We start from the raw sequence: 72,089 nt of genomic DNA, 5'->3' as shown, positions 1-72,089 counted from the left end.
TTCCCAGTAAGGGGTTTCTTCCTTCCTTTAATTTCGACTTTTCGGCCACTTGTTTACAGATGTTCGAGGCTTGTATGAAAGTCTGGCCCAACTCATAGCCTCGGTGAATGTAGTTGTAACACCCTTCTCTTACGAGCCGAGTCTATCGTCATCAATGCGCATCCAGGGCCAACAACTGTCTTCAATTATCAACACAAGTTCTTCAGACGCATTTTGTCCTTACTCATGCACATCGTGTTAAACTTCCCAGGATATCACCCATCCCTGGACTACTCTCAGCCAAGCACGCTTAACTGTGGAGCAACTAAGGAATAACCTCCCTAAAAGAAAGATGCATCTTGTTAGAATAAATAGTGGGCTAAATCCCTTTAAAGCAATCACGAGGGATATTACATACTCCCCACTTGAAAATAGCAACGCTCTCGTTGCGCTTGGGGACTCCACATATTCGGCATACAGCCTGTGGGTCACCCAAGCCTGGAAACTGATCGTCGGAGACTCCAGATATTCAGCCTGACGACCTCTGGGTAGCTCCTATGATAATGCATCCCCATAATCCTCCCCCCACTAGGCGCATGAGGACTCCTAATATTTGGCCTAACGACCTTAAGGTCGTCCTAAAACGCGGTCGCAGGGTTACTCTAATACCATTTGTAACACTCGACCCGTCCACAGTCGAGTATATCGTCACAAATGCACATCCAGGGCCAATAACTATCTTCAATAACCAACACAAGTTCTTTCGGCGTATTTTATCCTCACTCATGCGCGCCTCAAGAAAACTTCACAAGAGGTCATCCGTCCCTGGACTACTCCCAGTCAAGCACGCTTAACTATGGAGTAATAAAGGAAATGAGCTCCCTAAAAGAAAAATGCATCTTGTTAGAATGAGTAACGTGTTAAATCCCCTTAAAGAAATCATGAGGGGTGTTACATACACCCCCACTTGAGAACAGCAACGCCCTCGTTGCGCTTGAGGATTCCACATATTCGGCATATGGCCTGTGGGTCGCCCCAGCCTGGAAACAGATCGTCGAAGACTCCAGATATTCGGCCTGAAGACCTCTAGGTAGCTCCCCTATGAAAATGAATCCCTATAATCCTCCCCCACTAGCGCCCGAGGACTCCTAATATTCGGAGTCGAGTATATCGTAGGGTTGCTCCGATACAATTTGTAACACCGGACCCATTCGGAGTCGAGTATATCGTCACAAATGCACATCCAGGGCCAACAACTATCCTGAATAACCAACAAAAATTCTTCCGGCATATTTTATCCTCACTCATTCGCACCCCCGAGAATACTTCCCAGGAGGTCACTCGTCCCTCGACTACTCCTGGTTAAGCATGCTTAACTGCGAAGTAACAAAGAAAATGAGCTCCCTAAAAGAAAGATGCATCTTGTTGGAATGAGTAGTCTGTTAAATCCTTTTAAAGCAATCATGAGGGATATTACATACACCCTAACTTGAGGACATCAACTCCCTCATTGCGCCTGAGAACTCCACGTATTTGGTCACAATGACTTGTGGGTTATTCCAACCTGGAAACTGATCGTCGGAGAATCTAGATTTTCGGCCTTAGAGTTTCCCCAACACGCAGTCGCATGGTTACTTTGATACCATTTGTAACACCTGACCCATATGGAGTCGAGTATATCGTCACCAATGCACACCCAAGGCCAAAAACTGTCCTCAATAACCAATACAAGTTATTCCGGCGTATTTTGTCCTCACTCATGCGCACCATGAGAAACTTCCCAGGAGGTCACCCATCCTTGGACTACTCCCAACGAAGCACGCTTAATTGTGGAGTAACTAAGGAAATGAACTCAATAAAAGAAAGATGCATCTAATTTGAATGAGTAGCCTGCTAAATCTCTTTAAAGCAATCATGAGGGGTATTAAAGTAGTGACTTCATTCTCAGCCAAGGATCATCTGAACTTTTCTAGTCAGAGCCCTGACATCAAAGCGGTGAATGCTACCCCGTCATTGTGGTCGGAGATTTTCAGGGATTTGTCGTTGAATCTTTTGATAGTCAGCTAGACTCTCATGCTCTTGCTACTTGATTGATATTAAGTGAATTCTTGTTTTCTTATGCCGACGCCCGGCAATGATGTGCTGGTAGAATAAAGCTTCCATTACTGAAAAGTTTGTGATTATGCCGAGCGACAGTCCCGATAACAAGATGAATGCCAACCCTTTGAGCGTCATCGGGAAGTAACGATGTCAAGAGGCTTTGCAACTGGTTTGCACACTCATCTGGGCCTTATAGGCCACCATATGGTCGTCAGTGTCATTGTTTCTTAAGTATATCTCAATTAGAGGAACCTTGACTTTGCATGGCTTAAGGATCTACATAATTTCAAAATGAAGGGTGTCATGAATTTAAGCGCTGCTCGTTTGACCAAGATGAGATCCTATGTCCGGGGGGTTCCGAGTCTCCTTCATCTTCAACTTTCGTCTTATTGGGCCCTAAAGGGGGATCCTTCCCGCCCCATTTGGGGAGTCCGGGAATGGGTCTTCTTCTCTTTATGGGTGTTCTCCTTATCGGCCCTTTGCTTGTTGTTGAGTAGGTTCTGAGCATCCTGCTCCATCCTCCGGCTATGATTCTCCTCAATGATCCGTCAGGCATCCGAATTTGGTGTCTTATGGGATTTAGCTTGTTGGGAACTTCCTCCCCTCATTCACTACTCGTCCCGGTTAGGACGTGAGCGTTTCGATCATCCGTAGCTCGAGGCTCTCCTTAGGTCAGCTCTCAGGGTACCCCTTGGTTGAAGTGGGGAATTTCCGCTATGAGCTCCTGCAGGCTGTGCTGCATGTTAGCATTCAGTTATTGAGCTATCCTTTTTATGTCTGTCATGGTTATGGGAGGCAAATTGAGTTGGTATTCTTCCTGAGGAATGGATTGCTCTTCATCACAGGGGGTAGATCCCTCATTGTCTATCTAGAGAGATTCGACCAGTAGATTGGGTTGATGGGACTGAAGGGGTGTTGGTTAGCGCTGTAGTGAAACTCGGGTTTTTTTCTTCAGAGTGCCATGTTGCTCTCGGTACGTGACTTTGAAATTTATTATCCTCACAGACGCGCGCCAAACTGTCTCTGCCTAGAAACTAGTTAAATAAGTGATGTGTGGTTAGAGAGACTAAAATTCCGAGTTGGATTATAATCCCGAGTTTTGTCGTTTGAGGTCCTACAAAACAGGGAAAAGTGGCATGGGGGTGTTCCCAGGAAAGCCTCTACGACGCTCAAGTTAGTTGAGCTAGAGAGAGAAAGTGAGTAATTGTAGAAAGAGATGCTCTAATTTGGTTAGATGAGAGTCGAATACCTATTCATTGATTGGGTCTGCTGCTTTTATAATGTCGGGGATTTGCCAGACAGGAAACCCTAATGAGGGAACACCCATTCTTTTAGGAAAGTTGTCTACCTTCTTGTAAAGTTATTCTCCACCCATAATAGCTAGTGGGCCCTTTGGGAGCATGCTGAACTGATCTTTTAGGTGGGCTTTATATAACACCATTGGACCAGATCATGGGTCCAAACATTCATGAAAAAGAAATAAAAATAATATGAGTAGAGAGTTAGTATAATATACATAACTATTTGTATAGATAATATATTGTATTGTAGTATTACAGAATAGTTTGTGATTTGGTGCATGGAAGTCTTAATCAAGAAACTAACACTACAATCTCATATTCGAGGATCTGGGATAGGATTTAAAATTCAACCCTAAACTACAAACATACATTGTCTTGTGTTTGCCAACGATAGTATTCTATTCTACAAGGCTTCCAATGAGGCATGTAGAACTCTTAAATCAACACTAGATGAATTCTGCAGCTTATCAGGACAACTTGTTAACTTCCATAAATCGCCCATCATCTTTTCCACGCATGTTCAACTAACAAGAAAAACTATACAAGCTAGCCAATTCAATATGCTGCCAAAGTCCTTTCTGGGACGCTACTTGCGCATCTTCTTCAGCTCATTACGTATTCCCACCAAAGCAGATCTCAATTTTCAATCCTAAGAAAAATGGAACAATGTATTAACCTGTGGGAATCGGGGTTCCTCTCTAAAGCAGAGAGACTAACCTTAATACAATCAAATATATATAATATCTACCTTCTTATAATTGTGCATCAACTATGCTTCCCTCGAACATAGCGAAATCTATTGTTTCAGTTCATCGAAAAATTTTCTATAAAGATAAAAACAGTACTCCGCTAATTGCCTAGGATAAAATCTGCACTGCTAAATCTCAAGGAGGGATTGATCTTCGGAAAACTCTTCCAATGAACCAAGCATTTATAGCCAATCTTGATTGGAAAATTCTCACAGACCCAAACAATATTTGGGTTGAATTAGTCAATGAAAAGTATTTAAGCCGACAATCTTTTTTCACTTGCACCCCTAAGCCTCATGATTCCCCCATATGGAGGAAAATCCTTATGCAAAGAAATATTTTACAAAAAATCATTCGATGGAAAATTGAAGATGGGAAACATATTCTATTTTGGTTACATAATTGGTGCACAAATGATAGCCTCATTAATATGCTTCCGGCATCAGACAATCAAATAGATGTGTCAATCTAGCTAAGTCAATTCATCCTTCCAAATAGAACTTGGGATCTACAAAATTAAGAACCCTACGGCCAGACCGTTTTATCCAAATGATTAATGGATATCCAATTCCTATTTACCCTGGCCCGGATGAACCAATACAGGGACCTTCCTCCTCAAGAAGTTTTATAGTTAAATATGCCAACTGGATAGCTCATAAAATCCCCCTTCATAATGAAAAATGGCAATATCGATGGATTTGAAAATTACAAATCACACCAAAGCTACAAATTTTCCTTTGTCAAATATGTCATAATAGCCTAGGAGTGTGTCAAATTTTAGCTAAACGTCAAATCATTCCATTTAACGGCTGCAGCTTCTGCAACGTAGCTAAGGAATCTATATACCACCTCTTCGCCTCTTGTCACTTCCTTAATCCCCTCTGAGACTTGCAAGATATGAAAGTTTGGTTCCCACTTCACACTAATTCAGAATCAGTGTTAAACAATCTCTCCGACTTAGGGTTCACAAAAACCTTCTTCAAAAATTCATCTTCATTTTTTGGAGCATATGAAAAGAAAGGAATGATGTTATTTTCAATTACATCAACCTAAATGTTCATAGGATCCTCCATAAAGCGAAATTCTTTCATGAAGAATGGATCCTAAGAGAAACGGTTGACAACTGTTTCTTCACAAGTTCCCTGTTCTCACTTTCATAAATAAATCCTTCCACCACCATTCATCACCACAATTCCATCCTCGTGGCATGGGAGCCACCACCTCAACATTCCTTCAAACTCAACTTCGATGGCTCAATTCATCAACAAACAACAACCAACGGTTCACAACATCTCAACTCACTAGCAGCATGCATCATTATAGGATATTCAGCTGGGGAGCATCTCACAGCTTTAGCGGTCAACCTAGGCTCCACCACCGTCTACATGGCATAAAATTTGGCACTTTATCACGTCATCATCTTGGTCCATAAACACCATATTCAACACATCATCATTGACAGAGACAATCTCATGGTCATGAACTCAATCAAAGGAATTTGGTCACCTCCATGGCAGATTACCAACATCGTCAGAGACATTCATACTCTCCTCAACTCTTTTATATCATGGGATATTCGTCATATATACCGGGAAGCTAACAAAGCGGCAGATTGGATTGTTAACATTGGTATTTAGTAGATAATCAATTCTGTTTAGAAGATTATACTTCTTCCGATCCACTCTACAAAACTTCCTTGTAACTGATAAGGTAGAAGCTCTCCTCATGCAGAGGGTCTTCTAACCTTCTTTCTCTTACCTTTCAAAAAAAAAAAAAAGGTCTGTGATTTGGTGCAGTGGATTGTTAGGCGAGACACGAGAGAATGGAAAAGAAAGTGGCGTGGAGTTGTGAACTTGTGGCAGTAGGTGAATGAAGGGAGTTTTGTTGCGAAGTATCAGTGGGAGATTGGTGAGGTACGAGTATTAGTTTTTGCGTGTGATAGCATTATGCAGTGGGTTTTAGTTTGGCATTTGGCCGTGAAGGATGAGTATTAGATGACGTATTTGGTGAAAATTAGCAACGCCGTGAGTTAAAGAGGAAATTATATAGGTGTAGTTAGAGGTAACCGAACACAACTAGATTTAGAAAAAATATTATTTATGGAAAAGATTTTAGAAATACAGATCTATTTGAAATACTTTGGAAAAAGACGACTTTTTTTTATATAATTTATTAATTGAATTGGGCTAGGAAATTGATTTTGATAAAATTAGTTTTAGAAAGGCTTTCAAAGATGGGCTCTTAAAACTTATCTTAAAACATTTTATAAAGTAGGCTTTTGCAAAACTATTTATGAAAAGGTTTTTGAGGCCGGGCTTAGAATATGGGTTAATTTTTTTTTTTTACTTTAGACTTGTTATTTATTCTTTCCTCGATCTAAACTAATTAGAGCGGGGTATTATTCGTCATAGGGTACTCAATGGGGAGACACGATTTTCTGTTTACAACACTCAACACATTGAAGCTAATTGACACTTTATTCGTGATGCATTGACTAAGGGGGCTTCTTACTCCATCTTACGTTCTTATCGAGTTTTAGTCGGCCAACATATTTACTAAATTAGCTCTTGGTAGACATTATTTTGTTTTTTTGTTAATGTCCAAGTTGGGTGTGCGGAAAGTGCACATCCCAACTTGAGGGGGTGTTAGGACTCTAAATATGATATATATTATTTAGAGATTATAATACCGAGTTTATAGCTTTAGGACTTTATCCTTTAACTTGTATAGATAGATATTGATTATGACTAGAAAGACAACACAACTTCGATCGAATTTGACAGATAGATACTTGGGGGGAGGCTTAAGGAATTTTTAGGGTGCAACACTCCCTGTGAACCATTAATCGAATATTTGGGGGAAAATATTATCATTTTATTAATTCATACTAATGGGGATATTTCTTTTATTATCTTATTATATACAATCTTGATCTTTTTTAGTTTTACCATTGTCTTATAGCTAATCATAGAATAACCATCTGCTTGAAGGATCGATCCTTAGTTACATTACTATATTATTAGGAGGATTAATTAGGTTATATTTTTGTTAGGTTCGCAACGCGTCTATCCGAAAGAAAACAAGTTTATTTTATGAACTAATAATAACTGTTAGAAATCAGTTTATCTTTAGCTTTTATTAGGAGCTCTTCCCAATTCTTAAAACTAGGAAGTTTTAAAAAGAGGGGTAAAAGATTTTATGAATTTTAGTTAGTTATAATAATAACTGTTAGAAACTTTGAATGATGCCCTTGTTTGATATAGGGAAGTATTGAAGAATAGCATGAACTAATGATAAACGACCATATTATCACAATGTTTACACGTAAGTGAATGTATATGGCTAGATTTGACTTCAATTTACAGGTTGAAAAATTATGATGAGAATGACTTCTGCCAGAAACTATAAAGTTCACATATGACAATGCTTGTCCAAATGATGATGAATGGTGCAAATTACTGATTTTAACTTGCACAATAATGGATGCAGTGAAGAAAGAAAGGCAACAGAAAAATGAGTGTTATCCAGCCAAAAGCGGCTAACACAAGGTGTACGCTTCTGTCTGACTGTTTGATAATTTTAAGGAAAGACTGGAGGCGCAATTTGACGGGTATTATAAGAGCTACAGTGGCTGCATTTCTGCCCAATTATGTGGAAGTAAACCTCTGTCGTATCATTGCAATCGTTACAAAGAATCCAAACCTGCAGCAAATTTTTTCTCATCACTATCAGTAAGATATAGTTATGGTGGAATAATCCCAAAAAAATGGTAAATGATACTTCTTAGCGCATGGAGAATTCCTAGATAATGAAAAAAATAAGTGGGCATTACCTTCTTGTTTCTGTAATCCTCCGGCATTGTGGTTGCTTCAATCTAGAAGAACAAAGAAATGTTGTCAAGCTTTGAAAGGTTGATTGTGATGGGAGACAAGAGTTGTTCTTACTTCATCCCTATCTATTTGCTTCATAGCAAGTTGGCCACACATTTTAAGAACAGAAAAAAACTGGTAGGTAGTATAGACTTTAGAGAAAAAGTAGATGGGAGAATGTTATCATAATTTCAAATATCCTAAAAAGGAAACTGAACCAAATTATCTGAAAATCTTGGTAGGACAACCTTAAAATGTAAAATGTGAAAAACATTACGGAGCGCAGTGAGTATAAAAGTTCAGTTAGACAGTAAACTCCTATCAGTAATAATTCTGAGTCCAATTGGTATCTCCCTGAGCAACTCTGAAGGATGCTCAACCTACTTAACAAGTTGGGTTCAAAAAACTGAAAGGAAACATCTACAGAGATGCTGAACCATTATAATTTGTGGTTTTGGTATTGGTGCTATATCTTACTACATAAGCATGGATATAGCAAGCTTACCTCCTCATCTAATCTCTTCCAGGTTGTAGACATATCAATAACTGATTTTGAGCATATAGGGCAGCAATACCTGCAAAAGTGTCAAAACCCTTATAAAAATTACTGAGAAGAGGATCACTCCATAAATCATGTTTATTTGAGGTTGCAAGCATGCTTACTTATCGCGCTTCATCATCTCACGACAGCATTCATAATGCATGGTATGCCCACATCTCAAGACAGTGGTGTCTTTCAAGGAGTCGAAAAGATACTAATGTAGAGAAGCAGGCAATGTTTGTCAGTTACTGTTTGTGACATCTAAAGCAAGCAGACCAAATGTAGTATAATCAGAGAAGAATGATCAACAAACCTCATAACATATAGGACAGTGATGGCGCATGGAATTCTCTATACACATATGATTATTGCGTAAAGCCACTGAGTAGCAAGATCCTTGAAAACACCAACAATGATATTTTTCAGAAATTTGTTTACCATGCAGCAAAAAGTTATAGAATCAACTTCAGCTACCAGATACAGAAAAAATAAAAGATTATTTATAATTTACTTGGCAAAAGTATAGCAATTTGTACACAAGAATGGCTTCACTTATTAGCTTCTCCAATGAGCTAGAGATATAATTCTAGAATGGTGTCTCTTTGTGCAAGCCCCTGCACGAGTCTTTTAACTTATAACATACAAGGTCAATGGGATACTTCCCCTGTTATTAATTGATATTAGGACGGAACCCCACTCGGTTTGTATGTAGTCGAACTCTTATCCAATGCATGCCTATGGAATATTTATTATGGTGTCAGGGCTAATGATGATCCTCCCAAGGATATAAAAGGAGAGCTCATTGAATAGGAGAGTGCAAACTGGAGATATTCCTCAAGATTACAATTAAAGATGGATTCACATGTGAAGTAAAGCCTTAAGAGACAACCCTGAATGTGAGTTGTGACTAGATTTCCTACACCGGAAAAAAACAGAAGATGATTAACATAATAAAACTAGTGAGTTACTTAACCATTCCAATTAGTTTTCCGATGAAATTCAACTAGGCTTGTATGTGGTGTAGACTATTCTCTTCTATCTCTCTCACCAACCAGATCATAGGAAGAAAGGGAAGAGCCAAAGAAACACAAGCAGATTCCAACTCATGCACTAAATTGGGTTCAGGTCTACTAAAGCTCAAGGAAATCAAACTGCCAATGGTCGGCAGGTCGCAAGCTATGTAGCTACAGAGAACTGACATATTTTGAAATCAATTCTATCAAAAAATATGTTGCCCCCAGAAGTTATGCCTGTGCTTACGAGCCTCTGTTTATCCACAAAAGACTCTCATCAATGAAACATTTTGAATGAACATGTATGAATCCTTTCCTGATGTTGATATAAGAAGTCGGTAACTAAGTTAGCTTGACAAAACAATATATCAAAAAGGAATTTGCTGTACATAAACTTTGCACGACACTTTGTCATTGCGTACAACAAGAAACCAAAGCCTCTACTTTGCGCATGTTGCAGGCTACTTTTCACCTCAATTTCACTTCTTTGAAAAAAGAAACAAAACAGATTTTCGTAGCCACAACTTATGGTGCTTACACTTCACTATATTTTTGCTTATATTATTGGAACTTCACGTAGTGGAACTTATTTTTCAACTTTTAGGAACTTATGTAACCTATTACAACTTATTCAAACTTGAATGTTAATAGAAATGATTGAAATGATTGAAATCATTGGAACTTATTTAAACTTATTTTTCCTATTTCTTTTTTAGATGAAGAGAATGCCCCCCTAAGCAATTGTAATTCTAATTCCCTTATTCTTGTGGGGAAGAGGGAGTGTTAGAAGCATTCATCAAATGTCATGGATAAATCAACTCTGACACAACAAGCACAAGAGATCCTGCCTTCAGCCGGGACTCGAGAAGTCAAGACTCAAAACATAAAGAAACTCAGTCCTAACTGATAAGAAAGAAAACTGGGACTTCACAACTGAAAGTTTAGCTAAAGAGAATACCAATACGCATTTGACAAGATTAGGAATGAATCAAGCTCAGCAATAAGACATTCAGGAGCACACAATTTACTCGATATGCTGCAGAGGAAAGGGGCAAGGGGCCTTCCCCCATTCCTTATCCCTTAACCCAACTAGCTTCGCCTGTGTTTAAAACTGCTTCCTTCTATTTCCCAAATTTTCATGTATAATTAGCACAAGTGAAAAGTGTTTTACTAACCAATAACTGTCAAGAATTCAAGATACTTTGCATCTATAAAAAGGCACAACAGGAATATAAACAAGAATGGAAACCATTCTCACCTTAGGCACGCTTTAGAAAGGTTAAGATGTAACCATCTTTACCCTTTCCTAGTTATAAAACAGATAGAAACATCACAATAAAATTTATATTGCAAGAAACTATTGATTCCAAAGAAATGAAATGCAAAGCAATTATTACATGGGTACTATTCAGGAAATCAGCATACCACATCTCTTGCAGTGGAAAAAGTTCTCACGGCCACCAACCCTGATTCAAAATGATCCAATTCCATCAGAATTCTGTGCAAAATCATTCACTACCGTATTGATTTTAGTAACAAATCGAGAAAGTAAAAAATTCAACAGTTTGGAAAAGCATCTAGATATTCACAATCTATACGTACATCTAAACATTGCAACCAGCATTTCTTACGACAATAATTAATCCCTCGCAAACTTCAAAAATGAATAATAAATTAACCTCACAGACACTTCATAGTCGCAATTATGCATATATTCGAGAACGAGTGACCATACATAGGTAATTAAATACCAGAAAAATTTCAATAACCGGAATCTGTTAGAGGGAAAAACAGTACAACTAGGATCACAAAGATGAACAAGATGAATGTGAATCTTCTAGGTGTGTAATCACTTCTCCAAAAGAAGTATTTCGACCCTATACTGAGCGTGGGTTGCACGGAATCCTCTCTCGAGATACAAAAAAGAATAACAACAAAGTTCTTGCTCACGAAGAACGATGTCAATTAAGAACAAATGTGTGATAAGATTTGTGATGATGAATTTGCTTTGGTGCTTATGTTTGAAAGAGAGTTTCTAACCATCCAGCAATATGAGAGAAGTCTTACAACGCCTAAAATTATAGTCAAAAGGACAACAAACGCTCAAAGCAACAAGCAACGTTCCGCGAAAATTGATGAACTGGTGAACTGGAGCTTACACTCCCCTGTGGAGCAAGTGTTTCATCAACTCGTTGCATCGATTTCTTAAATTCTCCCAATTTTGTGCTTACGGTCGAATACCAGAGTGACACTCCACATTTAAAGCCTCTATATGATAAAGATACTAAGCTATCTTAAAGATACTAAGCTATCTTCTTGATTTCCTTGTATATCATTATCTATCTTCATGATTCCATTGTATATTTTCTCATTATGTCTAGGGATATAGTTTCTATTTATTCTTCTTTACACATCTTCTGTAATCTTTCTTTCTTAGCTACTATTGTATAGTTGTGCTATATATACTTGTAATCTTCAGCTTTATGATATATACAACTTATCCTTTCATGGTAATCAGAGCCAACTATCCACGACCTGTGAAATTTTTTTTCCGGCCGTCACCATGACATCCACCACCATTACCAATGATGCTGAACCCACTCATCCCCTTGTTGTTGTCAACCTCTCAGGTATCCTCAAACTTACCTCCACTAATTATCTATCGTGGAAGCTTCAACTTGAAGCTACTCTCTTTGGTTATGGACTCTCCAAATTTTTGGATGGCACTCATCCCCAACCCGAACCCACTGTCACCACCACGAGTGAAACATCGACAACCACCACTCCAAATCCTAAATACCTTACCTGGAAGCGCCAAGATCAGTTACTTTTTGGTGCTCTAATCGGCACACTTGATCCCACCATCGTGCCGCTAGTTGCTCGTGCTTCTAACTCTAAAGATGCATGGGATACTCTAGCTAATACCTATGCTCGTCACTCTCGAGGCCATCTCAAACTTCTCAAAACCAAGTTCAAAAATCTTACCAAAGGCAATCTTTCCATCTCCGAGTATATTAACGCGGTTCGTGTTTGTGTGAACCAAAGACTTGTTCTCGGGGATACTGTCCTTCCTGAAGATATTATTGAACAGGTTTGTGATGGGATCAAGGATCCTGCTTATGCTGCAATTATTAATGGGGTAAGTGCTCGTGACTCTCTAATCTCATTTGAAGAGCTTCACGAGAAACTTCTTGTGTGTGAGAACTCAATTTGCCAAGATACTCCCTCCCCTACTCTTCCTGTGACTGTCCATAACACCTCCACTCGTCCTTACCGTTCCCCTGCATCTACCCCTGCTCCAACCGACCCCCATAGTCACTCCTCTAACCCACCCAAACACTATTCTCCTACCTCCAAGAAACCCACCAAAGGCTACCAAGGCAAGTGCCAATGGTGCCATACCTTTGGCCACTCTCTCTACCGTTGCCCTCAATTTCAAGAAAAATTCCCCTATGCAAAGCCTACTGCTCCCCCACCCTCATCTCATACTCCACGTCCTAATGCACCCCAAGCACATCTCACCACCATTGCCTCACCCTCCTCCCCTTCCTCCCCTTGGCTCTTGGATTCCGGCGCCTCTCACCATGTTACCAATGACCTCTCCACACTCTCTCTTCATCATCCATATGATGGCACGGAAGAAATTGTAATTGGCGATGGTACGGGCCTCCCTATCACTCATATTGGTTCATTCTCTCTCTCTCTTCCTTCCTCTAAATCTTTGTGTCTTTCAAATGTTTTATGTGCACCTTCTATGTCTCGCAATATCATTTCTATCTCTCAATTATGTGCTCAAAATAATCTCCTAATTGAATTTTCTTGTGATTCCTATGTTATGAAGGATCGTCTCACGGGGGCACCTCTTTTTAACGGACCAACAAAGCAAGGCATCTATGAATGGCCCTCCTCTCCTTCGGCCATTGCCTTCTCCACCACCACTACTTCCGCTCTTGATTGGCATCACAAATTAGGCCATCCATCTATTTCTATTCTTAAATCTTTAGCTACTAGATTTAATCTCAATGTCTCTAATTTTAGTTCCTTTAATTGTGATGCATGCCAATGTAATAAGAGTCATAAACTCCCTTTTAATAAATCTACTTTGGTTTCCCATGGTCCGCTTGATATCATTTATACTGATTTATGGACTTCTCCTGTTTACTCTATCGATGGTTTCAAATACTATGTTATTTTCGTTGATCACTTCACAAAATACATATGGTTTTATCCTTTAAAACACAAATCTGATACCAAACCTATTTTTCTTAGGTTCAAAGCCTTAGTTGAAAAATTCTTTGAAACATCTATCAAAACTATATACTCCGACAATGGTGGTGAATATGAAGCTCTCACCACTCTTCTCACCATTGATGGTGTTTCTCATCTAACCTCTCCTCCACACACTCCTGAGCACAATGGTTTTGCGGAGAGGAGACATCGCCATATTGTTGAGACGGGTCTATCTCTTCTCACTCACTCTCGTCTTCCTCTTGAATTATGGAGCTATGCATTCTCTACCGCCACTTATCTCATCAATCGCATGCTTACTCCTACTCTCGCTCATAAATCTCCTTATGAATGTCTCTTCAACACCCCTCCTAATTATTTAAAACTTCGTAGCTTTGGGTGTCTTTGTTATCCATGGTTACGCCCCTACACCACTCACAAACTTGACTCAAAATCTACTCCTTGTATCTTCATTGGCTACTCAAAGTCACAAAGCGCCTACCATTGTCTTGACCCTCTCACTCACAAAATTTACACTTCGCGACATGTGCGATTTGTTGAGACCGAATTCCCATACTCCACCCTCACTAAACACACTGCCTCCCCTAATTCTCCATCGCCTGATCTTTGGTGTTCAATATTTCTTCCTCTTGTTCCTACTGTCTCACCCCACTCCCCACCTTCTACTCCATCTCACAGACCTACCTCCCCTCACACTCCGCTGCCTACTCCCTCTCCTCACACTCTCACGTCACATACATCCCCTACAACTCCTACCTCACCTATTTCTCCTCCTCTCGCTGCGTCGCCATCTCTTAACCCTCCCTTCTCTAATGCTGATTCTATTTCCTCCCTACCTACCAGCAGCTATGAACCTCAACCATCCCCTTCACCCTCCTTGTCCTCTACTACTTCCTTCCTTGATCCCCCTCCACCTCCCACTGGCATCATAACCCGCTCCAAAAATAACATTTCCAAACCTAATCCTAAGTATGCCAACCTCACCACTCTCTCTCCTAAACACTTTGTTCCTACCACTGTTTCTCAAGCTCTTAAACACCCCTTATGGAAGAAAGCCATGGAAGATGAATATAACTCCCTTATTACTATGGGTACTTGGCAACTTGTTGAACCTCACACCGCCACTAATTTGATCAAAAGCAAGTGGGTCTTTCGTATCAAATACAAACCTAATGGTGACATTGAACGCTACAAAGCACGTCTTGTAGCTAAAGGTTTTCAACAACGTCCCGGTATCGATTACAATGAAACTTTTAGCCCTGTTGTAAAACCGGCTACGGTTCGCACTATTCTCACCCTTGCCACAACTCACGGTTGGTCTCTTAGACAATTGGACATTAACAATGCTTTTCTTCAAGGTACTCTTAATGAGGTTGTTTATATGGCTCAACCTCAAGGCTTCATTGACCCCTCTTCTCCTAAAGCAATTTGTCGTCTCAACAAGGCCATATACGGCCTCAAGCAGGCTCCTAGGGCATGGTACACCGAACTCATGACCTTTCTTGTTGGTCTCGGCTTCATCCGTACTGCCTCAGACTCCTCTCTTTTTATTTTACATCAACCCACACCCATCTATCTCATTGTATATGTGGACGATATTATTATAACGGGTCCATCTCAAACTCACCTTGCCTCTTTTGTTAAACATTTAGCCACTCGGTTTTCACTCAAAGATTTGGGGTCATTATCTTATTTTCTAGGTGTTGAAGTAATACCAACCTCTAGTGGACTTTTTCTAAGTCAACGGAAATACATCAGTGATTTACTAGACTCCATGGGCATGCTTGAAGCTAAACCTGCCACTACCCCTCTAGTTGTCACTACTCCTCTTCTAGCATCTTCGGGTACTCCTTTGGAAGCTCCCAAGGATTATCGAGCTACTCTTGGTAGCTTACAATACTTAACTCTCACCCGTCCTGATGTTGCCTTTGCCGTAAATCGGTTATCTCAGTACATGCACTGTCCCACAACCGATCACTGGCTTGCCTTGAAGCGCTTATTACGTTACCTTCATGGTACTCTTGATTATGGTATTAATATTTTACGTGATTCTCCTTCTCATCTGCATGCCTTTACGGATGCGGATTGGGCGGGTAACAAAGACGATTACACCTCTACAATGGGTCACATTATTTTCCTGGGTCGCAATCCCATTACTTGGTGCTCCAAGAAACAAAAACGTGTGGCTCGTTCCTCTACCGAAGCCGAGTATCGTGCTATTGCTCACACCACTGGTGAACTCTTATGGTTACGTAATTTATTTTATGAAATGAAGCTTCATATTACTCAACAACCTATTATTTTTTGTGATAACTTGGGTGCCACTTTTCTTAGTGCTAATCAAGTTTTTGACTCAAAAATGAAACACCTTGCTCTTGCTTTCTATTTCATACGTGAGCAAGTTCAAGAAGGTCATCTTCGTGTTGTTCATGTTCCTACCGGAGACCAACTGGCTGACTTTCTTACTAAGCCACTGACTCGGCCCCGACTAGATACGTTGCTTCTCAAGATCGGCATGACTCCTCGCCCGCCGAACTTGCGGGGGCATGATAAAGATACTAAGCTATCTTAAAGATACTAAGCTATCTTCTTGATTTCCTTGTATATCATTATCTATCTTCATGATTCCATTGTATATTTTCTCATTATGTCTAGGGATATAGTTTCTATTTATTCTTCTTTACACATCTTCTGTAATCTTTCTTTCTTAGCTACTATTGTATAGTTGTGCTATATATACTTGTAATCTTCAGCTTTATGATATATACAACTTATCCTTTCACTATATCCTACGTTGTTTTAAGTGATGACCCCTTTACCAATTGACTTAAGACAAACGTAACATTCATCAAATCATACAAATGCTCTAAATTTCCAACATAATCCAGAGCAAATTAAAGTTGGAAACTCACCTACAAATCCCGCAATCATCACAGTGGAATTGCATTTTATCAATCTGCAAATATGAAACATGTAGTCATCAACTCGAAATGTTCAACGAAAGCATGGAATGTAATTGGTTCTGTTTAGTATTTTCAGATGGGTTAGGTTTATAGCTGGACTGAATCAACAAAGCTGCAGAAGATTACATCATCATCATAGAACTTGCATATCTCACAGAAATACTCCCCCATATTAACACCACAATTTGTGCAGACACGTCCCACCTGCATTTACAATAACAAATTTAAACATCACAATTCACACACCTAACAACAAAGATTTCGACAGTTGTACTTCATACATACTGGTTGCTCTGTGTCGCAAACAGCACAAACAACCTGTAACGAGATCACGTGGGAACCAAATCAATAAACCAAGCTCAAGTAAAACTGAAGTAAACACAGCAAAAGAGTGCAGGAAATGGAAAGGCTTCGACATACTTGCTTAACATCACATCGATTTAGTTCATGCCGATCCATTGGGTTGCGCAGCATGCTCTAATAGACATTTACACAAACAAGTAAAAAGAAATGAATACCCACAAATCCAAACAACATATGAAAGGTATATGAATGTGTTACAAGTTGAATGAAGATCAACTTAGCTGCTCAACTCTAATAAATAAACAAACACACACTACAATGAAAAACAAAAAGAAAGACACAAAAGTCAAAAGGGTATATGAATGTTTTACAGTGGCCTCATTGTGACAATGGCGACAAGGGAAGATCTCGTTGCAACAAGGAGCCCGAATCAAGCACCTTCGCCTGTAATGTTGACATCTGAATAGAATACAAAGGATACAACAACAATAAACAAAATGGACCAAAAGTGGAAAAAACAAACAATCAAGAAGAATATATTAGAAAGACAAGATTAATTATATGAATACCCAAAACCCATCCTCCCAAAAGCAAGGCGTTCACAAGCAGAGCCCTCCATTAATCAGGGAATAAATCTGGTTCTTCTTATTTTTTTGTGGGTTACTCAAATCAACCAAAAAAAAGTATATGAAATGAGAAAGCCAAGTTAGAAGGAAGAAAGGGGGTGTGTATTTCAAGAACAACTAGTCATACATTTTATTCCCCATTAAAATAATCCTGATATTTATGTATAAATTCATTGGATTTACAGAGAAATATTAAGAGGTAAGAGGAGTAGAAAAAGAGTAAAAGGAACATAATTTTATTAGTTTATTAATTGAGGAGAGAGAGAGAGAGGATGTGATTGGATAAGATTTGGGCGGGGGTGGGCAGGTGATGGAAAGAAAGAGAGATGCCCAATTGCAACTTCTTGAAATAGGAAAGATGGAAATGCTTTGGCGCCGTAAATCAGAGATTGTAGTTTATTTTTCTTTTTGGAAAGTAAAGATCACTGATTCAAGCAACCGTTTCGTGGACTTTATTGTAACTAACTCTTTTGGAATGAAGCGATGCTGATATAAGATAGGAAATGAGTTTTGATAAAATAAAAAGAATTTTTGTTTGGTGAATAAAAAGATTTTCAGAAAAACCCTAAGATCTTATATTTCCTTTGGTATCAAGTTAGAATAACAAATATCTTAAAAATGCTCTTTTCACTAGTGGAAAAAATGCTAAATGACACAAAACAACATATTTGGTTTTCCCAAAACCAATTCCGTTTATTAGGTATTTTTTCGTGTAATTTGTCAGAACCAAAACTGGTTCGACTGAGAAGTGCAGACTGTATTAGCTAGGTTTGGCCCAAGTTCCTTATAAAAGGCGCGAGCCGTGTACTTAGACTCGAAGCCTCCCTCACAATCTCTCACTTTCCCCACTTGGCCCGCTTTTCCTCTCTCAAGTTCAAAGCCTCTCCTCACCCCTCTCTTCTTAGGGTTTCAAATCCCTCTCCTCACTCCTCTTGTCTCACCCCCTTTTCCAGCACCAACCCACTAACAACAACCAACAACCCTCTCTCACCAACACCAACCCTCTTTTACGTATGCTGTCGCTTTTTAGGGTCTCATTCATCTGGGTTTGGTTTGCCATTGCTCGTCGTCTTCTCCTCTCTCACACTTGTCACTTGCCTCATCTATCTTAGTGCTCGTCGCCGCCCATATGAGTTTCTTTCGCCGTCGCCCTGTGTAGGTGTGCTTTTATTGATTACACGAGATGAACACATATCTGAATATATGATTGTAAATGTTTTTGTTTTTAGAAATATTTTCAAATAAGAAGTCGCCAACAAGTCCTCAAAGGAAGACTCATAAATCTAATTGGATATTTGGAAATCATAGAAAAACTTAGGGACTTATCTAATGTAGATTTTCCCCATCATGACTCCATGAATGGTCAATGAACCAAATTACAAATTGAGTTAGAGGATGAGGGTACGAATGTGATCAAGAATCAAATTCGGCCATTGTTGGCCTCTACTTAATGTGATTCATATCCGAGATTTATGCGATTAAATAACAACATAACCATATAATATGTTAGTGCAATGTAAAAATTAATCTATGTTGGTTCATTGGACACGCAAAATACTAATTTGTGGTAACATGTTATTTAAGTAATCAAATGACATGGAACGTAATTCAATTGTCAAAATTATCTGATTTTAGCGTTAGAACATCTATTTACGTCTTTGATTAACAAAATAAGCATGTGCGGTGGTGAAAAGCGTTAAACATATAAGCGTGCATATCAATAGAATGATAAAATAAAATAAAAAGAAGATGAGAGATTAGAAAATACAAGAAAGTGTAAATTCCTTTAAGATATACATTGTGACTGTAGGCGTGTTTTAATTACCTGTACTGGGTGTGAGCGCAAATTTGACTACCTCATCGTAAAAGTTTTTATTGAAAATATTTTGAAGTCGCCAACAAGTCTTTAAAGGAGGACTCATAAACCTAATTGGATATTGGGAAATCAAAGGTACAAGTACAGGACTTATCCAATGTAGATTTTCCTGTCATGACTCCATTAATGGTTAATAAACCATACATTAAGTTCGGGGGGTGATGCCATGAATACGGTCATAATGAATCATGATCGATCGCCCATTGCTAATCTCTACTAAATATCGATTCAAATCAAGTTTTATGCAAAAGAATAACCAGATAATATTTTCATACACCTAAAAACATTAGTCAAGGCCGGTTCATGAAACACATAAAAGACTATTTTTAGTGGTATATTATTATGCAACGAAAATTACAGGGAACCTAACAGGTTGTCCAAATTATCTGATCATTATTAGAACAATTCTTTAGATCTTGATTAGCAATAATAACATATGTGGTGATGAAAAGGCAAGCAGGATAATCATATTAATAAATGTCAGAAAATAAATAAAATGAGAAAAAGAGGTTAGAATGTATAGAAGAACAATATATTTTAAGGATCTACATCATAAAAGAAATCGTTAGTTACTTCAATGAAAATTAATAAATTTATTCAAGGACCCTCGGGATTATACCGTGGCTTGGGTCTGAGAGATTGACAACTTTCGGGACGAGCAATCGTGAAGCCTGAAAATATGAACGTGGGTGTATGTCTGAAAGTATGTGTTTTATGAAAATATGAGAGAATTTTTAGAGAGAATTTGTAAGTGTATTCGTAGAGTTCGAAGTGTAAAATCCTGGTGTTTTTTAGATCAGGAAAACCACAATGTATTTATATGCAAATACTTAAAAAAAAGATAAAAAAGTAACTTTTGAGCTGCTAGCTAATCAAACTTACCATTCATAAACCTCAAATTACATTATCTTGCAGTAGAAATATAACTTAACAAATCGATCCTAGACCTATGGGTTATGGGGCCATAACATAACAACTTCAAAATTTTAAACCAAAAAGCAAATTACATAATACTTTACTCGATTTCCAAAATAACAAAATACTTCATTCTTAAATGAGACCTGAATACTCCTAAATACAACCTCTAAATGCAATATTTAAATACAATTTAATAATCAACTCTCGCTTGAATCCGCTCTGACCTTCCAACTCAAACCTGCAATTCATAGAGGATAATACAAAACAAAAACAAAAACTAAATTGAGCGAAAAGCTCAATAACTTTACTTCAGCCCGTCAAAACGATTTTGGTTCGGAAACATTTTTCATATCATAAACATACTGGGTAATTGTTCAGAAAAGATCCCATCCTTTAAAATCTATCGCTGGCATAGCTCAATTACTTAACACAAATCGCTGGCAAGTACAAGTTTTGGAAAAACATAACGTAACATAACATAACATAGCAGAATATTCGACCTTTTCTGGTCTTAACTCATATCTGAATCATTTTCGTTAACCTGTACCTTGCCCACTATTCATCTCATTTCATAAGCTAGGACAACTAAAAAAAAATTAAGAAATCATTTTTTCATTATCATACTCAAATCATATTGCAAGAAACATAAATATATCCGAACAATTCTAATAACAGAACAAAATCATATTCCACAAATCCACACATTAAGATGCATCTATAACAATGGCCATGACTATAAACGATATACAATATCAAAATATAACTCAAACATGGGCATTTTAAATATATTTTGCTGATCATAAAGGTTATCTCAAACTCAAGAACAATTATATGCAATCTCCAAGAATCATAACCTTGATCCCCATCTTGGCTTGAAACATACATATCTCGAATAGCCATAAACTTCTTTGTGACAAGTAGAAATGTATTTAGATTCTGTGTCGTCGATGCAAATCGGGCATGCTTTCTTCCCTTTGTTCTTGTACCCAGATAAGTTCCCATAAGCAGGAAAGTCATTAAGAGTGTATAAAAGCATGGCACGCAATATGAATACCTCATCAACATGTGCATCATACACAGAAACTCCTTCATCCCACATCTTTCTCAAATCATCAACAAGTGGTTGGAGGTAGACATCTATGTCGTTTCCAGGCTTGTTCGGCCCTGAAATAAGAATCGACAACACGATGTACTTGCGTTTCATGCACAACCAAAGAGGTAAGTTCTATATAACTAGAAGAACTGGCCATGTACTATGTTGAGAACTAAGAGTGTCGAATGGGTTCATCCCATCCGTACATAGGCCAAGCCTCAAATTTCTATCCTCGACACCAAAGGTCTTACGCAGACGATTTATACCTTTCCACTCAGGAGCATCAACCAGATGTTTGAGAAAACCGTCCTTTTTCCTTCGTTTTGCATGCCACCTCAAGTTCTTAGCATCTTTCTTGATTGAAAACATGCGCTTGAATCGTTGTATAATCGGAAGATACCACATCACCTTTGCTGGAGGCCCTTTCTTATCACAACCCCTGCGCGCCTATAACGCGACTTCCCACATCGAGGACACTCATCAATATTCGCATATTCATTTCGATATAACACACAATCGTTTGGACAAGCATGTATTTTCTTGTACTCCAAACCGAAGGGACACATCAGTTTCTTCGCGTAGTAGTTCGACTTGGGTAGTTCATGGTTGTCCGGTAACATATCACCAAATGCTTGCAATAAGGAAGTGAAAGCTGAGTCACTTATACCGGCTTTCATCTTGATGTTAAAGAGTGTTATCGCAGCCGTAAGCTTTGTGTACCTCGTACAACTGGGATACAACGGTTTCCGAGACGCCTCGGCCATGCACTCAAAAATACGAGGCCGTTTTCCAGCATGATCATCCACCCCCTCCATCATCTCCTCGATATGGTCCCCATCATCATCATCCTAAATATTCTCATATTCGTCCGCGAGGTTCTTGTCAATCTCAATGACATCAAACTCACCTCTTTCATGCACATCGTTAACAATGGCATTCCCACAATCATATATACCCTCCCCACCGTGCCCAACCCATACATGGTAGTCTTGCCTAAACCCACGACGAAAGATATGCTCCCTCAGCGACCCAATGTTACTAACCATGCCCACATTTTGTAACACCCCCAAATTTCTCTCTTTTTGAATAATATATTTTAATATAAAACACTTGAGAAACTTGAGAGTATTACCGCCACGTGATAACGTTAAAGGCTAAAACTACTAACTACTAACTTAACAATGCAGCGGAATTAACAAAAATAACTTCTCTTTATTGATAAATAAAAAATTATTGTTAACAACAAGGAAAAATAAACATAATGACTACTAAACTAAGCTATATAGTACTCCTCACTAGCTCCCCATATGTAGTATGCATCAATCAACCTGAAAAATCTGCTCACCAAAAGGATCATCACAGGGACAAAGCCATAAAACAAACAAAACAAAATGCGTGTCAGTAAAAATACTGAGTACATGTATATGCGGAAATTTAAACACTTTATTAAACATTCAAAAGAATATTCATATAAACTTTCTTGAATACTTGAAATAACTTGTATAATATAAAGTATATAACTTTAATAAAACTCCTTTTCCTTGCCTAGGTACCTTTCCTAAAGTGTGCACACCCCCAAGTTTAGTATTCCTTACTGAGTCTATTACGAGGGGAACTACCTTGTCCACATGACTTATACAAAAAGTACATGGGTAAAATATAATAGCTACCGTTCTTGTTAGTAAATAACAAGCCGTGGCCTCTGTATAAATTGTGATCATAAAAGATCATATAACTAATAAAAATCCTTTAAAAGTAATACTCCTTCAAAAGAATAATAATTCTTATATCAAACCTTAGCCATATAAAAGGCATAAATAATCACTGCTCATAAAAAAAAGATAATCTTGAAGCTTTTAATTATAGAGATAGAATAATTATATTTAGTAACGTAAGGTATTAATAGCTAGCAGGTCATGTAGATTCTATTTGACATATTGCCGTATGGCTTCGGCATGAAATTAGTACAATAAAAATTGTAAGTTACTGACATGTACCATGACATACAACAAAGGATAATAATTTCATGTGGCTAAAGTTTCAGAGTACTAATGCACGACTCTTTATAAGCGGATAATTAATTCACTCAACTTATTTTTTTGTTTACAACAACAAACGAACCTGCGATTAACCATAAATTACTAGCATGTTCAATCATAAATTTAACCATGTACTTACAAAGGAGTATGCTGAAACTTATAATATTAATACTAAAACTCACGTAAACATACATTACAATCCAAGATAACAACCCTAAAACAATAATACTATATGTGCATAACAATATTAAAAATCTACATATACACGCACCTTCAATAATAATAACTACTAGGGAGAAAAATAGAGAAGGTAGGCTAAGAGGGAGAGAGTTTAAACTTGAGAAAAGATATTTATTCCTCAAATTTGGTGTGAAAAATATGGTGGGTGGAGACCCCTATTTATACTAGTTGGGTAAATAGGATAAGAATAGGAATAGGAACTAAAAGATAGATTCTTGAGAAAAGATAATTACTTTAGGTAGGATAAACTATCTTTTATGCTAGTATAGCTAGAATAGAGGAATATTCCACAAGATAAATAGTCTAGATGCTAATTACCCGAAAGATAAAACAACCAAATAACCAAATTAACCAAAAAATAAGCAACCAAACCAAGTTATCACAATACTCCACGCTGTGCGTGGGTTTGTGATAAGGTGATTTAAATTTTTTTTTTCTTTTTCTTTTATAAACCTTTTGTAAATCTTTTTGAAATTTCTTTTTAAAATATCTTCTAAATACTTGGATTACAAGATGTAAACTTAGGCCCAGTATATAATTTGGGCTATATTTTATTTGAAAACCCCATAATTTAATACAAAGGCCTATTTAAAACCTTAATAATTAATAAAAGCCTTTTTAGTATATAAAACCTTTTAAAAAATTATAACTAATAAGTTACTAAAAATAGGGAGTATTACAAACTACCCCCCTTAAAAGAAGTTTCGTCCTCGAAACTTACAGCAAGCAATGCAAGAGACAAAGCAAGTAAGACACATATACCACCAACTTCCTATAAAAGTAAGTTGATTCACATAATAACTCATAAAATATGTCAAACAATAAGGTTCTAAATCAAACGCGCGAAACTCTATCGTATTCTACCCCCCTTAAAAGGAGTTACGCCCCGTAACTCTACTACTAACCTTCTGCAAACAACTCTGGGTATTTCTTTCGCATTCAGCCTCTGCTTCCCATGTTGCTTCTTCGGACTTCTGATTAGACCAGAGCACCTTAACAATTTTAACATCTTTGTTCCGGGTACTTCTAACCTTACTGTCTAAAATCTTAATAGGCCTTTCTTCATAGGACAAGTTCTCATCAATTTGAACTGTTTCAGGTTGCAACACATGCGATTTATCTGGGATATACCGTCTCAACTGAGATATATGGAACACATTATGAACACGGCTTAATTCAGTGGGTAGGCTAGCCTATAGGCCACTTTTCCAACTCTATCCATATTTCATAGGCCTATAAACTTAGGGCTGAGCTTCCCTTTCTTTCCAAACCTCATCACACCCTTCATTGGTGATACTTTCAAAAGCACTTTTTCGCCCACTTCATATTCTTCTTCCCTACGCTTCAGATCAGCATAGCTTTTCTGACGATCTTGGGCTGCCTTAATCTTTCCTTGGATCATCTTAATGTTGCACGGTCTCTTCAATCAATTAGGCCCAAGTACAACTGTTTCACTTATATCGTTCCAACATAATGGGCTTCTACTTTCCTACCATACAAAGCCTCGAATGGTGCCATGCCTATACTTGAATGATAACTGTTTTGTAGGAGAACTCTATCAAATCAGATGATCTTCCCATGAACCCTGATATTCCATGACAAAGCTCTTAACATATCTTCTAAGGTTTGTATGGTCCTTTCAGTCTGCCATCAGTGGCTGGGTGAAAAGCAGTACTCATCAATAGCTTCGAACCAAAGGCTTGTTGTAGCTTCTGCCAGAAGTTAGACAAAAATCTAGAATCTCGATCAGACACAATATCTTTCGGTACTCCATGTATTCTCAATACATGCTTGATGTAGGCCTTAGCTAGTTGGTCCATCGACCATGTTGCCTTCATAGGTATGAACACTGCAGACTTGGTCAACCTATCGACAATTACCCATATCGTATCATTCCCAGATTTACCCTTAGGTAAAGCAACAACGAAATCCATCGAAATGAATCCCACTTCCATCCTGGCACATCTAAAGGTTGGACTTTTCCTTGGGGTCTTTTATGTTCACTCTTCACCTTTTGACATGTTAAGCATTTGGAAACAAATTCCGCTATGTCCAACTTCATACGAGCCCACCAGAAATTCTTCTTTAAATCCTTATACAACTTATCACCCCCTGGGTGCATCGAATATGGAGAATTATGACCTTCCTCCATGATTTTCAATTTCAAATCTTCACAAGCTTCGGGTATACACCACCTTCCTTCCATTCTTAAACTTCCATCTTCATGAATTTCGAAGTCTCCAGCATGACCCTCCCTCACCTTTTCTTTTATCTTTTCCATCTTTTCATCTTTTAATTGAGCTTCCCTAATTTGATCAAACATCGAGGGTTGAATGGTCAATGCACTAAACATTTTCTCTACTTCTCCATATTGCATAACTTCAAGATTCATCTTCTGAAAGTCAAACAAGTTGATTGCCACCACCATAGTGCTTAAGGTATGACTTGTCTTCCTACTTAAGGCATCTGCCACTACATTGGCTTTCCCTTCATGGTATTGGATATCCAAATCGTAGTCTTTTATGAATTCTAACCATCTCCTTTGCCTCATATTCAAATCCTTTTGGGTGAAAATGTATTTCAAACTCTTGTGATCTGTGTATATCTTACATGTCACCCCATACAAATAATGACGCCAAATCTTTAAAGCAAAGACTATTGCGGCTAACTCTAAGTCATGAGTAGGGTAGTTGACTTCATATGGCTTCAGTTGCCTTGATGCATAAGCAATGACTCTTCTATTTTGCATTAAAACACACCCTAGACCATGTTTAGATGCATCACTATATACTTCATAAGTATCACTCCCATCAGGCAAGGATAACACAGGGGCTATGGTTAGTCTTTCTTTTAGGGTGGTGAAGGCTTTCTCACATTCTGGGCTCCAAATAAACTTGGACTCTTTCTTCATAAGGTTGGTCATTGGTCGGGCTATTTTTGAGAAATCCTTAACAAAACGTCTGTAATAACCTGCCAGACCTAGAAAACTTCTTATATCAGTCACATTCTTTGGAGTAGGCCATTCACTAACGGCTTCAATCTTTGCTGGATCAACGGCAACACCCTCCTTAGAAATGACGTGGCCTAAAATGCCACTTTTTCCAACCAAAACTCACACTTCGAAAACTTGCATACAATTGCTTCTGTTGGAGGGTTGACAAAATTATTCGGAGGTGTTTCTCATGCTCTTCTTTATTCTTAGAGTAAACCAATATATCATCTATAAATACTACCACAAATTGGTCTAAGTATGGCTTAAAAATTCTATGCATGAGATCCATAAATACTGCTGGCGCATTAGTCAATCCAAAAGGCATTACTGTAAACTCATAATGGCCATAACGTGTCCTAAAAGCGGTCTTAGCAATGTCCTTATCAGCAATTCTTAACTGATGATACCCTGACCTTAAGTCAATCTTAGAGAAAATTCCAGCTCCTTTCAGTTGGTCAAACAAATCATCGATCCTTGGGAGAGGATACTTATTCTTAATGGTCACTTGGTTCAACTCACGTAGTCGATGCACAACCTTAGACTACCATCCTTCTTCTTTACAAAAAGACAGGCGCACCCCATGGGGATACACTAGGCCTTACGTAGCCCTTCTCTAATAACTCTTCTAATTGGGTCTTAAGCTCATTCTTTCAGCTGGAGCCATATGATATGGTGCTTTAGATATTGGGCCAGTTCCAGGCATTAGGTCTATGGTGAACTCCACCTCCCTTATTGGAGGCATTCCAGGGATTTCTTCTGGAAAGACATCCTGAAATTCATTAACTACAGGAATATTCTCCATCTTTTCTCCTTCTACTCCCAACTTTTGTATACTACACAAGTACATGGATACCCCTTTCTTATACAGTTCTTGAGTTGCATAGCAGAAATCATTCTTGGCCGGGCTTCTGACTGATTTTTCTATAGGTTACTTTGACTCCTTTTGGGCCTTTCAACGTCACTTTTTGGGCTCTGCAGTCTATTTGGGCTTTGAATCTTCCCAACCAATCCATTCCCATAACAACATCTAGGTCATCTAACTCGAATTCAATTAAGTCTGAAGGAAATTCTACCCTGCTATAGTCACTAAAACATCTCTATATAGCTTAGAAACGTTAATGACATCTCCAGAAGGTATGACTATATCCATGCTTATAAGTTCGGGTTTTCCCAACTTAAGTTTCTCCACTAAGGTTTTGGAAATAAAAGAGTGAGAAGCTCCTGAATCAAATAAAATTTTAACTGGAATAGAAGAGATGAAGAAAGTACCAGTCACTACACCTGCAGTCGTTTCAGCCTCACGATTGCTCATGACAAACACTCGACCTTGATTATTTGTCTTAGCCTGATTGTCTCCTCCGTTCCCATTCTTAGGAGGAACACGATTATGGGTCATGATTGCTGTTGGAGTCCTTTGTTCCCATTACCTCCCTGATTCTGGGTCGGCTTAGGATTTGCTGATGTTGAGTCTTTCTGGAAGCACTCATATTCTCTATGGCCTAACTTGCTACAGATCCTACAAGTTACCAGATTTCCTTCACAGTCCCTTCCTGGGTGGTTTCTTGGGCATCTTTTGCAGTAGTAGACTCTCTTGGACTTTCCATTTTCAGATTGACTACGATTGTTGTTATTCCCATTACTTTTATCATCCTTTCCTTGCTTGAATCCTCCATTAATCTTTTGACGCTTATCTCCACCTTGAACCCATTACTAGACCCCTTCCTTTTATCTCTAGGGTTCACTTCCAACTCTCTTCCCTTGATCCCGAATAGATGACAACTCTCCCATACACTTCCTCAAGGCTATTAAAGTTAGCCCCTCCCAATTTCCCTTGAATGGACAAGGTCAACCCTTGCTCAAATCGTTGAGCCTTTAAAACTTCAGTTGGAACCATTTCAGGTGCAAACCTCATTAACTCTATAAACTTAGAGTAGTACTCATTGATAGTCATGGTCCATCCTCAGTTGGTAAACTCTAGGCACTTCTTTTTCCTTAAGTGAGGTGGGTAAAACTTGGTTCTCAGGCTTCCTTAAATTGCTCCCACCCAAAATCCTCTTGAGTCGCAAAGACTCCTTCCTTTGGGACCACCATAAATCGGCTTCCTCTCTTAGGTAGTATGTAGCATTGTTGATTTTCAACTCATCATCACACCTAACAGCAGTAAACAGTTTATCAAACTCTCTAATCCAGTTCTCAAGACTGGCTGGGTCCTCTTTTCCATCATAAACAGGTGGATTCCTAGAGGCTACTTTCTTAAACACCTCGCCAGCTAGGTCAGGCTCTTGTTGACGGTTCAGTTGAGAAGTGATAGCCTTAGCCAAATTCTTGGTCAGAGAGATCAACTCCTTAAGAGTTGCTCGAGTTTTGATCTACTTCCAGGTCTACTGGCCATTTCTTCCTGGGTAAGAAACAAACTACTTATTAAGTGATCCTACTAAATTTGTAATTCATACAACAATCATGATTCATAATATGATTGACAAATTGCACATAGCATAAAAAGAACAAACGAGAATTTTATTTATTAATCCTTGAAAAGGAATGCTAACATATATAAAGAGTAGTAGTCTAATTACAGAACTACTAATTATTAAAGCTACTAAAACTGCTAATCTAACATTTTCCTAAAAAAAATTAATTTACTAGTAAATAGAATCAGATGGATCTTGATCTCTTGCTTCATCATTGGCTTGGTGTCTAAACCATTCATCATCAGACATAGGGTGATATTCCGGAGGTGATGAACGGCTACCCTCTGTGCTTGGTAGGTTGCTTTGAATATTAGAGGGTTCGGACTAGTAGTAGGTTCATGGTCAGGATGGCTTGGAGTTTGATATGCATTCATCATAACTCGTGCTTCTTGTTGCTCTTTCCATAATTCCGCATATCGGAGGTCAAATGTGAAATAAGGTACGGTAGCTAGCCAGCTTCCTTCTTGGTAATGATCCCTCATGTTGGGCATCCCATCTAATAAAGTCATCACATTGTAATACTTATTATATAGCCAATGGTAGGGTTCAATGTAGGGCAAGTGTTCTAGAAGCAGGGAAACCATTGGTCCATGATAACGAAACTGTTGGTATCCTTGGTCTATTAAAAAGTTTGCATACTTCAGAACAGCACGCACATAATCAGTCACAGTTTGAGCATCTCTTTTTACTAGAATACGTACAAAAAATGGACTATGACTTGCCATAATAAATCTGTGGTAAAAACAAATACAAATAGTAAGTATTATACGTATATTGTCATAAAGACAACTAAATCTCCTTCCTTATGAAAATTAATAATATTTTCATATTTTGCTAGACATAATGTCATACAATTATTCAAGAATAATAATCTGATTGTAAATAAGGAAACAAAGAAAAATTTCAAACTATTTGTATTTTCGAAAAATTTAAGTATATAATAAGTTTTTATTTCGAATACTAGGTTTTTCGTGTATGGAAAAATTAATCGAGGGAGTTCCCAGGAAAGAGAGGTGCGGCACAAACGGCCAACTTAAGTACCAAGTCTTTCCTTAGCCAGAACTTTCCTCAGAAAAATAAAGCCACACACTTATTCCTTTCTTCAAAATAAATAAATTGGAAAATATTTATATTTGGAAATATAACTTTATTTATGCAAATAAAATGCATATAACTTTATTTATGCAAATAAAATGCAAAAAAATTTATGCACTAAAATGCGAAACTCTAACTTATATGCCCTTCCTAAATCTACCCAAACTCTCATTAATAAACCTAAAGGCTCTGATACCACTTTGTAACACCCTCAAATTTCTCTCTTTTTGAATAATATATTTTAATATAAAACACTTGAGAAACTTGAGAGTATTATCGCCACGTGATAACGTTAAAGGCTAAAACTACTAACTACTAACTTAACAATGCAGCGAAATTAACAAAAATAACTTCTCTTTATTGATAAATAAAAATTTATTGTTTCAACTATGACAAATGGAAAAATAAAACATAATGACTACTAAACTAAGCTATGTAGTACTCCTCACTAGCTCCCCATATGTAGTAAAAGGATCATCACAGGGACAAAGCCATAAAACAAACAAAACAAAATGCGTGTCAGTAAAAATACTGAGTACATGTATATGCGGAAATTTAAACACTTTATTAAACATTCAAAAGAATATTCATATAAACCTTTCTTGAATACTTGAAATAACTTGTATAATATAAAGTATATAACTTTAATAAAAATCCTTTTCCTTGCCTAGGTACCTTTCCTAAAGTGTGCACACCCCCAAGTTTAGTATTCCTTACTGAGTCTATTACGAGGGGAACTACCTTGTCCACATGACTTATACAAAAAGTACATGGGTAAAATATAATAGCTACCGTTCTTGTTAGTAAATAACAAGCCGTGGCCTCTGTATAAATTGTGATCATAAAAGATCATATAACTAATAAAAATCCTTTAAAAATAATACTCCTTCAAAAGAATAATAATTCTTATATCAAACCTTAGCCATATAAAAGGCATAAATAATCACTACTCATAAAAAAAAAAGATAATCTTGAAGCTTTTAATTATAGAGATAGAATAATTATATTTAGTAACGTAAGGTATTAATAGCTAGCTGGTCATGTAGATTCTATTTGACATATTGCCGTATGGCTTCAGCATGAAATTAGTACAATAAAAATTGTAAGTTACTGACATGTACCATGACATACAACAAAGGATAATAATTTCATGTGGCTAAAGTTTCAGAGTACTAATGCACGACTCTTCATAAGCGGATAATTAATTCACTCAACTTATTTTTTTGTTTACAACAACAAACGAACCTGCGATTAACCATAAATTACTAGCATGTTCAATCATAAATTTAACCATATACTTACAAAGGGGTATGCTGAAACTTATAATACTAATACTAAAACTCACGTAAACATACATTACAATCCAAGATAACAACCCTAAAACAATAATACAATATGTGCATAACAATATTAAAAATCTACATATACACGCACCTTTAATAATAATAACTACTAGGGAGAAAAATAGAGAAGGTAGGCTAAGAGGGAGAGAGTTTAAACTTGAGAAAAGAGATTTATTCCTCAAATTTGGTGTGAAAAATATGGTGGGTGGAGACCCCTATTTATACTAGTTGGGTAAATAGGATAAGAATAGGAATAGGAACTAAAAGATAGATTCTTGAGAAAAGATAATTACTTTAGGTAGGATAAACTATCTTTTATGATAATATAGCTAGAATAGAGGAATATTCCACAAGATAAATAGTCTAGATGCTAATTACCCAAAAGATAAAACAACCAAATAACCAAATTAACCAAAAAATAAGCAACCAAACCAAGTTATCACAATACTCCACGCTGTGCGTGGTTTGTGATAAGGTGATTTAAATTTTTTTTTTCTTTTTCTTTTATAAACCTTTTGTAAATCTTTTTGAAATTTCTTTTTAAAATATCTTCTAAATACTTGGATTACAAGATGTAAACTTAGGCCCAGTATATAATTTGGGCTAGAATTTATTTGAAAACCCCATAATTTAATACAAAGGCCTATTTAAAACCTTAATAATTAATAAAAGCCTTTTTAGTATATAAAACCTTTTAAAAAATTATAACTAATAAGTTACTAAAAATACGGAGTATTACATTGCCACAATCAACACAAGGACAATAAAACCCCTCAGTTCCCGTTGCAGCCTGATGAATTAATGCAACATCACAAAATTCAAATACCCCATCCACGAATTTACTCGTGTCACGACTACCATACATCCATGCACGATTCATTTCAATCAGACTTCTAATTACACACAAGCAACAAGTACCTCATGTCAATAACGAACTTCATTACATGATTAGAGTTTATCTATGAACTATATAAATTCAATGAAATCAGGCATGCTTTCCAAGGGTCCTTATCACTCCAACCTAACCCATCCTTAGATGTCTAATCTCACTAGTGAATGTATGTCTTCTTTTTGATTCTACGGAAAATCCGGCAGCATTTCTCTACAGTTCTCCAAGTACACGATGTAGATATATAGTAACTTATATCTACATATGTACCCAGAGAACAAAAGTAGGGAAATAACGAGCCAAAGATTTTCCTCTATAGAATCGAAATAAAGACATACATTCACCACCTAAGTGAGATTAAACATCTAAGAACAATCCCAAACCGGGGAGTATTCAAGACTTACTCCTAATGAGTAAGTCTTGAATGGGTATCTAGGCATATGATATGATGATGCATATATACATAGGTTTTTGAACAACAAAGCATTTTACATATAATCTTAATTCAACGATACATATATACTTATTTGCATATATAAACCAATTTACACATATAAACCAATTTACTAATATGAAATTAAAGAAAGTTAAGTATGAGCGATAACATACCAATATCAAGGTTGTAAATAGGAAAATGGAACTCAACACTCTGTCACTAGCACTTTGCCACTAGCTAGCTTCAATAATCAACAACAAAGTTTAAAGTTCAAATTAGTATAAACTAAACTAAACTGAACTAAACTGAACTAAACTGAACTGAACTAAACTGAACTAAACTGAACTAAGCTGAACTAAACTAAACTAAACTAAATTAAACTAAACTAAACTAAACTAAACTAAACTAAACTAAACTAAACTAAACTAAACTAAACTAAACTAAACTAAACTAAACTAAACTAAACTAAACTAAACTAAACTAAACTAAACTAAACTAAACTACAAAAATAACAATCATACTCATCCTACCACAAAGACCTAGTTTTTTTAACCTCTAAATCAAACTAACTACTCCAATTAAAATTAAATTAACTCAAATAAATAAAATTTAAACCCTTAAACTATTATACAACCTAATTTCACTAACAATTATTCATAAAATTACAATGAATTATAAAGTTTTGAGATTACAATAAATGTTATGAAATTTTAGTTACCTAGCTAAGAAAAGGTGGTAATGTAGTTGTTTAGGGAGGGGAGGAGGAGGAACGAAGCTAGGGAGCAGTAGTGGTGGCGCGAAACTAGGCAGAAGTGATGAAAGCCCAGTTGGTTATGGCGAATCTTCAGGTGCGCAAGTCGCCAGCGTTGGTGGTGGTGCACAAGACTGAGGTGTGGAGGTGGGGCAGTCGCCGGCGTTGGTGGTGGTGGCAAGTCGCCGGCGTGGGCAGTGGTGTGGAGCTGGGGCAGTCGTAGTGGTAGTGGCGCAAATGTTCGTGCAGTGAGTTTTTTTTAGCAAAGAAATTTGTGTTTAGACGCGGGCGGGTTTTTTGTTGGGAGGGAAGTCATTTAGGACCTCATTTTCGGATGCGGTCCCCTGAACTGCATCAGGTTAAAAAAAAAAAACCGCATCCGATGTTAAATCTGATGCAATTTTTTTTTGGACCGCATCCGATTTTCTTTGCCAAATTTTCCACCAATTTTTGGGTTGATTTTCGGATGCGGTTTTATAAAACCCGCATCTGATACTAAGTGACATATAAGGTTTCTTTTCACTAGTGGTACACCGAACTTTCACCCCTAGCCGCGGTGTGAGCACGTATTTGACTACCCTATTGTTAAGGTTTTATTGAAAATGTATTTTTGAAGTCACCAACAAGTCTTTAAAAGAAGATTCATAAACCTAATTGGATATTGAACACTGTAAGGACATCTTAGGGACTTATCCAATGTAAATTTTCCCGTCTGGACTCCATAGATGGTCAGAAACCAAAAGTTGAGTTGGGGGTGAGGGTACAACACAATCAACAACTTTATTACCCATTGTTGGCTCTACTTAATATCGATTCACAATAAATTTTATACTAAAGAATAATCATATAATATTCTTATGCACTCTTAAAATATTTAGTCTAGGTTGGTTCGGAAAACAGATAAAAGACTAATTTTTAGCGAAAAGTTATTATATATGCTATAATATTACAAGGTATCTAGCAGGTTGTCCAAATTATCTAAATTAGTTAGAACAGTTCTTTAGGTCTTATTTAGCAATAATAACATGCTGGTGATTGAAATCATGCACATTAAAAATAAAACCATATGAATATTTCATTAAATAATAATAGTAAAAGGGATTAGAATGTACATAATAATCACGATTATTAACTAAATATCTATATCGTGACAAGAAACTGTTAGTAACTTCCAGGCAATAAATATAATTGACAAGGGACCTCAGGAATTATACCTATATGGCGTAGGTCGAAGACCATAAGGACCTTTAGGCAGAGCAATCGTGGAACAAAGAACATAGTATGATAAGAATTCGAAAAGGAATTGATGATGTATTGAAAGTATTTAGAAATTTGGAATATGGTTTCTAATAAGGACTCAAAAAGGAATCAATATAATTGAATTATTTGGAATATTCCTCTGTATCCACATATAATTTTAGCAGGCTCCAGTAGATTCTACGAAAACTAGCCCATGGCTCACAAGCCGGTAATGTCTTTATAATAGCATATGCTTAGATTTCTGTCAGCCAATAATGATTATTACTAGCAGGACCGATAACCTCATTGCGTTCTTGAATATGCCCTAACACTTCATTTGCATGATCTATCGCATCATCCCACTATTTCCCGACTGGGGCATAGGTGTCAGGTTCCTTCAAATAGGGTACATTTTCATTCGCGCTCTCACTTTATCTACTTGAAGTCATCTACACAAAATTTCTAATGTTTATATAGTCATCACACACATACTCTATGCACATAAGCCCACATTCACATCATCACATATTCACATCATATCGATGTTATCATTCATTTTTACAATAATTTTTTTATTTTCAAAATATTAACTAAATATATACTACCTCTGTTTTTATTTAGTTGCAACGTTTTGACTTTCACGTTTGCCAATGTACAATTTCAAATCGTTTTATCTCTAATTGTATGTAAGTAAAAATTATAAAAATTTGTTATGAAAGCTTACATCGAAACGAATCAAACAAGACCCCATATGACTATATTTTGTTTAACATATAAATCAATAAATGTGGTCAAATAAGAGAACATGAATAGTGCAATTTGTCAAACGTTGCAACTAAAAGAGAACGGAGGTAGTATATCGTTACTCATAATTTCTAAACTCCAAAATCCTTAATTTTACAGTTTTGGAAACATTTGCTCTGATGCCAAGTGTAACAACACTCCCTAAATAGCATCTTAATCAGGACTAACTATAATTAATTAAAGAGTTAAGCTGCTAATTAGAGATGTTGTCAGTGCAAATTTCCAAACCACCATACGCTTGGAAGGTTAGGAAATCTAGAAGTATCTAAGCATATTTATAAAAACAACCTTAATTATTTAATTATTACATCATAGTCTAAGTATTTAGATACTCGAGTTCAAAATATGAGTTACATAACATAATCGATATTATACAATAAACATAATGTAGCGGCAGTACACATAACACGAACATTCCAGACTAAGCTAATCTTTTACCTTCTTGCAAAATAGTTGAATCTACCTCCACCTGAATAGGTTCAAGACAACAAAACAGTCAGCTTAACCTAGTACACAAGTCCCACCAGATCCAAAATAGTAAGGTGGCTGAAAATAGATTTTATTTTGAAGTAATAACGTAATCGATGTCTCAAACACTTTTATTCGCTTAATTACAAAGTTACTTTCTCCCTTTGAATAATGTAGAAATAACAACAACATCATGAACATATCGAGTAACTTTCCATGAATAACATTTATATTGTTTTCAATAATTACGTAAACATTTTTGTACATAGCTAGAAATATTTCTAGCTCTGGGAAGGAACACGAATGAAGGGCTAAGCCAAATCTCCAGAATTTTGAGGGACGTCTCCCCACTTTTCTTATTTTCTGCTTGCAAGACATTCTAGGTCATGAACCTACATAACAGAGTAATACCCGCTCTAAAGTAATACCCACTCTAAATACTTAAAGAGCAAACCCGCTATGTTAGTGTTGTTCATCACTACTTACGCAACTACTTCCCTTCTAAAACTAGTCTTTTAATACTTATAAAAATACTTGATGGAACCATCTTTTATAATCAACTTAACTTATCAAATAAGTTTCGTAAAACAAGCTTGCTATGTCAAGTTCCACTGTTTTTGGAAAGGCAACTTAACAATCAGGTTTCGAACGAATATTGTGATTAGTTGAGGTGTTTAAAGGTCGTGTTATTGAGATATAGAAGTATGTAAAGGATTCATATAAGGGCTCTTAATATGTGGAAATATTATCTCACACAAGTAAAACATATGTCAATTTTTTATGGTTCTCGGTTTGGTGTTAAAGAACAGTGGTTTTTATGCAAAAATTACTTGTAACTCTTGTGTTCAGCAAAAGTTTTGGTTTACCGCTTAATATATATATAAATAAGTATATAGTCATCATTCAAAATCAATTTCAGAACCAAAAGAATAAGGGTTTACTAGCTCGGAAAGCAATTAAGCGAAAAGTCGGGTTTTGAGTGTTGCTTCTTCTCAAACGAATGTTGTACTTGTTATAAGAGGAAAGATATAAAACAACAGTTTATGAAAAATAAAGATATGAAATTTCCAGAAGTATACCATGAAAGGACAGAAACATTTAAGGCATTTAGGATGCATTCTATTCAACTTATTGGCCCTGAACTTATTGGACCTTATCTGAACTGAACTTATTGAACCTGAACTGAACTTATCAAATCTGATTGGACCTGATTCAACTTATTGGACCTGATTGGAATTTATTGGAACTTATTGACCTTATTGAAACTTATCAGGCCTTATTGGCCCTGATTGAAACTTATTAAACCTCATTGGACCTGATTGAAACTTATTAGACCTTATTGGACCTGATTGAAACTTATTATTATTATTGTTAACCTTAATTATAATATTATTTAATAGCAATATGAATAATCAAATAATAGACAATAATACAAGTATAATACTATACATTGTGTTACTTTAATAAAAAATTCTAATAATAACATAATCAGCTAATAGTAATATGAATAATAAAATAATAAACATAATACAAATAAATAATAAAATAATAGACATAATACAAATAAATAATAAAATAATAGACACTAATACAAGTATAATACTATATAATCATTGTGGTACTTTAATTAAAATTCTAATAATAACATAATCAGCTAATAGTGATATGAAATTATGAATAACAAAATAATGGACAATAATACAAATATTTATTAAACATTGACTATTTAGACCTTATTGGACCTTATTAGACCTGATTGGAACTTATTGGACCTTATTGCACCTGATTGGAATTTATTGGACCTTATTAGACCTTATTGGAACTTATTGCCCTTATTAGACCTTATTGCAACTTATCTGAACTTATATGAACTAATCTGAACTTATTGGACCTGAAACTTAATTTTTTAAGTTGAGCAGAACGCACCCTTAATTAAGGTACAATCAAACTAGAAGCACAGTTTGATCGATTTTAGAGGAACTTGACATGCAATGATTTATATTTCGGAAATCTTTACCAAAAATACACATATAGCACATTGAAATCAACTAATTATAACTCATTAACAAACCAATAGGTTTCCAACAAAATACACATTCGAAGCGCCCACAAATTCTGTAAAACAAATGTTATATAAACAAAATAAGAAAGTAAGGATTCGAAGGGTGGTTCTTGTGTACCTTAATTTGATGTTTAAGAACCAAATCTTACTTAACCACTCTTTATCACTTCTCCATAAAGTCATTAGGACCTTACTGAAAACATTCATCACTTAAAAGTTAGCAATTAACCCAAAGAAATCAAGTTTCAACGTAGTACACCTCATAAATGCTGAAATTCAGCCACAACTCACTTACTTGGTTTTTCTTGATGCTACTGAAATGGAAACTCAAAAGTAACGCTTACCCAGGTTGGGGAACAACTTGATAGACCTAGGGAAGTGATTGCATGCAAGAATTAGAGCTAGGATCCAAGAGAAGCAAGTTGCCAATAGCAGCTCTGCTGCTATCTAGAAATGGCGTGAGGAAGGGGGAAAGAAAAGATGTGTTTTTTGTTGTAGTTCTTGTGGAATGACTCTGATGAAAATTAATTAGGACGTTAGTCTCATATATATGGAGAATGATACGGGAAAAATCGTAATTTTTGGTTTAGTATTAGGGGTAGAATTGTTATTTCCCTTACTTATGAATAAACCAGAATTTCCAATGCTTTTAACTTGGATTCCCTCCTCATTTACTTCCTAATCTTTAATTATTATTAACTAAATTTCTCCAAAGTATATTATATAGCTTAATGGAAGTATCTTGACTCAAATAATCCTTAATCTCACCTCCTGAATAACAAAACGATATCAATAACTCCTACAAATCTCATAATTCTGAAATGATACTCAACCTTCCTAAACATAATTCATGAATTACTCAATTATCACATAGCTCACGTTATTAGTTAGCTAATAACACATAATGTCCACATTGGAAAGAAATTCACATAACAGTCATTTCAATTCTCAGATTTCAAAACGTAATGGTCACAGCTTAAATAATCGTCATTAGCTTAATAATCGTGGATTATCGATTCCAATCTTAGCTTAGTAAGTCAAGCTACTAACATTGATCGTAGATACATTGTCTACCAATGTCATCGGGACAATCATGCCCTTGCATGCTACAATAAGATGATGTATGACCTTATTGTGTTATTTCCTTTGAAAGGAAGGTCGTCATCAGTAAAGAAAATAATATTTCCTTGGATTGGCTTATTATTTGTCAGGAAATTAACCAATCCTTCAGGGGATGTGTTGGATGACATATTCATTTTAGGGCATTTAATAACGCCATACGGTGCTCACGAGAAGAAGCTATCAATTTCCAAATATTAATTTTGTCTTTTGTTTTCATAAATTGTTGAATAAGAGTGTTCTCTTTGCGAAGAAGCTCTTCAGGAGATGCAGACGATTGTGGGGGATTATTCTGAACTGGCTGATTTAGTCTTCTAGTTCGGGTAAGCGATCTCACTGCTTCCCTCTTCACCACTTTTATACAAATTCGTCCGCAGGGTGATGCGATTATTATGAAGATCCGGAATTTCAGCATCGTCGTATAATCCTCAAGGTGGAGGGATACATGTTCCCTGAATATAGTCACTTTCTTCTGTGATATGCTCATCTTCCTCGTCACTATGCAAGATACCATTCATATCGGGTGATGTTTCAGCAATAATGACAATGGGGACAGGATCCCCCTATCGGTGCAATCAAGAAGGAGGGATCGTAACAGTACAGAAAGCATATTCCTAAAGAAGAGATGATTTTTCGTGATCTTAATCCTCAGGGAGAAAAGGCAGATGAAGGAACTCCTAATGAAGGAACACAAGAAGAATAATGGCATCCAGAGAATGAATCAACTGAAGAACCTCAAGCAGAAGGAACAGGAACAAGGAGCTTTGAACTGAAACCTTGGAAACACCCAAACTCCCATCCATTGGAGTTGATCATAAGTGATATTGAGAAGGGAACTCAGACAAGATCCAAGTTCAAAAACTTATGTGCATTCTAAGCTTTTCTGTCATGACAACACCTTGAGATCATAATGAAGCCCTACAAGAGTTTGACTAGATAAATGCCATGCAAGAGGAACTGAATGAGTTTCATAGGAACAAGGTCTGACGTCTTGAGACGAAGCCTAAGAACCAAAAGGTAATTGGGCTGAAATGGGTCTTTAGAAAGCTAGATGAGCATGGAACAGTCATAAGGAACAAAGCCAGACTTAGGACTAAAGGGTATAATCGACAAGAAGGTATCGATTTCGATGAAACCTTTGCTCCTGTTGCTAGAATAGAAGCTATTAGAATTTTGATTGTGTTTACTGCATTTATGGGGTTCAGGTTGTACCGAATGGACGTCAAATGTGATTTCTTAAATGGATATTTAATGGAAGAAGTCTATGTGGAGCAACCTCCCGGATTTGAAAATCTTGATCTTCCAAACCAAGTCTATAAGCTAGATAAAACTCTTTATGGGATGAAACAAGCTCCTAGATCTTGGTATGAAAGACTTTCAAAATTCTTACTTTTGCATGAGTTTATAAGAGGTAAAGTTGATAGGACCCTATTCCTTCGATCTAAAGGAACATACATTCTAGTAGTTCAGATTTATGTAGATGATATAATCTTTGGTGCTACTAACGAATCTCTTTGCGAGGAATTTGCTAATCTAATGAGTAGTGAATTTGAGATGAGCATGATGGGAGAATTGAACTTCTTTCTTGGTTTGCAAATCAAGCAAACTAAAAGAGGAACAATGATCCATCAATAAAAATATGTGAAGGAACTATCGAAGAAGTATGGATTTGAACAAGCAAAGACCAACTAACCATACTCCTATAGGAATAGGAACAAGGTTGGATGAGGATCAAAGTGGTAAAGTAGTAGATCAGAAAAAATACAGAGGTATGATTGGATCTTTACTTTATCTAACTGCTACTAGACCTGACATTTCGTTTATTGTTGGATTATGTGCTAGATTCCAGTCAAATCCAAAGGGATCTCATTTGACAGCAGTCAAAAGAATTCTTAGGTTTTTGAAAGGAAGTGATAATATTTGTCTGTTCTATCCTCGAAGTGACACATTTGATCTAGTTAGCTACTCTGATGCTGACTATGCTTGGGACTTGGTAAATCGTAAAAGCACTTCTGGAATTGCTCAGTTCCTAGGAGAACAAGCTTAGTTTCTTGGAGTTCAAAGAAACAAAACACTGTTGCATTCTCAACAGCTAAAGCTGAGTATGTAGTAGCAGATGCTTGTTGTTCCCAGGTATTGTGGATCAAAAAAAACAAGTACGCGATTTTGGCATCAAATATAAGCGTGTTCCTATTTTCTGTGATAACACAAGTGCAAATATGTATCTCCAAGGATCCAGTACATCATTCTAGGGTCAAGCATATTCATATTAGACATCATTTCTCGAAGGACTATGTTGAAAAAGGTTTAGTAAAAGTAGAGTTCTGTCCTACTGAGAATCAAATAGTAGATATCTTGACCAAGCCTCTTTCTAGAGACAAATTTGAAAAAATTCGCTTGGAACTAGGGATGATCAAAATAATATGAAAATGTCCTTATACTCATCTCCCTACGTACTATTCATTACTAAGTGTGTCCTGCAATTTTCATCAATTTTATTCATACACCTTTGTTAAGGTTATGGAATCACATTAGTCTCATAATATTCCCCTTACGGCCCGTTTGGTAGTTGGTCATAAATGGTGGTAATGGGAATGAATTCATGTGTAAATTTGTGAAAAACATCATTGTCCATTCCCATGGTAATGCTAATTTATCCTAAAATGTCCACTTTCCTTCTTGAATTTTCATTCCCATCCAATACCACCTTGTAGGGTGGTAATGAGTGATAATGAAAATTGCTTCCATTTGGAGACAAAAACACAAGTTTAGGGGTGAGATTGCTTGCCCATGGAGAAAAAATGCCTCCCCATGGAGATTTTAAGGGTGCTTCCCTAATAAAATTACACTTAAAATTCATTCCCATTACCGCAATTTATTAACAACTACCAAACGGGCCGTTAGTGTCCTCACTAATACTTTGAGAAAATAATACAGTACTTGTACAACTTAGCTAGAAGTTATCATACGCATGAGTTCAAATATTCTTCATTCTTTTTTATTTTATTTTCTTTCATAATTTTTTATTTTTTATTTTTCCAATTTCCATTTTCTTGTTCACATTTGATACATTGCATTGGTTCAAAATATTTGAATGCATGCCCATTTGAAAAATTCAATGTCTAAGAAAAAGGGAAAACATCACATTAAAATGAACCCTCTTTTCACACGCATAAAGCCTCCTTCATAAACACTTCCCTCCATCCCATCATTAGTTGTGCCTACTATTCACTCTCAAAATCTCATCACTCCCGAAACTTCTCATATACTTTCTCTCTTCTCAAAAACCCTAATCTCCATGGCACCCAAACGTTCAAGCACCGAAAGTATTCCTCTTCCACAGAATAAACCTTCTCCTCTTGTGGAATATGATGAAAGTGATAATGAAACAGAGGTCTCGAGTCAAGCATCGTCTGCATGCAAGGAAAAATCACTGGTATTGGACCTCTCTTTCAAGCAAATGAAAGTCGATATTGAGGAAGAGGAAGAAGTAGAAAGGGAAATTAAAATTCCCACGAAAACAGGTAAGAAGTCAAAATCCTCAAAAATTTTAATTGGGTTTTGTGTTGATTTGGAGTGGTGCAAGAAAGTAAAGTGGACGGAAGTTCTTGAGATCGTAAAATTTCAAAAGTGGTCGAGTATTTTATGTGTTGATGAGGGGTTATATGAAAACGAAATGACGCAATTTTGTTCAAAGTTTGTGAATACCAATGGTCTGTGTATAAGTGTTGTTGGGGGTAATCTGGTACAATTTGACGAACAAAAATTGAGTGAGTGGTTCCATGTACCTACTGTTGGGTACAAGGAATATGTAAAAGGCATAGCAAAATTAAATGTGACAGCGACCACAAATGGAAAAATTTTAAAATTTTTTGGTGGCTATCCCTCTAACCTATCTATGGACCAAAAAGATTTAAACCCTTTTCATAAATTTCTTTTTAAATTAGTTTGGCGGTTCCTTGTTCCTCGTACATCTAAAAGAACCCAAGCCAATCTACTTGACCTCTCCCTCATGTACTGCCTAGCCAACAACATTCACATAAATCTTCCTGCACTAATCATAACTCATCTTACTCATTGCATAACGCACAAGATTCGAATTGGTTATGGAAATCTCATTTCCGTAATCTTAAAGAAATGCAAGATTAAACTTCCCTCTAAACCTTCTTTTGCCCTGAATCGGAGAAGTACTTAACCAAAGATACCCTCTCCCGACTAATCTTGAGAGTTCATGGGGGTGTGTTGGGCTTTGAGGTTGAGGATGTTAAGGTTAAGGTGGAGAAGGAGACTGAGCATGCTAGCAAGAGGAAGATAAAAGAGGAAGTAGGATCTGGGGTCAAGCAATCTGTTCGGAAGACTCAGAGACTGGCTAAACCCAGGAGGAACCCAGTTAGTGGGATCATGATTGATCTGGAGGAGGATCAAGTTCCTCCAAGAATAGCTACTCAAGCTGTGGATTTTCCCCTCATGGCTACTGCGGGTCTTCATGGGGTACTCAAGGAGATTCAAGCTTCAATTGCTATATTGGGAACACGAGTGCAAGCTTTGGAGGCTCGAATTGCACATCAAGATGTTCAGCATGATCAGCTTCTTCAGGCTATGAACAAGGGTCCCTCCAACACCTGCACCAAAATAAATTATGTTGCTGCCTCCTTTCCCATTCATAAACTTCCCTGATCCTAGTCCCTTCTACTTAAGACTTTATATATTCTGATTTTGGACTTGTATTAATTTTGAACAATTGCATCTCATTATTACTTGGTTTCCTGTGGTCTCACAAGGAATTTATGAACAATCACTCCATCCACTTTTATCTAATTCATCTGCATCTCTTTTTCTCATTTGAACTATGTTCCTGATATGCTTATGCTTTGGTATGCTTGTTCCTGTGCCTATTACTCTTGAAATGTGTGGATGACTAATATTATGAGATAATATGTTAGAGCTACTTGCCTTAATTGTAAGATTGTTGACTCTATTAGTGCTGCAGGATTCACTACTTAGTTTTGATGATGACAAAAGGGGGAATATGTGTTGGCACTAGAAAATTTCTGACCTTTCCTTAGTTTCTATTGCTTTTCTTAATGATCTTAGTCTCTGTCCCTAGTCACAGTTTTGCGTCTTAGAATTTTATAGTCTTCTGAGTTTTAAAAGTTTTAGAGTGTTTTAGAGTTTTCAAATAATTACTTATTTCTTTTATCTCTTTCTTTTTCCTTTCTTAATTTTTGCCAATTATTTGCCATCATCAAAAAGGGAAATATTGTTGTATTCACGATTTTAATGATGACAAATAATGTTATTGAGTCTAGGCACTAGTAGAATAATTGCTTATATATTGCTGCGGTAGTACCCATACGCAGCAATATATAACGTAAAAAGAAACATAAAATATAAAATAAAGATATTGTTGCGGTTTCTACCTATAACCGCAACAATATGGTATCAATAGAAAAAAATTTGAAAAAAATGACTTTTTGTCAAGAACCGCAACAATATCATTAAAAGAAATTATAAAACACAAAAGTTAAGGTTTTTCCTCACTTTCCCTCTCTCCTCTCAACCCTCTATTCTCTCAACCTCACACGCACTTCTCTCTCTCAGCCTCTCAGCCTCTCAACCTCTCAACCTTCTCTCTTTCTCTCTCATCTCTCTCAATTCTCTCTTCATCTCTTCGTCGTCAACCTTCGCCTCCCGTCATCCTTCGAACGGAGCGACGCGACGAAGCCGCTCTCAACGACCTCTCTTCATCTCTTCGTCGTCAACCTTTGCCTCCCGTCAACCTTCGAACGACCGCAAGCGACGCCAATATGGTATCAATAGCAAAAAAATTTCCTTGCATGCAGATTGTTCGTCGACCGCAAGCGACGCCAATTCGCCGCCTCCGACCAGTTCCTTCTTCGGTTTTTTGTTTCCTTTTTTTCGTTTTTTTTTCATTTTTTAGATTTGTTAGTAGATTTTTTAGATCTGGATTTTTTTTCATTTTTCTCGTGGTTCACCGTACCGGCACCATCGTCCTCCGTTGTTGCGGCCAGATCTTATATTTTTGTGTAATTTCATTTTTCATATACTTCTGTATTTTTTTAATTCCTCTTTTATTTCTGTTATTGCTATGTAATTTTACAGAATCGCTTGTTGTTACAGAATCACTTTTGTTGCTATGTAACAGAAATTCGTTTTCCATAACAGTATTTGTTTTTATTACTTTTTTAGTTCTGTTATTTTTTTGTTATTCTACCGGATTTAGAATTTTTTTTGCTAGTTTATATAATTTCATAGTTTGTTTTTTCATCTTTTATTTTTTTTTTTTGGATTATAAGTTATCGATTCATTTACATTTTTTGATAATATTTTCTAGAATCTGAAAATTTTTAACTTTGTTGTTGAGTATAAGATGTCATTTCATATTTCGTCTGTAAATTGGGTGCATGGATAGTGATGGATTAATTGCCTAGTTTTAATATTTCAAATTTGATTACCAAACACCAAATAATTTTTTTTTAGCTGTACTATGACCTATTGCTGCAGTTTTGGTCAACAACCGCAGCAATATGCCTATTTTATTATTAGTTACAGCATATTGATGCGATTTTTCCCAGAAACCACATCAATATGCTTTGTAAATCTGATATAAAATAAATATATTGCTGCGGTTTTACCCAGAAACCTAAAACCGCAGCAACATGTTCAAATATTGTTGCGGATTAAATCGCAGCAATATATTAATTACCTATTGCAGCCCCCTTAATTGTTGCGCGACCAAAACCGCCGCAATAGGCCACTTAATGACCGCAACAATAAGCATTTATTCTACTAGTGAGGAAAATAATGTTATTGAGTCAAGGAAAATAAATTGAGTCTAGGAAATTAATTGTGTAACTTAGATTAATTTTCATATTGTCTTGAGTGTAATTTATTTTGTTATAACTTGTGGAGAAATGGTTATGAGTTAAACCTAGTCAAGTTATATAAATAAATTAATTCATATGCTCGAAATATTATGTGTTATGAATTACTAACCTAATTATATGGAATATTATTTTGAATAAAAATAATCGTATATGTTTGTTACTTTCTTGTAGATTGAACGACTGACATTTTGGACGTAACAAACCATAAAAACTGAGCTATTGCGACGGAAACTAAACACGAGCTGCTGTCCTAGATTCTAGGAAGTCAGTTCCTAAAATCTCGGAGGAGTAACCAACTGCCCAAGAAGATAGCACATAACTAACCTAATGCTGAAACTGTGGAAAGGTGGCTGGATGAACGTGAATTTAGTGGGTCACTTCTAACACCAATGACTGCTTAGTGGAGCAAAAATAAGAGCTGTTGTGATCTTCTATATGTAGCTCAACAAAGAACCAGAATAAACTAACAACTTTCCAGATTTATTGTCTTATTTGTAAGGAATTTAATTTCGATTTTAATACTCTTCAAAGCAATTATTCTTGTAATACTTTCAAGTGTTGGGTGAGTGAGATTTACAGAACAAAATCTTGTAATCAAGAGTGAGAAAGAGAGAGAGAAAGAAAAAGAGAAAGAGAAGACTTTTAGTGAAGTCAAGTGAGGAAAGTCAAGTATTCAGGGGGAACAAGGTGACGGGAACTGGTTCCTAAAGGACTAAGTGAGGATTGATTTATAATAAGTTGTAATAACTATTATAAATAAAAGAGCAAGGTTTCTTCCTAAAGAATTAAGGAAGAGAACCTTGTTAAAAGGATCTTCTTGTGTTCTCCCTTATTGCCTTTTCTATTCATTAGCTTTCAAATTATATTATCCGCAAAAAGTTCGAAAATCTCTCCAACTACAATTCACCCCACCTCTTGTAGTTGATCTTCTTGTGTTCTTCCTTATTACCGTTCTTGCTAATAGATAAGGTGCAGAGAAAGGACTTGAGGAGGGAGAAAGTGTTATTGTTAGGTTTAGAAATTAGGAAGCTTTCTAAATTTTTTATATTGAATTTTTAGTGTCGATCTGATTAGGGGCGGGGCAAACATAGCGAGGGCCCTATACACTCTCTTAAAATTGGGCCTTTCATATTTAGTTAATAAAAGATATTAGATTCTCAATTTTTTAAAAAAATACTCTCAACATATCGAATAATTATAAATAAACAAATATTTAGATATAAATAGAGTAAATTTTATTGGAAAATCGCAAAAAAAAATATAGGATATGAGTAGAAATTAACGAGAGAGAGTTAGGAGGAGAGAGAAGAGAATAACCATTAATGGAGAATTGGGGACTTGAAGCAGCCAAAGAAAAACCCACGCGTGATGGTTTATTAATGTGAGTAGGTGATGAGTCAACAGTCATAATTAAAAAAACAAAAAGAAAAAAAAAAACTACTCCTAAGTAGAATTAAACCCGCGCCCCTTTGCCCCATGCATCCCTTACTACTTTACCACAAATCCAAATGCTTTCCTTTTGTTTTTATTTCAAACATTTAATACATATAATATATTTCGGGGCCACTCTATTTTTGAGGCCCTATTCCGTCGCCTATACTGCATGGGCCAAGAACCGCCCCTGGATTTGTTGGATTCTAATGTCATTAATTAAAACAACAAGGCAAATCTACAAGTGGCACACAAGTCAGAAAAGACCCCGTCTTAGTTCTCTTTCCTTAAATTTAAAGATTTTTAATATTCTTTTTAAAGAAAATCCTAAACTTCTTTTTTAATTCGGGAGGACACGTGCCCCCGCCCCACATTAGCTCTGCCACTACGTATAATTATAGCGAAAGAAGCTTGTTATGTGCATAACAGTTGTGCATTAGGACTTGTTTGCAGCAAAATGACAGAGCAGCAAGAAACATCTGTTATGAATTGAATTATGTACAATATAATACAGTTAACCTGTTCATATATACGAGCATTCATGCTGAGCAACAGTAAATTACAGAATCAATAGTACATTAAGGAGGTATCCATGTATATCATAAATCAAAGAAGAGACTACTGCAAATGCAAGGTTAACGGCCAGGAGACACTGAGCTTTGGCATGTCCAAGGAACACTCAAAGGATATGCAACAGATATCTGAACCCGGATGACCTCATAGACAGCACCTCTTGACAGCACCCCGCGGACATGCTCTTCTTTGTTCGTTGCAAAATCAGCTAACGAGACTACACGATGATGAGATTCATCCCGCAGTCGAAATCCATTAGACCATCGGCCCACTTTCCACCATTTTATTGATACTTTTCTGTCTGCAATGTTGGAACCTTGAAGGGCATTCATAACACGTTGTAGCTACATAACAATATAATTTATTATTAAACTTCTACTGTTGCAACGTAGTATAAAGCTGAGAATGTTCTCACTTTACATCCAAGGTCTCAAACTCTCAACCTCAAACAAAAACTGAGAAACATAGGTTTTCTTGCTCCATATATGTACTAGCCAGGTATAGTTTATAGTAATGCTGTAATGCATAATTACACATCTAACAGCCCATTGGTTGCTAGTACTAAATGGCGGTAATGGCAAGAAAAACACACTTTCTCTGTTTCTTGATTAATTGTTACAGTTCCCTGTTCTGAAAGTTTCACAATGATTAGTACATTCTCAATTTACAAAACATTTACCACACACGGGGATGGAGTCCCAGTTTCAACACTTTCCCTCAATTCTTAATTTTTGTGCCAGACACATGTGTGACAAGTAATATAAAACACATGAAGTATGTTATTTGCAACAAAATCCTCTACTCTAATGTGATACTGAATTGTCAATAATGTATATCAATAAAGAAAAACACATGCTTGAGACATTGATACAAGTTTTATATTACAAGACTACACAAAAATTAGTTACTATTACCACCACTTATTGCCACGTATCAGACGGGCTGTAGGACTGTTGCTTAAAACTGCATTGTGGCTCATCCAAAAGCTGCTCAGTTAGGCTTTAGCAGCGAGCACTCACAAGATCTTGATCAAATTGATGTGTACTTCCTTCTCCTCTTCCCAGTTCCCATCACTAAGTCTAAATTATACTCCTTTATGGATACAAAATCCTTACAGCTAATTTTACAATTTCTTACCAATCTTTCACTTCTATTTCATAACCCAACTTTATACCGGTGAGGTGCATATCTATTAACTGATGCAAAAAGTCCTCTGTGAGCTCATCAGATTTCATTCATGCTGACAAATCCCAAATTTGATAATAAAACTAGACTCAGGTCCACTTACAAATTCACGATATTATTTTTCACCAACATACCTTTGTCAAAACTCAGTACATCTAATTTAACGAACTCTTGCAACCTTATGCAGCCACAATTTGATGAAAAAATATAGCTTTAGCATGGAACAGCTAAGAAAATAAGATATTACTTTAAAGAGGTCAACTTAAAAGGGTACAAGCACTTCCACTTCATTTTTTTTAGTGGCCAAATATTCATTACTGGAATCAACTTTCAGAATCAATAAAATCACCATTATGCTCTGAAATTTTAACTTAAGAATTAAAATTCTTTCAAAAAGATTAAGTGATCAAGCATGATAGTATTATAGTAGTCACAATTGACTATCCAATAGGGCATACTTGAAATGGTACTTAAAGGTTCTTGCAATTCATTGTTTCAGTACATATAATATAACATAATATTCAAAACTTCATCGAAGTATCAGAGATGATGAGCTTGCATTTGAAATAATTCCAGCATCTCATTTTAATTATAAAAAAAGGTGTGCAAATGAAAAGAACAGAGCTCACGATGCTAGAACAAATCCTCAAGCGTGAAGAATCACATTACAGATTCAGTGGCATCTCAACTGCCAGACAAGCAAATTACTCAAGTTTCTGAGTAATAATATGGTTATGGTAAAGAACACAATGCTAAAATAGTCGCGTATTAATTTGCACACTTGTTGTTGGCACGGGGATTCCATTTAATGAATAGAGATGGAGAGAAAAGGTAACAGAAAGTCAGAAATTGTATGGTTTGAGAAAGAAAATGACAGAAAAATTGTAGGGTTGAATAGAGAGGAAAAGAGTGTACTTGTGCAAGAGAATAATTGATTTGGGACAACCCATAAAGGTAAGTGTAATGGAGGGAGCAAGAATTTATCACCACAAACAGAAGCCTCGGACCAATTGATCTCCAAATGTCAAATAGAACCTTATTTCACCCTAGAGACTAACATCATGCAGCAAAATACAAATCATTTACTTGTGTCAAATCAGTAGTAAAATTAAAAAGGAATTAAGAGCTTACAGGCACTCCAAGCCAGTTGATACTGTAGTGCAATCCAACTAAGTTAAGCAACACATTCAACTCTGTATTTAACAAAAACGTCCGCACATCCATAAAATCAGCTTGCATTGAGCAGAGGCCTTCTATTGCTGTGAGATACTCCTGAACCTCCAGAGAAACACAGGAATAATGTTCCACAAATTTCAAAACTCTGATTCTCATCTCATGGTGTCTTTGTATGTAAAAGATCTTCCAACCCTATAATTTTTTTGAATCACATAAATTCAACCAATGATATTGATTAACCTATAACTGAAAGCATCTCAAATTATAGCAAGGCTACAAATTAATATTCCAAACATGAACTCCTTCAGCCCCAAAAAGACTCACATTACCATATTTGGATTTTAAGAAAATCAATTTCCTTTCCCCCTTCAAAGTACAAGGCAATAATTTTAATTTATTAATTTTCTTTTCTCCTCCACCAAATCAATACTATTTTCTCTCTTTTATAACACAATTCTCTTGATGGTATAAAGATTTTAGAAAAAAAGCATCATAGAAAAGAATGAGACTCATGAAAATTTAAATAAACGTCTTCAAAAGCATTTATCTTGAACATATTGGTGACAACCAAGTTAATGTTTTGCCACACGTGAACTGATCCATATGAGAAAGGGTCATTTTCTATAAATCCTAGTTCTGTTAGGTTTGTTTGTTTCCTAGTTCTAGTAGGATTAGTTGTCTTAATTCTAGTAGGATTAGAACTCCTAGTTCTGTTAGTAGTCTTAATATTTTAGTTTGGTTGTAATTCTAGTTGAGTTAGAAATCCATATCCTAGTTGAATTAAGATTCTATATTGGAGTAGAGTTATAGTAGTATTAGGAGTCTAGTTAGTAGGCGCCAAGTTGAGCTGGTTCTACTTGGAATAGGAGTATGTTTATTTCTTTGTTATCTTGTTTCTTAGTTTCCTAGCCTTAGTAGGACTGATTTAAAACTACTAAACAACTTTTTGTTCCACGTACTTATAAGCAAGATTTGTTCTTGAGTTTAATTAGTTGCAACAAAATAAATTAACCGTGGTACAATATGTAAAAGAGTTTGAGAGGCTTTCGATGGCTTGTGATTGTAACTTGTAAGCATGAAGATGAGCAAAAGAGTGCCAAGTTTCTAATTGGACTCAATACCCCTATTGCAAATCTCGTGGAACTCCAAGTCTATCATTCTTTTGACAGATTATGCTCATTAGCAAGCAAGGTCGAGCGCCAACAAAAGGAGGATAAGGGTAAGAAAAACTTTCGATCTTGATTTGCTCCTAAATCTGAAGCTATGTTTTCTTCACCAAAGTTGGATGCTTTAGATAAAAGGAAGGTTGTAGATGCGTCGGTGGCGAGGGATTCTAAGGTAAACCAAGGACCTTTGACTGCGGGGCAGGTGATAATGAAGGGAAAACAATGTTTTAAGTGCCAAGGAGACGCACACATAACTCGACAATGCCCAAATATGGTCCTTGTTTCGCTGGAAGAGCATCACACACTTTTGATGGAGCCGCAAGAGGAGGAAACAAGGTTTTTGGCTAGTAATAAGTCTTCTAATGATTTTAAGGAGATGGAGGCTGCCTTGTTTAATATTAATTTGGTGCAGCCGGAAGAGGAGAGGAGGAGTATGATACTTAGACATGCCTTGGTGGTGCAACCAGTTGAGGAAGACGAGCATGGCAGCGTGAGAATTTATTTCAATCAAGGTGCTAGATCAATGGTAAGATTTACACTTTAATTATCGATTCGGGTTCTTGTACTAATGCTATTACTCAACTGTTGTGAGTACTTGAGAAATACCTAGACAAATACATCCTAAACCTTATAAGTTGAGTTGGTTAAATGATGATGGTGGTGTATGGGTGAATAAGCGTGCATTAGTAGGCTTTAGGGTGGGGACGTACATGGATAAGTTATGGTTCGATCTTGTGCCTATGAGTGCTTGTGATTTATTGCTTGGGCGTCCATGGCAATCAGATCGCCAAGTGATACATCATGGTAAGGATAATATATACTTGTTTGTGAAAGATGGGGAACATTTTGGTCTCAAGCCTTTACCGCATAAGCGTAAGTTGGTGCCTTGGGCTGCTCAAGTTGCGGCAAACCTAGAAACGGTTGCTGACATTGCGTCAAAACAAGACGAGAGTGTTGGCCATGTGTGCGTGAGTTTGTGTATGGAAGAGGAGCAAGATGCAGCAAGCGACAAAAAGGAACGAAGAGCTAAGCTGCTGCACCTTCGTCAAGATCTGCATCTAAGTGAGGGAGATTATGTTTGGCTATCACTTAGCTGCATTTAGATCACAAGAACGATGAACCTATGGATGAGGGGATGTTCAAGGTCGTGAAGAAAATTGGCTATGCAACGTACAAAAAGAAAGTGACAAAATGACAAGAGTACCCATCACAAAATTTTGTGGTTTGCTGTTATCTCTCCTCTTTTTGATAATGGGAAGGGTATTTATGACTTTTTGGCTTTTGAAAGAAAGCGATGTTTATTAAATCCTGTGCTCAATTCCTATGTTTCACTTATTACGGAACGGAGGACGTATATTCTATCAACAAAAGCTCACTCTTTCCTCCCCTACCTTTACCTAGTTCCCTCTCCTTCCCTTCCCTCGCCTTACCTTTTCCTCCATCAATGCTATCCAAACTAAGTCTTAGAGTGTAATGAAAAAAAAAAAATATTAATGACATACTTCCTCCTTCTCTCAATCTATAACATCATTTAGATTGTTACACTATTTATGTGCTAGTTCTGTCTGAAATATTTTTACTAATAAATAAAAACAAATATTAGTAACTTTTTGTTTTCTGGTGTAGAGAGACACACAAGGGTAAATGATAGAGACGGAATTTTATCCTAATCTTGAGTACCAACTTCCAAGACATTAATGAACTAAGTTAGTTGAAATTCACAAATATTAAAACTTGTCAAAAAAAAAAAAAAAATTTTAACAATATAATTAAAAATATCAATGGTCAAAATTATGCATTGGCAAGGGTGAGATCTTGTATGATGCAATAAATAAAAAAAAGGAAGTATAACATATAGAATCCTGAATCATGTAACATCATAAGATAACTTAAATTTACCCGTATGTGTGGTTGAGAATTTAAATGATGAGGAATTTGAGAGTTATCAGATAAATGAAGGGAAGGCCATCTCTGTTTAGTCAATGGAGCCCATATATGATCCGAGCCGCATAATTCCCTCCAAAATTTGGAGCAACTTCCAAGCGCGCATACATCTCGTACCTTGGAATAATAAGATATGTTTCAATAATTATAGAAATGAGTGAGTTATGTAATATTATAAAATAAAAAGAAAACATTAAGATTAGATTATACAATCATGAAATTAAGAAAATAAAAGGGTGATGAGAAAATTATATGGAGAAAGGACCAAGGAGAAAGATAAGGAGCCAGATTACCAGAAGGAAAGAAGCAATTTTGAAGGCGATATCGTAAGGAAGATCAAAGGTGTGTGCGCATGATGAGTGCTTCATCTTCTCGTTTTCAAAATTGAGGACAATGTTTTTTTTGGCAGAGCATTGGGGACAATGTTGCAACTTGCAACATTCAGGAATGTATTTAAGGACTTTAACTGCCCGTTTGATAGTCATTGTAAATTGTCGTGATGGGAACTAAATTTTTTTTACGGAATGTAAAAAATTAAATTAATTATTAATTATATTTAATAAATTAGGGATATTTGAATTGTTCATGGTTTTTTTATAATGTCTTTTTTTATTTTTTAAATTAATTAGGTAATTTTTTATTTATTTTTAAATTAGACTAAACACTTAGAATAGAGATGTAATGAGGGTAAAATGGGATTTCTAATATTTTGGTGTCCTACCCCTATTCCCAGATGAATTTTAAGTGTAAATTTGTGACCAGTTACCAAATGAGCCGTAATGGTCAATTTTCACAATGATATTACCACCACTTATGACCCGTTAGGCCGTTACCAAACAAGCCATAAGGGTCAATTTTCACTATTACCCTCCTAGCCCCTACCTAACAGATGCGTGTGGTTACGCCTCAAAAAAAAAAAAAAAAAAAAAAAAAAAAAAAGAACAGATGCGTGTAGTTACACGGTACAATATGCGAATAATCTAATCAAGTAACCTTCCATGTCAGCATTAAAATTCCAACGTCTCACGAAATAGCCCTTATAATGACTTAAAAGCCCATGCGTTCTTTTCTTCTTAAAGAAAACTTTATCCTAATTCCTAAAGAGATAAACGAAAGAAAAAAAAGGAACCGTCAATCAAAACAAAATAAAACTATAAAACAAAAACGAAACAGAAATTGAAAAAAACAAAGTGTTTTCAGTTGCTGCGGTCATCTCGCCGGTGTCAAGTTTCCGACGCACTGCCCTTTCTATTCCGCTCTCTTTATTAAAATTCAGCATCTGAGTTTTTAACTTTGAGCGAATTTTATGGTCAAAGTAACTTTTTACCCTAATTTGTTTACCAATTGCTTTATAATTACTTAATCTAATTTCTAACTTAGAGGAATTTTGAGCTGCAGATTATGGAGCAAAGTAGATTGTTGAGGACGTTGCTACTTTTATATTTATTTGTTGTTTCTTTTGGTAGAGGTAAATCTCAGTATTTCTTGTTTTTTCATGATTGTAGTTTTATTAATTTATTTATGTTTGGCTTCATTAAATTAAACAGAAAACTAGTTTATGTTGAATTGAGGACCAATTCAACTTAATAATATTTGCTATGTGTAATTGTGTATTATGTTCAATGTTATTTGATAGTTGCACAGCTGTTATTTTATGTGTAATCTGTATTATTCTTGCACCTACAAAACCACATTGAAGGTGTTTTAAAGGAAATTGGGTTGCATTTGCATTCTGTGGTTATACCTATTGAAAAGGTAGGTGCATCCTTTTGTGCAAAGATAATTTAACTCTCTTACCATGATATGTGATATTTTTTGGCCGAATCGTTATAGCAGAACTGTGCTATTAACCATAATTTGCTTCAGTGTGGTTTTGTTTTTGCTTTTGGAGTGGGATTTAAAATCAGTCTGATGAAAATTCATTGTGTTTACAGTGATCAAGCTCAAACACACTGATGAATTACCTGTTTACAATCATACGCTTGCCAAAATTTTGGTCGAGTACAATGCTGCGGTAAGTATTATGTAATTGTTCATGGCATACTTATATCAAATATAATTTGAACTAATTACATGGGTTGCTTCATTGGAATTAGAAAGAGATTTGTTTCACTTTTGCTTAAGTATTATTCTTTGAGTGTAAAATAGATATATCTTCTGCAGCTCCGACTACTCCATATGTTTTAATAGTGAATCTTTTCTTCTTTTCCCTTCAATAACATCCTTTTTTGAGGTTTTTATTTTGTTATCCTCCATTCCTCCTACTACCTTTTTAGGATCAAGTAATTGAATGTGTAACTTATAGTTAATTTTGGCTTTGTATTGATTTTTTTCTCATAATATTTCTTGATTTTTAAAGGATTTGTGGTGGTAAAGGAGAATGCACATTCAATTTTTTTTTTGCTTTGTGCAGTCCCTGAACTATCTGTCATTTGATCATCCTCTTTGGTGCGAGTCTTTAGTGGTGAAATTTTCTTATAAGATAGGAAAAATGGACATGAAAATCTTAACTTCACCTATCTTCTCAAAATAATCCAAATTTTTGATTATTTTTAGAAATATCCCAACTTTTGGGGGGTAGCTTTCTCAAAATAATCCAAACTATTATTTTTTGAAGATAAGTCATTTATGAGTTCTGGCAAGATTGGTTTGCTTGGTTTCTGTGAAGAGTTCTGGCAAGCTTAAGTATCTAATTCAATTTTTATTTTACTAATTAAGGTGTTTGATTCTGGTGTCAAAATAACACAAGTTTAAAAAGAGAGAGAGAATCCGAGCCAGGGTTACCTAATTCGCCCCTACCCCCCACGAATCATGTTTCGATTCGTCCGTTCCGAAACGCAATTCGTTCGCGCACCAAATCGGTAGGGAACGCGAGTTAGATCGTTAAAATTGGCGTTCCAAATGGTGGGTAAAGATTTCGAGATTTAGGGTTTGAATAAACCCTAATTTTGTTAATTGAAGGAGAACATAACAAAATTTGTGCTTTAATTATGGGGCTTTTGATAGGAATTTAAAATCGAGTTGATTGAAGTGTTTAGGGTTACCTATTCTCCTTCGGTTGTCTTCTCCGGTTGTCTTCTCCTCATCTGGTGGCTGCGGTGGTTGTGGGCGCCTTGAGGTGTTTTTGTTTTTTTTTTTATGGGTAGGCAAGAGGTTGAAGATGAATGTTCATCTTCATCAACTTTTATTAGGCAATGCAATGAGTGTTTTGGTTGATAGAGACTTGGTGGTTCACTGGCTCGTTGATATTAGAGAAAGTGGAAATGAATGAGTGAGAAAAATGAAGGGTGAGGATTAGTCTAGAGAATGTTACTATATACTCACCATTCATTTTCCTCACCATTCACTGTATTAAGATTTTTTTTTAGGGAATTGGGGTACATGGGAAAAATAAGAACAATAACTTACTATTTCAAGTTTCAACCTTTCTTCCTTTCCCCATAATTAAAGAGCCACGTTTTGGGTTAATTATCATTTGTTTATTGTGGCATTGTAATTGATTCTCAAACTTCTTTTATTATTGATTTTATTACGTATTTTTTATTATTGATTTTATTTTTTTATAATTATTAGTGCGTATTATGTTCCATCGAATTATGTTCCTAAAATCCGTTCCGAAAAAAAATCCCATCACGATCCAAATTCTTTCGACTAGCGAATCGCGTTCCCGTTCCCGTTCCGCGATCCAAGACGATCCGCGAATTAGGTAACCCTGATCCGAGCTAATGGAAAATTAACTCTATGATTAAGGGGCTGCTGAGTGGTTTTATTTTTTTGAAGATTAGGCAATTAAGAAAGAATGGAGCCCACAAATAAAGTTTTAACTTGTTGAACCAAATAAAGGTCATCAAGGCCCAACCAAAAAATTACCCGCTAAAGTTGGGCCACTGGATTATTGATAGTTAGGGTTTGGAAGGATGGAATATGAGAGATTTTAGAAGAAGCAGAAACACCGTGTATCACTCGAATTGAGGACATTAGAAATGATATGAAGGAACATGTAACTCTTGATAGAAGAGAATGGAGGTTTAGGATCAATGTAAACAACGACCGAAGATATAATCTTAGATTCAGGTATCCAATTCCTTTTTTAGTTGGATTAGGATTCAATGTTGCTGTTGTGGGTTTGTCTAGTGTTTCGACTGCTTCAGTGATGTCTCAAAATGACTTTTATTTTATAGATGATGGAATTTGCATAGACTAGTTATTGATAATCTGATAGACAGGTAGACATTGCATACTCCAGTAGTCTTTCTTGATTAGGCTGCAAGACATCTATACGAGTCAACTATTAGAGTAGCAAACTAGGAACATCGTTTTCTGTCAACTGAAGAAGTTGACACTTTTTCAATTTTGAATTGTAAAATGGAATGAGTTGTTGTAGGTTGTTTCATACATGCTTCCTTTATTGCACATTAGTTGTGGAACGCTAACAATTCTATATGGTACATAAATTGAGGTAGATGAGAAAGAATGTGGAAAGGGCAACTTTATAGCCACCCCCACTCAATTAAGCAACATAACTAGCCACTCCCACTCGATTGAGAAACTTAATTAAGCTCCCCATCAAATTAAGCAACATAATTAGCCGCTCTCACCCTCCTTTTTCCCTCCTCCAGAGAGAGAAGAGAGAGCTGAAGTGGGCAGGTGATCTTCACTGGAGGCTGCTATAAGGAGGATATGGAGAGGCTGGAGAAGGGAAGGAATGGGAGGAAGTATGAGAACTAAAGGAAGTTGAAATTGATTGTGATTGGGGTTTAGCTGAGTAGTTTAGGTTGGTGGGGTTGGGGAGAGGAGTAAGACTGTTGGTAATGTGGGTTGGGGCTCTATAGTAGGGGGAAAGTTGGAGTGGATGAGGATCAGGACAGAGAGGAAAGAAATCTATGCTGTTGGTTAATTGAATAAGAAAGTACTTGGTTTTTTCCAAAGAAAGATGTACCAAAACTAAATGTGAGATTCCCGAAAAAAGGAAAAAAAATTGTTCCAAGTCGTGCAAGTTGCAACTGATGTTTGAGGTGAAATGGATGAAGTATGTTGTTAAGAGCAGGTAACTGATTATTGACTACATGGGTAATGGTGAGGTTGTGAACATCTGATTGACTACCTAGACCTAATATCACTGTGCTACTGTTTCAATTTGTTTCATTTTACCATTTTCCAAATGCATGGTCTTCACTATTTCATCGTTTTGCAGTTCATGCTTTGCTTGCTTAAATAAACTTTTCAATACTATTGAACATTTGAACTGGCTCTTATTAGGCTGTCTTCATAAAGTTATCGTCTTGTGGAGGTACTGTTTTAAGGCTTATATATGGGACTGATTCTAGAATTTTGTGGTATTCACAGGTTTATGAGTCAGACTTGACTGAACTATTCACCTGGACTTGCTCAAGATGTAATGGAATGACAAAGGTGCTTGACTTACTGCCACCTTTTACCAGTATTTTCTTTCATTTGTTTTTCAACATAATTGGGTCTGGTGGCCAATTAAATATTGTCATTTATTTATCTTAATGAACTGCATATCTTGTTGATAGGGATTTGAGATTATAGAGCTGATTGTCGATGTCCAACACTGCTTGCAGGTATGTCTCTTATCCATTAGTATTCTGCTACAGTTTACCTCTTTCTTTCCCCTTAGCTGCAGAACGTCTAGCATATCAGTTATACTTATCCCTCTAATATCATTATACTGTTTGCTGCAGGCATATGTTGGTGTGGCTAAGGACCTGAATGCTATTATTGTTGCATTTAGGGGAACACAGGAGCACAGGTTACATTCTATTGCCTTCCGTACCTGCTACATTCTTGTATACTTCCTTTTATACTTCGAGAAATTTTTCTTTTTGAAATTTGGAAACTTTGGTGCATGGACTCTTTGCCTTGTAGGCAAGAATTCTTGTAACTAACCTGATCTTTTCTTTTCTTGACAAGTCTTGGAGCTGACATAATGTAACATTGTTGGCTAGGACAAGGTGGCATAAGATAGTTTTTGTTTATTCCCTTCGTATAAGGTTGCTTTATGGCTTTTTTTTAATACATTATTTATTTCTCTAAGTAGTTTAAGGATTATTTACAGCGATTGAGTTTAAGATGATGGAAAATCGCTTAAGTGATGCCCCGGTTAGGAGGTTGGAAGGATGCCAAAGTGATAAGGGGTAGGGGGAAGACCTAAAAAATTTGGATGAAGATGATTGAGAATGATATGAGTGAACTTGGGATTAGGGAAAATATGGCGTTGGACACGGCAGAGTGGAGGGAGAGAATATATGTTAATGACTTGACTTGACTATATATATCTTCTCTTTTGACCCTCTTAGTTTACTTCTTGCGTTTTGCAAACCTTTTGCATAGAACATTATTTACGTATTACTTTTCTTAAGGTTTTCTCTAACCTTTTCTTTTGTCTCCCCTACAAAGCTGTTTTTTTTTTCTCTCTCCAACGTTTTATAGACCCGACTGCTCACTCATGTATGTGCACCGGGTATTAAACAATAAACCTCATAATATACACATGGACATCTTTACAAACAGGATTGAAAAGAAGATCTGTGAATTTTGAATCATTAATCACCCAATTAATAACAAAAATGACAAAATGGTACATGTACAGCTCTACTAACTTTGAGAACCACTAACACTCTAGCTTGTTCAAACTAATATAAATGGTAATTGTACTAACTCAATTTTTGTAAACCACAAAAGGGCTTTTTGATAGTAATTGTGGTGTGAAAAAATAAATTATTCAAGATTAAAAATGGAAACAGGAAAATTGGAAATATAGGAATCAGCAGAGAGGAAGAAGGAAAGAAAGAGAAAAAGAGCATGAAGCATGGAATTAAAACTCTCCCATTCCGTTACCAAATGTCCATTTTGTAACGGATTTTGGATTTTCCGTTCCGTGAAATCCCGTTATGGAATGCTATAATAAAAATCACATACTTCTCACCGTGTTATCTGTCCCATAACTCGAACTCGCCATGTCAGAACATTTTTAACCCTCTTACATCTGTAATTTTCAAACATTGGCCAAAAATATTATGTGAATTACTTATATAGCTGATGAACCATGATGTTTTGATAGATTTGATTATATTATGGTGTAAATATGCTTCATAAACTAAAACAATGTAAACAAGGTTGGAACATATTGATGTGGATTTTTTGAAAAAATTCACGCCACGTCGGCTGCGATCCGTTCCATTCATCCGCTATAAGCCGCTTCTGCGACAACACAAATGTTACCGCGATTGCGACCACATCTGTGATTTTTTTTCCTTGGCCCGAAGAATAGACTTGGACCCACCCAAATTTTGATGTCGTGCATGTGCTTAATTCTACTATTTTGTGATTTATAATAATGTAACAATATAACTGATTTGATTTTATGTGCGCAATAAATACAATATGTAGGAGAGAACTCATAAATTGATAATACTCGCTCCGTCCCAAAATACTCTTGGCACTTATCAAGGCACGTAGTTTTTAGATGATAAGTTGTTTCGTTATCAATTATTATTTTATTGAAAAGTAGATGTGATAGGAGTTAGTAGTTAGTAGTTAGTAGTTAGTAAAAGTAGTATTAATTTATTTTAAGGAGAGCGAATGTGGGATCATGGTTAGAGTTAGCAGGTAATTATTTGGGAGAGATTGGCCAATAGTTAAAAGATAGAATGATTAAAATAATAGTGGGTCATATCTCAAAATAGAAGAGTAAAGACTATTTTGGGACCAAAGGAGTAATTAATAGGGTTTTTGTCCATTACTACCTCAGTTATGCCGCTTTTTGTGAGAAAGTACCTTACTTATAGAACTTGGTGAAAAACAACCTTACTTTACATTTTACTTGTTGACCACTATCTTAAAACAGGTAGTGGTCAACAAACAAAATGCTAAATAAGGTAGTTTTTCACCAAGTTTTGTAAGTAAGGTAGTTTCTCGCAAAAAGTGGCGTAACTAAGGTAGTTACGAACAAAAAATGCTAACTAATAAGCTAGTATATACATAAATAAGATTTTTGTGTTCTTTGTAAATGATTAAAATTAGTATAGTGTTTGTTTTATACCTTCATGTTCCTTTTATGTTCATTTTTATCCGTGGTTTCTGATAGCTTTTTGTTTCTGAAGTATTATATGTGCATGTTCTTTTAAAATTAGTATGATGGTGTTCTTTGTTTTATACATTCTTTTGCTTTTTAGATTTATTTTCATTTTTGTGATTTTTTTTACAATTTTTTTGTTTCTCGAGTCATATATGCATATGTTATCTTATAATCTAGATGGTGTTATGCGTTTGATACTTTCAGATTCTTTTTATATTTTAAATTAAATTTTAATAGTTTTTTGTTTCTCAAGTTTCTATATGCACATGTTCGTTTTATAATCACTATGATGTTCTTGTGTTTGATACCTTCATGTTTTTTTATGTTTATTTTCATTTTTGAAATATTTAGTAGTTTTTTTATTTCTCTAAGTCTTATATGCACATGTGCTTTTGCAATTAGTATGGTGTTCTATGTTTGATACCTTCATATTTTTAAATTTCTTTTCATTTTTGTAATTTTTAGTAGTTTTTTTTTTTTTTTTTTTTTTTTCTGAAAGTACTTTATGCACATGTTCTTCTATAATCAATATGGCGTTTTGTGTTTAATACCTTCATATTCTTTTTTCTAAATAAATAATTTCATGTTCTTTTTATGTTTATCTTCATTTGCTATTTTATATACTTCTTCCCTTTTTGTTTAGATGTTACACTTTTGAAATTACAGACTCCTAGGTAATTTTTGGAGAGAAGAGAGATAGAGAGAATGAAAAACAAAAGGGTCCCATGTGAACATGTGATAGGAGAGAGATAGAGAGAAGTTATAACCTTAATACTTAAGAAGTTGCTTATTTTCTTATATTTCCTTAATACTAAATCAAGGTATATGCAATTAATCTTCATTTCCTCTTTTTATGTTTATCGTCGTCTGTTATTCTATAATTTTTTGTTGAAATGTTGCTTATATTCTTATATTGTTTAATAAATTTTGTTGTAATATTTGTTTATCTTCGTTTTTTTTAGGGGATCTTTGTTTGTTAGTAATGGTCTACATTATTTTAAGAAGTTTTTTCCCCTCAACATCTACGTCCTTTTTTTAAATAAAAAAAGAATCACCCATCACCTATTCCCATAGCTATGCGCCCACGGCCCATTTAGGAAGAATTTTAAATTTTTGAAAATCTCGCATTTTGATCGGATGACTCGAGGATTATAGATCTTAATTTTTGCATGTGTCGTTTTGTTTGTGTGCTCATGCGTTATGGGATGGGTGTACCATCCTCTATATGCATCGGTGCACCCCGGTCCATGTACTTAATTGTGTTTGTGCCTCTATTCTGTATGATATTTTCATTTTATTTATCTATCCTTACATTTATTTCACTTTCTCCCTCTTCCTTGTTTATTTTTTTAACTTCCTGCTCTTTTCTTGTTTCATTGGTCACGGTGACGATTTTCGGATTTTCGATAACAATTCATATTAGCCAACACCCAAATCATTTTTGGACTAAGGCTTTGTTGTTGTTGGTTAAGGAACATTGTAGTTTTTAAATTCCTTTTTGTTTGAGAGTGGGTTTGTGGTTTGGGGGGGGGGGGGGGAAGGTTGGGCGTGTTAGAGAAGAGCACTGCTTTGTTCATTACAGGACAAGTGGAGAACCTTTGCCTTTAGAACTTTTTCTATTTTATTTGAGCTCCGGGCACCAGAAAATGGCGCCTTTCCTTTTTTTAACTAAGCTGTCATTGTCCTCCTCTCTCTCTCTCTCTCTATATATATATATATATATATATATATATATATATCTCTATCTCTTGTATGTACATGTGCAGTTAAAACATAAAAGGCAATATCATAACTCTATGGCCTACCTCTAGTGATTCTCAATTTAGCGGAAAGAAAAGTAGCAGAAAAGTTGTTTTCTTGATATTGGGCATGGGATATGTCGATCTGCCCATGATATGGAGGAACCATGGGTACCACAGAGAGCATGTTCATCAATCATCATGGTTTCCTGACTGTTATGATAAAACTGGAGGTGTAAGTGTGTCAATTGTTTTCTTGGAGACAAGTAGAGGGCCATTTTCCTTGGCTGTTTCTGATCACTGTTGATGTAAGTTCATGGTCGGAGTCTCTGGGAGCCTAGGGAAAATCTTTCAAGGAGGTATGGCTTTTAGAATCCAGGTGGCAGCAGCAACTGTGTTGAGTTGGTGAGGGTTGTTTGTGTCCACATCGAGAGTCCTAGATTTTGATTTTATGCACTTGGGTCCTAGGTTCTGCATGATTTTAGCTGGAAACAAAATCTGCTGTATTTCATTAGACCTGCAGCAGGGAATAGATCCAGAAGTGGAGATGATTTTTTTACTAGGTGAATTCCAAGGTAGATACCAATTGGTGCTTGGTTATTGGACATTTAGTAGCTGGCAGAAGCTATTTATGCCTATGATTAGGGAAGTAGTGGTGGGCGTTCGAGGAGGTTAGGTAGATTTGAGGGCTTTATTGTGGTAGTTCCAACGTGACACAGTTTAAAAGCCTCTTGGCTTATCCTGTGGATTTGGCATTCCCTAATGCATAGCTCTCTGATAATCAACCCAAGATGCCTGCTTTTTGGCCAGATAACTCTCATATATACTGACCTTTGACATACTGTCAACTGTCAAGAAATACATCGAATTATGTCCAACTTCTTGCTGAGATATCATGTTAATCCATCCAGCAGCCTTGTTCTGTATATATATGTTAAAGATATTTAGGTGCTGATAAAAATTCTGGCCAATAATTTGTGCCGTGTGCCAAACTACTAGTGCTCCATTGTAGTTCTTGCTGTCTGCAGTCAGAAGGTAAGCATTCTGCATGGATCTGCGGCCTATTAGGTTTATAAAGCTAATAGAATCTTGCTTAGCTGTAGCCATCCAGTTTCAACTTTAACTAGATGACAACCAGGCCTTCAGGAGGTACACCATTTCATCTGAGCAATGTTTTGTCTTGCTTGAGAGATGGTAGGTTTCCTGTTTCCTGGATGATAGTGTTCTCTGGAGTATCTGAAGGTAGTTTCTCTTCCAAAAAGATTAGGAACACCTAGTTAGATTTGATTTATTTTTTAAATATACTTGGGCTCGGCAATAATGCATCTCAGAGACAAATTATGATCACAATGCGGGGTGCGGTAATTAGGTAATAATGATGCTGCTATATGGAAATCAACGCTCCCTACAGGTAGGAGTAAGTATGTTCATAAAAACAAACATGCGCTATTCTAGCTTGGCCATTTAGGAGGTTGTTTGGAATAAGGATGTTAAAGTTGGGCTCCTCTATGCGCTATGGATCAGCATTAAATTTGTTGCCCAAATGGTATCAAATTGAGATTTTTTAAGCATGCATTGTTTGGTGTTACTAAATGTTCAAGAGTTTAGGATTACCCTTTTTTCACTAGTCCTTAGGGCCACATATAGCATTTTTCTCTAAAATATCTGATACATCTATTTTATTTTAGTTTGTTTTTTTTCCACTTTATCTTAATAATACCCTTATCAAATACTTCCTCCGTCCCAATATATAGTTCTCATTTCCCTTGTTTCACGGTAATTTATACAAGTATAATCTAAGAGGGATAGTAAAGATTTTTTGTTTATTTAAATAAATGTTGTATGGGAAAAGATGATTTTAGGGGAGAGAATGGAGAATAATTGGTTAAAGAGCATTAATTGTAACATTTTGGTTGAATGAACAAAGGAAAAAACAAAATTCAAAAAGCAAATAAATGATGGGACACGGTTTTTTTGGACTTATTATGGAAAAATGTGGAACTAACTATGGAAATGGAAACTATATTTTAGGACACTCAAAATGGAAATGGGAACTATATTTTGGGATGGAGGGAGTAATCTATAGCTAGGTCGAAGAGGCATGGGACCCAGGATGCCTTGTCTAACACCCTTTTCTGGTCAAAATGTGTGGGTACCATCCTGCACATTAACTAAAGAAAAGTTTGGACAGTACAAAGTACAAAACCCAAAAGTATTATCCTTAATTATCTACGTGAGGATTAATCATGCGTGCCCTTTTTGTGAGCTCTTGTAGAGTACCAAATCAGCTTATGACTCAGCAGGATATTGTTAAGTGCAGCCTCTTCTTCATGCCCTTTTTATTAAAGAAGGTTGTCAAACACTCTTTACGGGTTCAAGAGGTGTAAGTCCCATTCATTTATCAGTAGAGATTAATGTCAAGTGACGATCCCTGAAACAGTTGTACAATTCCAGTATTATAATCTTCTATCATATGTTTGAAGATAAATTTTATTAGTGGTTGGGTGACACCTCTCATAGCATACCTATTAGTTCATTTCTCAGCAGGACTTATCTCGCGGAGAGCTTACTGTATCCTTTATGTCTTCTCTATAAGAGCAGGTTGACTAGATCACACATTATGACCTCCTATAGCTTAGCAGTCAGTATGTTAGATATGACCTTCTATAAGGTCTTCCTCCAGCTATCAGGCATCGTCATATGCAGTCTTATTGTATGTGGGGTTAGAAAGTTGTACTTTGCTTTACATACAATTCAAAATAGAAGTCCTTAACAGCAGTGGGAAAATCATCAGAAATGATGCCCAGACTATTGTTGCAATTTCGGATAAACAGATAAAGCACTCTTACCTGGTTTATTGTCATTTACTAGAAATTTTTTTTATTACAAGGGTTATAATATTTCTAGTATTCTTTACTTCCACAAATGTCTACTATTCTTAACTTTCACATGCTGCTTGCCTATAATTTGATCTTTCTTTTCAGCATACAGAATTGGGTTGAAGATCTGTACTGGAAGCAGCTTGATTTGGATTACCCAGACATGCCTGAAGCAATGGTATGTGGAACAGAAATATTGTCAGTTTGGATCACAAAAGACTCGATATTTCTCCTGTCTAATTAAATCCTGCAGGTTCACCATGGATTCTATTATGCTTACCATAACACTACGCTGCGTCCTGGAGTAGTAGATGCTGTTAAACGAGCAAAGAAAGTATTTGGAGAACTTGACCTTTTAGTGATAGGGCATTCAATGGGTGGGGCTATGGCTGCTATTTGCGCACTTGATCTCACGGTAATTATTGTTAGAAAGTTTTTTTTATTCAAACATCGGTTCCACCATTTGCAGAGATTATATTCTTAGTTAAATGTGTTTAATGTCTTCTTTGCTTGCGAAGGGGAGTTTATGATATACTTTTTTTTGTTGTATCATTTTGACACTATTCAGATAATCCACTTTGACGTTCTTCTATTGTTTATGCATAAGAAATTATGTGGAATCTTGTTGGATTTGTTTGATTATGTAATTATATATATTCACAATATTGTCTCTATAATTTTTACATATATATATATATATATATATATACTTCCTCCGTTTTTTTTTTTTTAAATGTTACACTTTCTATTTTAGGAAGTTTTAAATTAGATGTTACACTTTTATTTTGGGTAATAATTTCTCTCTATCTCTCTCCTATCACATGTTCACATGGGACCCTTTTGTTTTTCATTCTCTCTATCTCTCTCCTCTCCAAAAATTACCTAGGAGTCCGTGATTTGAAAAGTGTAACATCTAATAAAAAACGGAGAAAGTATATATATATATATATATATATATATGCTCAAAAGTTGTGTGTTCACATACGTGCTATGCTCAAAATTACCTAGGTTTGATCATAATTGTGTGTTTTTTTGGGGTTGGGTTGGGTTGGGGGGGTGGGGGGTTGAGTAGAACATTTTGCCAATAGTTTTCTATTTTTATATTTGATTTGCTATGAAGGTCTTGTTGTGTCCCTTCTTTCCCTTTTGTTGTTTGGCTTCGTTAAGTTTACAAGACATGATATATGAATTGAATATGTATATCCAGGTGCATCATGACATGAGAAATGTTAAGGTTACAACATTTGGACAACCTCGGATTGGAAATGAAGCTTTTGCATCTTACTATACACAGTTTGTCCCGAACACAATTCGTGTCACTCATGAACATGACATGGTGCCTCATTTGCCTCCCTATTATCCATATTTCCGACAGAAGACATATCATCACTTTCCCAGAGAGGTATGATGTAATTTAATACTGGAATGTCTACAGGTGCATACAAGTTTAATTTGTTCCGAATCCGTTCCCCAGAATTGTTGTTGCCAATTTGAGATTGGAAGAAGTGCATTAATATTGCAATTAGGGTTTGTTTAGGAGAGTTTGATTTTGATGTGTAGCGTAACAATATTCTATGAGATTAGTATGTCATTGTAGTTACTGAGTGCTTCTTCCACTTTGGAGCTTTAGAGTTCTGAAATGGAGGTATTTAGAATACCTCGACCCTGACTCCTTTCTTTGCTTTATTGACCTGTTCTATTCCTTTGATTCTCAACCTGTAGCTGCGGTGTAAGAATCTGCACCAGCAACCTAAGATTGACCGCTGTACGCCTGTGCCTGTCACATTGTGTAACTGTCAGATTTATGATGTTGATGTTGGATGAAATTTGGTGTATCTGCCTTTCGTTTTTGTCTCCAATGTATTCATACTAGAAATTGGATTCTAAAACTTTAGCCAGAACCTGTGCAGATCTCTACTAAAATTTGTAGGTGTCTTTAGTCCTTTTTGTTGTCAGCCGTCCCAAGGCATTAAGTTGAAGCAATTAGTTATTGAGGTTAACATTGGCTATCTACTTCGTCACTGACGTACCTGCTCCACTGGGTACCTTGCTTAATGGAAGTTTGTAGTCGGTATTAGTCATTTCTGTTGTCACCCACGTCGAGGCATTAAGTTGAGGCAATTAGTTCTTAGAGTTAACTTAGGTTACCTTCTATGTTGCTGACTTACTGGCTCTTTATGTTATCCAACCAATCTCTAGTGACAATTCTATCTTGTTGTTTGTCTGGATCTATTTTGTCTATTGTAAAACTAATTATCCTGCCCAAACCCCAGGTATGGCTGTATAACATTGGATTTGGAAGTCTTGTCTACACAGTCGAGAAGGTTTGTGATAGATCTGGTGAAGATCCATCTTGCAGCAGGTAACAGGCACAAGGATGATTGTGATCATTGGGCATGTTGTGATTGTTAATTCTCCTTTAACCAAACAAATGAAAAGATTGTTGATTGGTAATTTCTATAAATGTGACATGAATTTTCTAGTAAGATTTTTATGCTGGTTTTTTACATGTGGCACAAAATTTAACCACTGGAGGCCAGAGGGAGATAGTTTAATTCAATTGATAGTTATCCAGACGGTCAAAATAGAATAGCAGTACCTTCACAAATTGTTAGTATAAAATGGAAACTCCTCACTGTCCTATTTAGCGCAAGATTTAGGTTTAGTTATCCAGATGATTAAAAAAGAAGCTAGTACTTCATAAGTTGTTACTGTGAAATGGAAACTTCTCCCTGTCAAATATCAGTCACATAACTCTTGTTTAGCCTTTAGCACAAGATTTTTGCCCGAGCCTTTTTGTTCCATAATCCAGAAAGTTTGAGCAAACTATATGTTTGGCTTCTAAAACTCTTTTGCAATCAAGCATGAAAACAATTACTTCCTTTGTCTCTAAAATGTATTCCCCAATTTGACTTTTTCCAGTCTCCAAGATGCATATTCAAACCACTATATTTCTAATTACACGAGTAAATGCATATACTACAAATATTACACATTGAGACAAACTTAACAAGATTTCAAATGACTATTTTTCTTATACATTGGGCATTGGGGAGAATTCAAAAGCTATGATCCAGAAAAATGCAGTGGTGCCTACTTTAGGACAGAGTGGACCTTATGCCCACTCTTCCTTGTATTCTGTTGAAGTGGTAAAGCTTTTTTTGAAAGTGCTTGGAGCTATGGGTTTGGAATTACGTTAGCATTTATTTCGGTGCTTCCACCTCTTTACCTAAGTAGAGCCTGTACAACTATGGTGATTGATGCTATGGGTCTTTCAAATGAGAGGCCTAGTGCTTTTTGTTGCTTAATCTTGAACTTCTACTTGGTATTGAATGTTTTGCATTTGATTCAACATATGTGAATGCTTTACAGGTCAGTTATGGGGAGCAGCGTATTGGATCATCTGGTTTATTATGGTGTCAATTTACAAGCCGAGACATGGAATTCATGCAGAATTGTGTCTGGCCCTCATCTTGTGAGGTTCACGACCACAGATCACGCCGGAAATATTATATTGTCCAAAGATCCTGGGTGTACTGTTCACAGTAGAGGTGCAGTGTTAGGTGAAACGGCAAATGTTTCATAAAGGTGGAGGATGCTGCTCCTCTAAGAATGCTCTCATGTGGGTGCATGTGTAATTGTGTACATTATGGTATGCCCAGGACTATATAGCAATATTATGTGACAAATGTGTAAAGAAGGCTTCAACAAGTTGTAGATAAAGTAATTTTTTCGTGCCTCTGTTCAGTTTGTATGGATATTAAGCTGTCTGATGGTCGCAACTTGCAAGTGTACATTGTAATATCTTAGTGTCTCGAATAACTTGTAAATAAAATCAGTCTCGCAACTTTCTGTTCGGTTCATCTTTATTACTGTACATGTAGTAATACTTGTGATGCGCGGGTGAAAATTATCATATAGGATATTATTAATCTTTATCATATCAATAGCACTTCAAAACTTTTTTTTTTGAATTTTTCGTTAATGGCAGTCCTTTAAAGTCTTCCGTTTGTTATTTTTTCATTTCAAACATTTCAATTGTAGCGTTATAAAATCAATGTACCTTAAGTTGTAATTCAATTTCATTTTGAGGCTAAATTAGCCTGAATATGAGGTCATAGTTAATCATAGTTCAGTGTCAATGGTTTTTTATGTCTCCATCTATTTAAGTTTATTTTTCTCGTTTTTTCTCCTCTGCTTCTCTCAACTAGAGATGGTAGTAAGTAATGGACTCACTCGAATTTGTGGGAAAAAGGATCTGGACCGGGTCCTAAATTATTACCCAGTTTCAGATTCGTTCATCCATTTTTATAATATTATTATTATTATTATTTAATATTGTAATGCTTGAATTTCGAATTATTGTTCTAATAAATGTGCAATTTTACAGGATTATTGAATTCAAAAATCGGTTGATAATTATTAATCTTTCAGAAATAGTTGATTAATCTACAGTTTGATAGTTAAGTAGTTGTAAATGGTTGCAATGGTTATTTTTCAGAAATTAAATGTGATTTTTGGTTGATATTAGATGACTTTATTGTTTAAAATCTTTAATTATTGTAAAAATTAGAGTAGTGTCAACAAAATAGGCGATCCGTTTTGGATCCATTTAGGACCCGGATCTGGATTTGGATCTTCATTCTTATTACCCAATGGATTCGGGTAGGATATGGATCCTTGCTTTAAAATGGATCTGGATCCTAGAGGATTCTGTCTAGATCCTACGCATTGTAACTCATCTTACATTAGTGCCCTTGATTAAGAGGGAAGTGGGAAAGGGTGGAGAAAAAAAACACCTTTGAGACTTAACTATGGTTATGTATTACGTCATATTCAGGCTCATTTGGCCTCAAAATGAAATCGGACTGCAACTTAAGAGTACATTGATTTTATAAGGCTGCAATTGAAGAGTTTGAAATGAAAAGGCTGCAATTAACAAACTGAAGACTTAAAAGGGGTGCAATTGGTAAAAAAAAACTTTTTTTTTTACATCAGGAAAAACTACATTAATGAAAATGGAAAAATACAACATAAGGACAGTTTTGGGGATCATTACATCTTGTCTAACAACATCCGCTAGAGCTTGAGATCCCTTGAACTAAGACGCTAACATACACAAACATTAAAACAAGAACAAACCAATTAACATATTTTTCCTAACATGGTAGGGGAGGTCTGATGAGAGTGGAGCATTGCTTTTGTGTTTGGATATGACAAGAGGGATGTCACCTTTCTTGACAGAAGTGACCCAGAATTTGGCTGGAATGCAACATGTTCAATTAGGGTTTGTATTAGTGCAATTAAGCTTTGTGCCTTCCTTCTTGTAATCTTTGCCTTTGCATCATCTTTCTTAAGTGAACGATCTAAACAATTGAGTTTGTCGTGCATCTGAATACGACAATTGTGTTAGTTGATGTACCGATACTTACCTCACGGTAAAAATGTTTTTCTTCATGA

The 72,089-nt window shown here is 36.0% G+C and overlaps 3 protein-coding genes across 4 annotated transcripts; 1 reads left to right on the top strand and 2 right to left on the bottom strand.

The window, feature by feature from the left end:
* Positions 1-7,397: 7,397 nt before the first annotated feature.
* Positions 7,398-18,030, bottom strand: LOC104883552 (E3 ubiquitin-protein ligase MIEL1). The gene is made up of 12 exons (XM_010668094.4): positions 17,636-18,030; positions 17,438-17,525; positions 17,184-17,240; positions 17,049-17,081; positions 16,890-16,967; positions 16,713-16,756; positions 10,978-11,018; positions 8,853-8,935; positions 8,662-8,753; positions 8,504-8,573; positions 7,962-8,003; positions 7,398-7,831 (listed from the first exon to the last, which is right to left on the bottom strand). Exons 1-12 carry the CDS (start codon positions 17,683-17,685, stop codon positions 7,709-7,711), a joined length of 801 nt encoding a protein of 266 aa, XP_010666396.2. The 5' UTR covers positions 17,686-18,030; the 3' UTR covers positions 7,398-7,708.
* Positions 18,031-48,329: 30,299 nt separating this feature from the next.
* Positions 48,330-54,410, bottom strand: LOC104883554 (uncharacterized). The gene is made up of 4 exons (XM_010668095.3): positions 54,204-54,410; positions 53,866-54,027; positions 50,756-50,992; positions 48,330-48,783 (listed from the first exon to the last, which is right to left on the bottom strand). The coding sequence occupies exons 1-4, from the start codon at positions 54,393-54,395 to the stop codon at positions 48,502-48,504; spliced, it is 873 nt and encodes a 290-aa protein (XP_010666397.2). The 5' UTR covers positions 54,396-54,410; the 3' UTR covers positions 48,330-48,501.
* A 588-nt stretch (positions 54,411-54,998) lies between these two features.
* On the top strand, positions 54,999-70,570 carry LOC104883555 (probable feruloyl esterase A). 2 transcript variants are annotated; one of them, XM_010668097.4, is made up of 11 exons: positions 54,999-55,219; positions 55,309-55,378; positions 55,845-55,924; positions 59,257-59,322; positions 59,448-59,495; positions 59,616-59,683; positions 66,735-66,807; positions 66,883-67,044; positions 67,837-68,031; positions 68,903-68,991; positions 70,002-70,570. In XM_010668097.4, exons 1-11 carry the CDS (start codon positions 55,217-55,219, stop codon positions 70,213-70,215), a joined length of 1,068 nt encoding a protein of 355 aa, XP_010666399.2. In that variant the 5' UTR covers positions 54,999-55,216; the 3' UTR covers positions 70,216-70,570. The 2 variants fall into 2 exon arrangements, with proteins under 2 accessions (XP_010666399.2, XP_010666398.2); XM_010668096.4 differs by having other exon boundaries at positions 54,999-55,225.
* Positions 70,571-72,089: the final 1,519 nt, after the last annotated feature.

The sequence above is a fragment of the Beta vulgaris genome, chromosome 3 (genome assembly GCF_026745355.1).
Source record: "Beta vulgaris subsp. vulgaris cultivar EL10 chromosome 3, EL10.2, whole genome shotgun sequence".
Lineage (NCBI taxonomy): Eukaryota > Viridiplantae > Streptophyta > Magnoliopsida > Caryophyllales > Amaranthaceae > Beta > Beta vulgaris.
Note: the sequence above shows the minus strand (reverse complement) of the source record. Positions and strands in the feature narration are given on the sequence as shown.

What these genes read in the sequence shown, in the direction of transcription:
- LOC104883554 (XM_010668095.3), bottom strand. Translation starts at nt 54,395, where the DNA reads ATGACTATCAAACGGGCAGTTAAAGTCCTTAAATACATTCCTGAATGT. An exon ending in ATTCTCAACCACACATACGG is followed by an intron (nt 50,993 to 53,865) that starts GTAAATTTAAGT and finishes AAAAAATTATAG; the next exon opens with GGTTGGAAGATCTTTTACAT. An exon ending in TCAACTGGCTTGGAGTGCCT is followed by an intron (nt 48,784 to 50,755) that starts GTAAGCTCTTAA and finishes ATTGTTATGTAG; the next exon opens with CTACAACGTGTTATGAATGC.
- LOC104883555 (XM_010668096.4), top strand. An exon ending in GATGTAATGGAATGACAAAG is followed by an intron (nt 59,323 to 59,447) that starts GTGCTTGACTTA and finishes TCTTGTTGATAG; the next exon opens with GGATTTGAGATTATAGAGCT. An exon ending in GAAGATCCATCTTGCAGCAG is followed by an intron (nt 68,992 to 70,001) that starts GTAACAGGCACA and finishes AATGCTTTACAG; the next exon opens with GTCAGTTATGGGGAGCAGCG.
- LOC104883552 (XM_010668094.4), bottom strand. Translation starts at nt 17,685, where the DNA reads ATGGAGGGCTCTGCTTGTGAACGCCTTGCTTTTGGGAGGATGGGTTTT. An exon ending in TTTGGGAGGATGGGTTTTGG is followed by an intron (nt 17,526 to 17,635) that starts GTATTCATATAA and finishes TATTCTATTCAG; the next exon opens with ATGTCAACATTACAGGCGAA. An exon ending in AGGATTACAGAAACAAGAAG is followed by an intron (nt 7,832 to 7,961) that starts GTAATGCCCACT and finishes AATTTGCTGCAG; the next exon opens with GTTTGGATTCTTTGTAACGA.